Genomic DNA, 69231 nt, shown 5'->3' on the forward strand with positions numbered 1-69231 from the left:
CTTTAGAAAATCATCAATGTTTGCATCTCTGCCCTTAGAATCGTTCATCCTGAACGTATATATGACTTGTGGTGCAAGTAGATACGATTTGGCAAAGACGTATCTTATGTTCACGACAATTAGGTATTTTTCCTTCTCCGATTTTCCAAGCTTAACGGCATCGATTTTGAGCTTGAACCCCTTGGTTTCTTCTCATGTATTCTTCATATCATATTATCCTTCCTCCTTGGCAGTTCGTGGATCCATGAGAAGTGTTTCATTGGTTACGATGCTTTTTAGCCCTAGGAATCCAAAGTGAGCCATCATACGAACTTTCCACAGCGAGAAATCTCCGGTTCCATCGAATCGATACATCGATCCATGTGGTAGTCATCCTAAAAGCATCCGCAATCAAACCTGGATGCTCTGATACCACTTATTAGGGTTTGAATCCAACTAATAACAATGAATAAAACGTATCCTTTATTCAATAATGCAAAAGAGTCACACAATAACAACTATTAGAGATCACAAGTTTAATAACTAAACAAAGCTCGTTTAATATTGCTCTTGATCCGACTCCTGGTTGTATTCAACGTTTTGTCTTCTGTTGAACGTGAAAAGGAAACTAACTTGATTTTCCTTTTCTTGCAGGTCTTCAATCGTTGAAGGACTTAATCGTGTGGGCCAGGAATTGGCTCTTTCCTTTACATTGTTCTGTCGAAAGGAATATATGGGTATCAAAGAAGTTGCAGAGAAGTAAAACCAGTTCCTTACAATTTTCTTCTCCGATGCAAACTATATATATACATCAGAAGCTATCTATATTCATCATACAAAGTTTCAGATAATAAAACTCCTAATCCTCCTTGTTCTCCTCATTCTCCTCATCCTAGTTTATCCAATCAAGCTCACTCCACTCTCCACAATCGCAATGATTCTCCACAACACCATCTTGCTTTCCATTTTCATGCCTTTGATTTCGTAAAGCCTCCAAAGCAGACCCTTGACAAACTTGTACTTGCTCGTATGATACCATGTCAACTGTTTCTTCACAGTGGTTCCCGAATCTCCGAAATCTCTCCTCACAAGTCCAACTTCCATTCCTCTTTCCACAAGTTCTCTCACCGAATCGATCATCTTATATGAAATCTCCTTAACATGATCATCACAATGATACGTCTTAGGTATGAACTGGTAACACAGTGATGATCAAGAGAAATACTGATAATATTGATAATAAAAATGTTTACAAACTTGAGAGAATTGCTACAGAGTACTCTCACCTCTCCATGATCATGAGTGATCTAATTTCTAGAAAAAGCTCTCTCCAAATCGGACCAACTGGTGTGATAAGAGCACCCTCAGATACAAGCTCATCCTTTGGTTCAAGCCGCTCCTCTTGTTCAAGCCCATTTCCACGTTCTGATGCCCTTGTGTCTTCTAGGTTCATATCATCTTGAACATTGATTTCATTTTTCTGAACCTTTGACCACCCGAACTTGTCCATGCTTGTTTTGTTTTCTGGTTTGTCTTCATTCGACCATCTGAACTTTTGACCATGGCCGTATTGTTTTCTAGATGGCTCAGGATCATATCAAAAGGACTTTACGTTTTAAGACTAAGCTAATTGTCAAGCTATTTTATTTCACAATTGTCCAGGTTGTCTTTGCGTAATGTTGCCTTAACAGTTGTGTTAAGACTTGAATGCTTGAAAGTTTGGTTGTTGCTAGTGTTTAGAGGAATCTTAGACACTAGACAGTCATTTCCCTTTGGATTGCTTAAGTCTTTTGGTTGTAAAGATTGGCTAGGCGTTGAGTTGTCTAAAGAGTTTTTTTAATGTCAAGACAAAGTGTTTTCAAAGTATGAGAGTATACAACTATAAGTATATACACCTAGTCCAACACTTTTTTACAAAGGAGGAAAAATTAAGCGATCCAGTATCAGTCCTGGTTAACTAAAGACTAGAAGCTGGTTAATAAAAAATCCCGATATTAAACAACCTTTGGCTCGAATTTGGTTTGTTGAGATTCAAAATAACAACATTTATACCACTAAACCAACGGTCAAAATTAACATAATATGTTGGAGGGCTAGAAGCCCAAGCTTCTATGGATTCTTCCAAAGGCAGGGCATGAACCGATCTTGTGACGGGTTGCATGTGTATTTATGGGGCTTAAATATGCAGCTTGTAACGCCCCAACTTTTTGGAGACAGAGCGGGTCGGGCCGAGGAGGTTTAAAACCGATTTTACTTAGTATTTTCTTAAGTCTTAATCTTTTGTAAAATATCTAAGGATTAAAATAATATTAGAAGTGTGTGGAATGTTGTAGAAAACCTAAGGGTGAAAGTAACACAGGTATGAAGTACTTAAGAGTGTAGTAACTTCATATGAGGGAAAAGATCTCAACCGTTAGATCGGTCTGATCTGCACCGTCCGTTGAGAAGGTGGAATTGTATATAAAGGAGGTCACCCCTCACTTATAAATTATCAAGTTATCAATAAGAAACACTTTCATAAGCTTTGCCTTCTCTCTAAAAACGTCTCTCTCTAAGTGATGATCGATTTGTCTGAAAGGTTGACTTAGCAAATCACAAAGGTGAAAGTTGCTAAGGCCGCAGGTTCTGATTGCTGTGAAGAAATCAGTCCGTGACAAGCTGCTCTGTAGTTTATGTCGGTTTAATGATGACATTGCGGTTGAGCTTTTAGGTCCGTTTTAAGACGGTGGTTGAGATTATGCCTGGGCATAAGTCGATTTTCAGATGTCAAGAATGTATTGCTTCCTTTCTTTCTCTAACACGGCGGGTATAATGAGGGAGTTTCTCTCCATCTCAGACTTAATTGAAAGGAATGAAAGCATCATTTGGTTCGTAAACTAAATTTGATCCCTTCTCACTTGGTACATACGCAACATTTCATAAGGTCCAACTCTAAATCAGTAAAACATTCTTACATCTTTTTGGGTTTTTCTAACGAAGTGTTTTGTCGTGGTAATACAAAAAACTTGTCAGTTTTAAAATTTTGATGGTGCGAGTTTCGCTTTCCACAAGAATGAGATTGAGAGATGCAACTTCTTCCTTAGAAAAGTAGACATGTATGGTTGTTTAGTTTGTTAGTCAAAGCCAAATGTGATTGAGTGATTAGGAGGACTTTTGGCAATGCTTATTTTATACATGCAAAAATTGCGTATTAAGAGGATGTCAACGCACCTGGACCTATCTTTATACAATCTTTAATAATTTAATAATTTTAAATTAATTTAGAACGTAGATTTAGACGAAGTCTTGATGATCATATTCGACTACAGAAAAATGTATGTTATTAGAGAAAATGTTTATATTTCATCAAAATTAATAGTAAATTGAATTAGTCACTCTCTTTATAGTTTTACAAAGATATAAAACTGTAACCTAAACTAAAAACATTACCAATAATCCTTACAAGAACAAGTCCCACCCACGAACCGATGAAACCGGTTATTGTCTCTCACAATGATATCTCTCTTAACACTCCCAGACACAAACTTGAAGAAGCTGTGACAATCTCCACAGATCCTAAGGTTCTTTGTGATCCTGATGGGAACACCGAGTGGTAAAGCTAGCAAGCCAAACGCTAGAGCCAGTTTCTCACTGTGGTGCGCGAGTTCCGCCGCTTTCTCTTCTTCCTCCAGATCGTAAAGAGAGAGTTTCAGGTCGGGCTTGTACCCTGCAGCCTCCATCTCATTCCTTAGCTTGGACAGCATTGTCTGGATCTCTTTGTTCATTCTGTGTGATATGTCCTTAGCTTGAAACGTATGGACTTGGTTCTTTACTGTGATCCAACTGTACCCGGTTCCTTTCTTGATTCCTACCCCTTTCATCTCCTCTCTCACGGTGTTGGCTTCCGCCCACCTAACAAACATTGGTTATAATATAGTTTGATCATGCCGTCGTGAAAATACAATCTTTTGGTTTAAATCCACTTACCTTCCAGCTGCTGCAAACGTATTGGAAAGCAGAACGTGGTTGCCAGAATCTTTAGGGTCAAGTTTAAAAAGGTTCTCAGCTGCCAATACTCCGAGGTGTGGCTTACTATGCATCCTACAAGCATTCTGAAGAGCGCCCCAAACCGAGATTGTGGGTTGAATTGGCATTTTCTTTATGAATTCGTATGCTCGTTCCACCATCCCAGCTCTCCCTAGCATGTCCACAACGCATGAATAGTGCTCAGCTCCTGGCTCGATGCCGTAACAGCTCTTCATCGAATCAAATATCTTCATACCGTTTTCCACATCCCCTGCTCTACTACAAGCTGAAAGCACGGACACAAACGTCATATAATTTGGAGCCGGACCGGAACCACGTGGTGCCATTTGATCAAATAACGCCAATGCCATATCAACCTGACCCTGATGAGCATATCCACCGATCAGTGAATTCATCGTCACTAAGTTCTTTTCAGGCATCTCATCGAAAGCTTGTTCAGAATCTTCTATACATCCGCATTTTCCATACATGTCAACTAGTGCACTTCCCACAAAGATAGTACTTTCAACGCAAGCTTTCACAGCGTGAGCATGTACCGATCTCCCCAACTCAAGACCTGCCATACCAGCACACGCACTCAGAGTGCTTGAGATCATAAAATCAGAAGTCTGAACAATCTCCTTCCTTGAACGTAGGAACAACAAAGACGCCTTCTCATCTTCATGATTCTGCACATACGCAGCCACCAAGGAACACCAAGAAACAGCATTTTTTGTCCCCATTTCAGCAAACACAGTCTCACCGCAGTGAATCTTGTTACACTTTCCATAGAAATCGATCAACCCATTACACACAGACACATCTGTATCGAACCCACAACGAATCACAAGCCCATGCAACTGCTCACCTAGACTAAGTAACAACCCATCTGAGCAAGCATTAAGGAAAGCGCAAAAAGTTATGGAATTGGGGTGTCCACCAATCTTCCTGAACTCAATAAAAGCTCCAGCAGCTTCCCTAGGCCTTCCATCAGTGACAGAGTTAGATAAAAAAGCATTCCAAGTTGCAAGATTCCTGTGAGGAATTTCGTCGAACATCTTGCGAGCATCACCCCTAAGCTTGGTCTTACAATACATATCAAAAGCACTGCAGCCAACAAAGACATCAAGTATACGTCCACACTTCACAGAAAGCGCATGAATCTGTTTCCCAGTAACTGGCGACCGCAAAGAAGCCGCGGCTTTGAAGGCGCAAGGGAAGGTGAAGTCGTTTGGGAAAACACCTTCTCGTCGCATTTCCAAGAACTCAAGCAGCGCGGAGGAGAAGTGACCGTTTTGAACCAGCCCGGATACGAGTGACGTCCAGGAGACGACGTTCCGGGAAGGAGTGAGGCGGAGAAGGAGTCGAGCCGAGTCGGGATGGTCGAGTTTGGAGTACATGTTGATGAGGTAGTTTGCCAGGAACGGAGGAGGAGGCGAGTCGAGGGTCTTGACGATTCGCGCGTGGACGACACGGCCCAAACGCATAGAGCTCGTGGAGATTGCATTCCCGAGAAGTGACCCGAGAGCATTCGCCGTGAGGAGTGTCATAATAACAACTTACGCCCCCGTTTTGGGAGATTATTTGTTTTGTGTTAGTGGCATTACTGTAATTTTCACATCTTTCAACCCAACTAAAGGGTGTAATGGTAATTTTCGGATATGTGAAATTGATAAAGCTGTGTAGTAGTAGGGTCTTGGAGATGAAAAGCTTTAGATCCTGCCATTGTTTGATAAAAGTTGTTACTCCATCGCAGGACATTAGGGTTTCGGGTCTGCTCCGATGGATACGGATCAAGAGATGAGTCAAAATCCGCCTGGGTAAGTCTTAATTCGAGATATCATCACGTTAATCACAGTTTGTATGCTCTGAAATTAGTAGGAAGGAATTGTGTTCAATTGAGACATGATCAGCTTTGTTTCGGACTGGACATGCATGATCTTGTTTGTGCTTATGTTTCTATTTTCGAACCTGCACAGATTTGATGGTGAACAAGTCCCAGTCAGTAACCACAACTTTGGGGAGAATAAATTGTTCAACAGGGGAGGAGATGGAGATGGTGATGATCATGTGAACAGAAGCTCCTTCACTTTCACTCCTGGTGAAACGGATCTGAACCAACTCCCAGCGATTCCACCGGTTTCTAGTGGTCAAGGTTTGCCTTTTGCGCCTGTTGATTTCCCCAGCCCCGGCGATGTTTGGACGTGGAGAGTTGGGAGGAGAGTGAGTGCTACTGGGTTTCATAAGGATAGGTTCCTCATCCTCCCTGAGAGGCTTAAGATGAAGAATGCACCAAAGTCATTTGCCACCAAAAACACTCTTTCTCGTTATCTCGAGACGAATTTCCCTGAGATGGATGTTATTGCCTTCTTTGCATCTTTTAGCTGGAACATCCCTGCTTTGTTTCAGCCCGCCGATAGAGGTTAGTAAAAGCTCTTCTTTTTTCGTAAAGCCTGCTGACGTATTGATGATGTTTCCTTCTATGTAGTTGATGCTGCATCTCTCTTTGAAGAGACTAACAAAGAAGGTGAGAATGTTGAGGATGCGAAGAATGAAGGTTCAACTTCGCGTTACAGCCAGAGGAAGAGAAAACAGGTGCAGACACAGACTTATGAACCTGTTCAAGTCAAACCTAAAGCTAGCGGCAGGAAAAAGAAAGAAGCCACCAAACAGAAGCCATCCTCTTCTTCGAGACGCTCCACAAGACAGAAACAAGGCGATATGGTTGACTTGGAAGAAGAAAAAGAGAACGAAGCAGCTGCAACAAAACCCGGCAATAGAATGAAGAAACGCAGAGGTAGCGCTGCAGAGAAACAAGAAGATGCTCCGATTCCTCATGTCTATGTTTCTCCTATGAACGGTGTCCTTGCGGTCTCTCACTCCCCTGTGGAGATCAACCCGGAAGAGTTTGACAATTATCTGAACACACTGGAGAATCTTCTTCAGCAGCAGCCTTCAGAAGCAGGACAGGAGTCTTCTTCTTCTTCTCTTCCTGTCACTGCAAGCTCTCCAGTGAAAGAATATGAATGGGCAGAAGCTCGGATGAAGCTTTCATCGCTTCTCGACAAAGACTTCTCTTCCTTGCTCATGTCTAATGAAGCTGCGGAGCTAGCAGCCTTAGCAACAAAACTTAAGAAAGATCCAAGCCTCTCAGCTGAAGAGATTGTGAGGTTGAAGCTTATCGAAGAGATTCCAACTTTCAGCCAAGTGTTTCAGGAGAACAAGAACGTGATAGTGGAAGCTGATAGATTCTTCTCTGCTCTCGAGCTTAACAAAGCCAAAGTCGCTTCTCTCAAGTACGAGTACAGCGATTTAAAAGACAAGCTTGGCAATATCCAGACGGAAGTTGATGCAAACTCTGAGACTATCCGTCAGATTGACGACCAAATCGCTCAGCTACAAGCTAGACGCACTGAACTGACCCGTTGGATCAGTAAAAAGGAGAAAGAGAAAGTTGATCTGAGCTATGGGCAAAAGATGGTGGCTAACTCGATTCCAAAAGTGGTGCAGGAAGTTCAAGCAGCTAACTCGAAGAAACCAGAATGGGTGATGAAGAAAGAAAATGCTGTTAAACGCGAAGAAGAGATCCTCAATAAGTTCGCCTCTCTCAAAGGTTTTTATCTCTAAAAAACTATTAGATTCTTATAAGTATTGTGTTGCATAAGGCTAATAAACTCTTGAAAGCTGTTTCATATTTTCACGCCAAAGTTCCTCTGTAATCATAATAATTAAAAAAAAGACAAGACTTTCATGCAACTTCATGTTTCAGACACATCACATTACAAGTAGTAGACACTGTTACTGTACAAGCACTACCCTGCTACTACCTTCGTGCTCCATCTTCGCAATCCACCGTGGCTAGATGATACAGTAAGAATATACTTCGATATATGATAGAATCAACTCCATCCAATGTTGCATAACAAGGAATTAGATCAATGGTTGCACTCTTTGTATAAAGGCTTTTTTTGAGGAATAAAATTTAACACTTTCAAAAAAAAAAAAAAGTTTACTTATCAAGAAACAACTCAAAAACTATGACAAGAGGGTTGTTACACACTCAGAAAAGCTCCAAAAAAAAGATGAACACACTTTTTTGAATGAATCTTCAAAAGCTCCTTTTCACTCTTTTTTTTTTTTGTTCCAATCGCTCCTTTTCACTCTTTTTATGACTTTCTCCGTAACAAATTTCTTCTCAACAACTCCAGTAATCAGTAGACATGTGTCATTTGCGATCTTCTACTCCTTTGCCGCGTGTCAACTCATTTCCTCTAGCAAATCCTCCCCGTTGAAAAAACCATGACCACAAGGTTCAAAAACTGGAGACTGGCATTGCAGGTCATATAAGAACTCCCAAGTAGATTGCTCATAGACTAACTTCCATTTAGGTAGTTATTTATTTATTTTATGTTATTATTATTCATTCAATCTAATGTTTTTATTTTATTTTCCAAAATTTTATGATATATAAAACAAATATAATTGTTACAAGAAATTGTACTTTTTCTATATTTTAAGATCCATATATATATAGTATAGTTATACAAAAATACATGGACATAAAAATATTGATGGAAAATGTGTTCATGTACAGAAAATACGTAAATAGAAAAAATGGACATGGATGTTAGTCGGGACCAGAAGAGTTGACAGTTTGAGAGAGATTTTTTGGGCTATGAGCGAAGTTATTCTTGAAGAATCTTCACGTGGAGGGAAATCATCCGGATTTATCATCATGACTTGATGTTTCGGATCCTCCTTTCTGACAAAGTATTGGACTATAAAGTCGTACTTTCTTTCACCAAGTGGAGCGACCGAAGTGTCTCCTACCTTTACTTCTTATATTGCCGACAAATGCGACCATCTTTATCAGATTCGTAGTTTGCTTCTAGACAACCAGTACAAGAGCAAACATCAAAGTATTGATGTTCATCCTCATCCATAAAAAGATAGACTATTTTTCCATCTTAACCAAAAGAGATTGGTTTGGGAACTTGCTGATTCGTTGGACCATAGAAGTCTCGTTCATCAACTTGTATCGCAAATTGAGTGAATAATTGCTTCTGAAATGATGATGATCAAGGTTTCTCAAATTTGATATCAGTTGTTTAATCATTTCGAGAATGAAAGCAGGCTTCTGATGATTGACAAGACGACTGAGTACCTTGACGGAGATTTTCATAACTCGTGACCCATGATTCTAGTAATCGATACAGTAACTCTTCGCGAGATATTTGTCGGAGAATCTGTATAAACTTGGGTGATTGGGACGTGGATGAGACTTCGAGATATAGTGCTTCATCGGATGAGGGTAACACAAGATCAAGAGCATGATCTTGAATTCGGTAGACGATCTGGTGATGTAGAGTAGCTAGTACACTCTTTTCTTGCATAGGTGCTCCGATTAGTTGAAGCTGAACCTTGAGTGTCTTTAAGAGATTTGGGTCTTGTAACGAAACATTAAAGTTTGGAAACAGTGTTATGAATACAGTTGATGCATTTTATGTCGTTTGAACTGTTCCGATGCAAGCTTGTTGCTATGAATCGAGAGTCGATTAAGGCTATTCGGGCTATGTCTGGTAGTCCTTTTCTTACAAACGCCCTTGACTAAGAAGGTGTTAGTCATTTTATAATGTATTCGTATGAATTTACCTAGGCATGAGCGTTCGGGTACCCTTTCGGTTTGGTTCGGGTTAGGTTCGGATTTTTGGGTTTACGCTCTTAGGTCTCATACTAAAATTATATTAGTACGGGTCGGGTTCGGATAATAACACTTCAGGTTCGGTTCAAAATTGTATTGCATTTTAAAACCCGTAAAATAACCACATATCGTTCGGATTCGAGTTATATCGGTTCGGTTCAAATATAACCAAAGTAAAAAACAAAAATTTAAAACAACACATAAAGAAAAACCCCTAAATTAAATAAAAATTAATCATATCACACATAAAATTGATAAAATAACAATAAAATGTTAAATCAAACATGAAAATAAACATTATTTGTAAACAATATGCATTACCTTATAGAGAACTAGGGTCGGACCCGCCCTACGGGCGGGTAAGCAAATGAACGAACAATATAAATATATTTTAAATTGTCACCATTTTACTACAAATTTTGCTAATTCTTCTTTTTAGATATTATATATTTGTTACTATGTTATAATAATTCTTTAAAAATATAAATATTTTACTTTGTCCACAATATTTGCTTTTTTGAATTGAATAGATTTTAAAAATATTTTTAATAAATATTTCTTAAAAAATAAGCAAGAACCATTAAAATATGATATTAACTAAAGCAAACATTTTGGATATCGTTTAAGCATGATATATATAACTATATTATTGTATATTTTCATTGCGTATGTTATATTAGCATTTGCAAGAAAAATGTATGATAATGTTTATTGTTTTTAAGAATGTTTGGGCATGGAAAAAGTATATATGTTAAGATTTATTATATTTGATTTTGATGGCTGTGTCTATATTAAGAGGTTGTGGTATTTTTTATATTAAAAGGTTGCAGAGTGTAACATATTAGATAGGTTTGGTCTCCTGGCTGTATGTTTTTTTATAAATCTGAATCCATTATTGATTTGTTAAATTTAGTTTGTTATATTTTGGACTCTAAAAATGGGTTTGTGGTTTTTATGGTTATCATTTGTATAAATGGCTTGGACCGCAGGAAGTTGCATTAACGGTTTATTTTAGGCTGAATATGATATTGAAGAGGTGAATAAAATAATAAAATTGTAATGTAATATAAATAACTGTAATTGAAGTTAACCCAGAGTTTCACATGATATGTAACGTGACCAAAGTTACTTGTATTGTAAAGAAGTGTTTATATGAATATTGTTGGAGTGTGAATAAATTTTATTTGATATGTTCCAGAGAACTTTTTATCAATAAGATTTGTTATTTTATTTTTTTATAACTAAAATGACAGCACATATTGTCAGACGGTTACTGATCAAGTTATGTATATTTTGTGTTAGTTTTATTTTTTTTTGCTTATAATCTTATTTTTCATCCCGGTTAGTTTGATTTGTTTATAGGATCATAGTGTTCATAATTAAAAAAATTAAAAAAATTGAAGCAATGGAAGCACTGAATGCGAAGAGATTATCAAAGCATAACTAATCAAAATTTCAAACACTGAAACAGAGAAGTGAGAAAAAAAAAAGAAATTGTGTCTATGAGTTGAGACTGTAGTTATGCATGGTAAACTTCCTCTAAAAATGTTTCCATTTACTTGAAATAGAAACAATCAATGCATCTACTTTCAAGATCATTAAACTTCCAACTTTTGGTGGCATTATGAAGATCATGTTAGTACCGCAAGACTTCTTCCTTGTGATAGAAACATCGGATAAGAAACGTTTGATTTTTCTCCAGCACTTTTCCGCTCCGGATTGTTTGTGTGCCACTTATGGAGATACATATATTTCATGCATTCTTTTTGTTCATCCATATCCTTCTATATAAACTATTATTAATTATTTATGAAATAAATATTTTTGATCTAAATTACAAATGAACTTTTATATTACTTTCAATCTTTAGATATCTAAATGACAAAAAGGTAAACAAATTTTATATTTATTTAGAATCTATCTATATATTAGTACAATTAATTATCTTTAAAAACAAATCTTGTGAAAATACTGTTTTAATTTTATAGGAATTCATATTCATTTTACTATTTAATATATAGACTTGATAATAAAAAATAAACTTTAAAATGATAGGGTGTGGTATATATGTATATTTTATATGTCATTATAGAAAAATCTAAATTTAAAATGGTGAAATATCAATTTTCTCTGTTTTGATGATTTGATGGCACAAATATATATATATGTCAAATACCAATTTTAGAGAAAAATAAAATATCCAAGTGGGAGAATTTTTTTCAAAAAAAATAGGGAATAAATAGTAAAAAAAAATTGTCTTCTTATCTCCGGTCTCAAATTTATCGTCCAACTATATAGTCGAATCTAATAGTTTTTTAACCAAATTTGTATCTTTTTAAAGTTTTTATATATTTGATCTATTTAAATATGTTCTCTTAGCCCAAATTACCTGAAGACCATCTAAAAATAATAAACCCAATATGCAATTAAAGTAATCCACTAAACATATATTTTATTAAATAGAAAAAAACCTAGACTAAACATTGTTTTTTTGCGGTTGAAAATCTTTTTCTTTCTCCGCCGCATAAAACGACCGGATCAGTTTCTCTATGCTCGCCGTCGTACATCTCGTAATATCTCCTCACCGTTATCATTTTCTTCTCTGCACAAAATCTAGATCCTCTTTAACCTTCTCTTCTTGCCATTTATTAAAATCTCAAAAGTTTGTTAAATCTTGTGGCCCGTCTGTCTTCCTTCAATCCTAAGTCCCTTTTTCACTGTCCAAGTCCGCCTCCGTTTTGCCTCCTTCACTACCCCTAAAAATTTATTACAGCCATCCCGTCCTCTTTGCTTCCTTTGCCTTGATATGCTCCTCACCAGCTAACTACCCACCGTGGTTCATCAGAAAGTTGCTGTATCTTCTGATTTTGAGGTGAAGGAATTACGATATGCTCGTTGAGGAAGTGCTGAGAGATGCGGGGGTGCCATTTCTTGAGTTCGGATTTGACATATATAAAGAAGGGTGGTGTTAGCGAGTAATAAGGCAGCCCTTATTCTGATAATAAAATTTCTCTGGATAATAGGAACTGTGAGGATGATGCTTTAGAGATGAATCCTTAGCTTTTTATAGGTGAATGACCGTCTGAATGAATGATAAGAATCAGTGAATGCAAGATCATGGTGTAGTGGGCATGAAGAGTTAATTTTTGGTTAATTATGTTCAATTAATTCGATTTGTAACAGCTGGAAGCTGAAGAACATAGACAAAACCGACATAAATAAACACATTCGGAGAGTGCTGACAAAGCTTCAGACCCACACGCAAATTCAGAGACGGGCCTAGCATTTGCTTGGATATAGCGGCCCAAAGAACATTATCCGTACACTAGAAATTAGAAAGTTTCGTGGAAGCCCATTTTAAAGACACAGGCTAGCATTTTTAAATTTTTAAAAAGAAGGGGACACGTGTCGACAGTATAGGAGTCGACTTTCTGACCTGGCGCTGAGGTGGCGCAACAGGAGGGAGACCAACATATTTTTATATATATAGATACCTATTTATAACTAATCGTGTACTTAAAATTTTAATATTCATTTTTATATATCATATCACCACAAATATTGAATTTTATAAGTGAAACACTTATATATATTTCAAAATATTTATATTGACTATTAGTTTCAGATTTTTCGGGTTACCCGTTCGGGTTCAGTTAATAACATTTCGGGTTCGAATATTTTTTGTGCCACCCTATAAAACATGTTTGGGTATTTTTGCATTTCAGATCGGATAATGGGTCGAGTTTTTCGGTTCGGGTTCGGTTCAAATTTCAGGTTCAGAATTTTATGCCCATACCTAAATTTACCAGAGGAAGGGTAGTTCAGGTAGTTGATCGCCCATAACACACTCGATTTCATATAAGAAAGTAATATTAGAGGAGGAAGAATGGCTTCTTTTACTTTTTAGGAAGAGTGAAAATTGCAAACTGAGAATCGAAGGATGAAAGATGGGAAGTAGACATTTTATGAGAGAGCTGATTTCCAGGATTCTTAAAACAATCAGTCATAAACAATGATTCTATCGACCATAACGTAACCCTGTAGATTCTGATACCTGTTTGTGCACGATTCGGTTGATTAGAATGATGAACGTAGGAATGGGGTGACTAAAGACGTTTTTATTAGAATCAAACAAGAGGTTACAAGATTGACGGGAAATAAGGAGACAAGATCAAAGGTTTAAGCAACAGGATCAAAGAGATGATTAGGAAACCCTAGATCTAGCCGCTTCTGTGTGTGTTGTCCAAAAATCCCCTCTTTTCGTTGTCTCCTCATCCCCTCTTATAGTGTCCTCGTCCGTGATGCCCTAATCGTGTCGTCCTTTGGGCCCTGTCATTAAAGGCCGAGTATGCGGGCCTTGTTACTGTTCTTTATAAGCCGAGCTTATTTAGTCGGCTTAGCTGATCGGCTAAAAGTACTCTGGGGTCGAGCCGACATCTTTAGCCGCTTAAGCCGACTAAACTGGTCAAGCTTGCCGGGCTAGGGCATGTTATTCGATGGGCCTTGTGGAGGGATGTAATCCATCTCCTGCAATAAGTCTCCCCCCCCCAGTTCACTTGTGAGCGGCGTAGCGGTCTCAATGAATTTGTGGGTCAGGTTCGTTCGTATATCAGGACCTAGCGTGTTTAGTCGCACGCCGTTTTATTGACGTTTCTAGTCGCTTAGAGTAGTACTTCTTCATGATCTGCTTTGCTCGCCGAGGTTTTTGTCACGGAGGCACGTTTTACTCGGTAGGTGAATTACCCCGATATAAGAGCTCAAGCTTATCTCATCGGTTTACGTTAGAAAACCGGATTAGACCGAAATCGGGGATTAATTTTGGTCTGGCATCTCGATTAGTTATCGGTTTGAACAAGAAACCGAACCATCGCGAGTAAGCCTTTGGGTATTTAGGCGGCCCTTGGAGGCCCATTTAGGTTTCTGTAGACCTAATGATTGCGCTTCGGAGGATGTGCCCTTGCTTTTGCTATAAATAGGCTCCTCCATTTCGCTTTCGTCATTCTTCTCGGCAAGTTCAGGTATTCCGCTTTTCTCTTCCTTCTCTCTACTTTTACTTTCTCTCTCTAGGTACGTTTCTCCTCACACAGGCTTGTCGGTATCGTCTGGCGGTTGTAGTCGTCCCCTAAATCCAGGATCATGCCTCTGAGAGGTCGTTTGTCGCGAGAAGAAAAAGGGAAGGGCGTCGCAGATTCTCCGAGTCCGACCAGAGATTAACGGGTAGCTGACAGCCCACTGGATGATTTCGACTTGATTCATCGCGATGCTCTTCGGGATTTAGACAATATGACCCTATCTCAACGCCTTTTGGTCGCTGATGCTCATAAGATGATCCGTGACGAACGCGCGGATCGCGTTGAAGTCGGGAGCAGTGACGTGAGCGGTAGCGGCTCTGAAGCGTCTGGCCAAGCCTCAAGATCTTTGAGACGAACTAGTCGGGAGATTCCTTTCGACCAGATAGACTACCGACCCACGATCTATCATCCTGGTGGGATCTTCGAAAAACTCGGCCCACTCCCGTCTGAATTGCTTCTTGACCCGCGGGCTCAGTTATGGGGGAATGTCTTCGATTCTTGCTCCTCCCACAAGACGGTGAAGGATTTGTTGAGGCGAAGTGGAGGTGCCGGCGTTACATACATCATTCCTTCCAAGGGACAGCGTCCTTGGTCGCCTCCGATTGGCTATCAGTGTGTCTATGAGTCTTATTTTGGAGACCATACGAAGCTCTGGTTTCCAATTCCCCGACTGATCACGTCGTACGCATTCCGTCGGGACATCGCCATCTGTCAGTTGCTTAACGGGTCGCTGCGCATCGCGGTTATGCTAATGGTGATGGCAGCGGAGATAGATGTTTCGATGAGTGTGAGAGTATTCGAAGAGTTGACTTTTACGAAGGTGGAGCCACATGGAATATTTTCAGTGAAGATGCGCTCGAGCTACAACGTCTTGTCAGGGCACCCGAACAAGACGAAGGACTGGCAGCGCTCATATTTTTACGTCAAATCTGACGAGCATGCCTTCTCGGAGCCACCTGGGGACGACTACCGCGTTCTATGGAACAAAACGTTTGGTAGATAGTGTTTGTTGTCATCATGCCTTATTCGAGTATCCTAACGGCGTGTTTCTTGTTGTTGCAGTTCGTCACCCGAATACGATCGCATACCGGGAGAAATTCTTCGAGAGTGCTCAGGCGATCGCGGCTCACAGTCATCTTCGTTGGCCTGATCTTAGTCGAGAGTGGATAAGACGTCAAGAAGCTCGGATTGCTAGAGGTGAGTTCATCGGTCTTTCTCCAAGAAGTTCTATCAACAACTTAGTCTCTCTTCTTTTTTTTTACAGCTGATTGGGAATCGAAGCTTCCTGTTTTACTCGGGCCCCGTAAGTCGCGTCTGTCCCTTTTTACTCGGAAACAGCAGAAACTTCTGGACGAAGCTAGGAAGATGGACGGAGTGCCGGATTTGAGTGCACTGTTGAAGGGGAAGCTGCAATTGCTTTCGAAGAAGTCAATTCCTGCCGATGTGCAAGGGTCGACCAGTCCTGACGCAGACCAAGCTTCGAAGGAAGGAGCTCCTGGTTTAGTCGACAAAGACGTTGGGGCGGAACCTCCTGCCTCAAGTCCTAAAAAGAAGAAGAAGAGCAAGAAACCCAGGAGAAAAGCAACCGAAGAGCTTCCTCTTGAAGAGATCGCTTCTCTCGACGAAACCTCTGAGGGTTTGGAAGCAAGGAAGGGAGAGAGAGAGGAAGGAAGAGACCTTACGAAGGGGCTACTTCCTCCATTGATCGCGGCGAGGCGCCGGCAGTAGGACGAGAAGGCGCTACAAGGGGTTCCGTCGAGTCTGACCGTTCCGAAGCGGCGCCTGAAGATCGTCCCAGGAAGAAGAAGAAGAAGAAGTCCGTTGAGGCAGAGCCGCGTCCTTCTGATGCGGAGACAGGCCTCGTCGAAGTTGTCGCGGGAGGCGACGTTTCTCTTGAAACCCCTCCTGAGGAGAGAGAGGTCTCAGCGCGGGGCAGTGATCCTGTTACGGGTGAGAGATCTATTCCTGATCCGTCTGCGAGGAAAGGGGCTCGTTCAGAGGGTTCTACTGCGAGGAGGAAGAAGATCGAGTTCCCCGATCGCGTCGAGTTTTCCTACAACGAGACAACCCCCCTAATCCTTAATCCTCTTAGGTGCGCGGAGCTGACGCGCCAAATTTGTGGTGGGACAAAGGAGATGCCACAGTTGGACGACCTTTACTTTAAGAACGAATACATAGACGCTGCTTCCTCGAGAGCTCGGGTAACTGCGCTACTCTTCATACTTTATCTCATTATTCGATTCGTCGGGTTTATTCGTCTCACGTGGTCTGTGTTTGTCGTTTTTGCAGAGTGACGGGAGTATGAACTTTCTCATTGAGAAATACGATAGTGCTCTGAAACAGACGATGATCCAGTTGGGATCTTCGGAGAAGCTTGCCCAGACGAGGTTGAAGGTCATCGAGAGAGTAAGGGCGGAGCATAAGAAGGCCAACGAGAAGGCCGCAGAGGAGAAAGAGATTCTTCGAGTAAAGTTCGAAGAACTGGAGGGCAAGCTTAAGTCTTCCAGCGCGGCGAGGAAGGAGCTCGTCCGAGAGAAAAGTCATTTGGAGCAAACGGCTGCGAACCTGGAGAAGGAGAAGACCGAGCTAGTCGAAGAGAGAGATGCCGCGGTAGACAAACTAATCAGAGAGAGGCAACGCTTGAGGGACTCCCGGGTTTGGAGGTTACTCGTGAGAGGGAAAGAGTCGAGGCTGCTATGGCTGAGAAGGCAAGTCGCCGTTTTGATCGCGTGCGCGACCATTTTACTCGTCTGGAGGCTTTTGAGAAGGCGAAGAACCTGTATGGTCAAGCTTCGGGAACAAAGAAGTGCCTCGAGGTTATAAAGGCGAGTGGGACGGAGATCCCCCAAGAAATGATCGATGTCTTCGCTGAGCAGGAGAAACTTTACGAGGCGGAGGTTATGAAACTCCGGGTAGAGCCGCTGTCCGATAGTGACCTTACACTTTCTCCGCTGGTCCTTCCTTCTCGTTTCGCCAAGGAACGGTTCAGAACACCATTCGATCCCTATGGGTCGAACGTAAATTTGATCGGGCCAGAGACGGCTCCTCGGCTCATTACCTCGCTCGAAGTTGTTGAGGAGCCATCAGAGGAGCCACTGGTTGATGTCACGTCTATCCCTACCGAGCCTGTCAAGTCCCCGGTGGGAAGCGGTTTTGACGAGCGCCCAGAGAATGAGAATCTGAAGGGGTTTCCTGGAAAGGACGGCCTCGAGATAGGCGACACTCTGGTTCGAGAGGGAGAGACCGAGAACGTGGGCGTCGAGGATCCTGTGCTCGTCTCGGATTCTTCCTCCGAAGGACGAGAGGATGGAGAGGAGGATAACGATGGAATCGAGGAGGCGTCGCTGCCACGTCCCGCTGAGGAGGAGACGATCTACGAAGCTGGGGATACAGATGTTCCTCCACTTCCCGTAGTAGACTCTCTTGCCTATATTCCTACTCGGGCGGAGGACCCGACTGCTGCCGCTACCAAGAGTCCTGACGATCAAGATTCTGTTCCTTGACGTTTCACTTATGTTCTTATCTTTTGTGGTCTTGATAGACCCTGTTGTTGTACGATTAGACATGCTTTTATTTTATTGGCAAGTCGATGTTTTAAGCGGACTTTAAATTTGTGGGTTGTGTTTCTCATCCGTATTTGCAAACTTTGCTAAAGTAAATGTCAGTATCTTTTGTGGTTCGCGATGTGTTCGCTTAGAAACAATAGATTCCTGACCTTTGGCTTTTGCAAATAGATAAGGAAACGAACCGCTAGGGGATTTATTCAGCTCTTGTCGCGTTTCGATTGAGACGACGTCTAGGCGCATCATTCTATATCGAAAACAAGGGACTGGATCTAAGAGTGGAAGGTTCTTTCGTCTGTTTCCTCAATGACAATCGAGTAATTGGGTAGCTAGTCCATTACGCGTTTAGTCGAGGAAAGGTTAAAGATTCACTCCGTTTAGTCGGTCAATGCTCCTTGGGCATAGGTGACTAGCGACTGTTGGGTCCTCAGGCTAAGTGTCTGATCAGGACATAGCCAGGAAATGGAACGATAGTGTCCGCGTATCTCCTGCTGGAGACACGGGAGCCGTTGGGTTTGATAACAGGCATCCACTCAGTAGAAGTTGAGACAAAGAACAAGATTTTGACTTTGATTTTGTTACAGCTGGACCTGTTTAAGGCTGCCTACGTACCTCGGTTGAGGATCAAGCCATTCGTAGTTCGTTTTTCCCGAGTAAAAGTGGCCGTGAGTGGCGCATTTACTAGGTCGAGTAGAAGTGACCACGGGGTGCATCTACTCGGTTTTTTTTTTTTTTTTTTTTTTTTTTTAGGATACACCTAGGAGTAGAAACGTCTTAGGTGCATCGAGTTCCATGATCTGGGAACTTCTTCGCCACGTGAAGTTTGAAGTCGGTATACTCCGGGTTTGACGACTTTGATGATTTTATAAGGTCCCTCCCACCTGGCGCCGAGTTTACCGGCGTTTAGCTCCTTAGTGTTTTCAAACACCTTGCGCATGACGAGGTCACCGAGTTCCAGAGGTCGGGCACGGACCCTTTTGTTGTAGTAACTCTCGATCTGGTGTTGATAGTTCTGGATGCGCAGCAGAGCTTGATCTCGTCGTTCTTCTATCTCATCAAGGGCGTCGAGTAGCATTTCCTTGTTGAGTTCGACGTATTGAGGCATCTTGGAGCGTCGGAGGCTTGAAACGTTGACTTCAGCGGGAGCCATGGCTTCTACACCGTAGGCGAGGGAGAAAGGTGTCGATTTAGTCGATCCTCGCGGCGTTGTGCGATGGCTCCATAGGACCCCATCGAGCTCGTCGGCCCAGTGACCCTTTTTCAGATCCAGACGCTTTTTAATGCCATCGATGATGAGTTTATTGGAGGATTCTGCCTGGCCATTACCTTGCGGGTAACGAGGAGTGGAGGGGCTTAGTCGAATGTTCCATTTGCCACAGAACTCCTTGAAGTTGCCTGACATGAACTGCGATCCGTTATCGGTAACGATCTCATAAGGTAAACCGTGGCGGAAAATAATATTTTTCCAGACGAAACCGCGGACTTCTTTGTCCGTGACTTGAGCGTATGCTTCAGCTTCGATCCATTTGGTAAAGTAGTCGGTGAGGACGAGGATGAAGCGTCTTTGGCGGGAACAGGGAAGTGGTCCAATGATGTCCATTGCCCATCGCATGAACGGGTATGGAGCGGTGGTTGTTCGCAACATTTCGGTTGGACAATGGATACTAGGTGCGTGCCGTTGGCACTTGTCGCAGCTTCTCGCGTAAGACTCGCAATCTGCGTTCATTGTTGGCCAGAAGAAGCCTAAGCTCCTTACTTTGATTGCTAATGCACGTCCGCCCGAATGATTTCCGCCAGCACCTTCGTGCGTCTCTGCCATAACCCTTGCTGTCTCGTCGCCATGAATGCATTTTAGGAGTACTTTACTCGCGGTCTAGCGGTGTAGTTCATCGTCAAGAACGACGTAATGGGCGCTGCGTGTTTTTAGTCGGCGAGCTTCGCATTTGTCGTTTGGGAGTTCTCCCTTCGAGAGGTAGTCGATAAACTCAGTTTTTCCTATCAGGACCAAATCCGTCGTCATCTGGAGTAGCGGGTTCGATGACCGGGGCAACGGGGGTTTGGTCGGTAGGAATATCGATGCTTGGTTTCTCGATACGATGTATCAGGATGGTTCGTTTAAATTGATCACGAAGCTTGCTGCCAAGGGCCGCGAGGGCGTCGGCGCAGACGTTTTCGCCTCTGGGAACTTTGATGAGTTCGAAGAACTCGTACTCTGCTGTCAGGCTTTGCACTATTTTGAGATAGGCATCCATTCGGTCGTTGCGGGCATCGTAGTCGCCGCTGAACTGGCTGGCGACTAATTGAGAGCCGCAATAGGCGCTTAGTCGTTTAGCTTTTACGGCTTTTGCTAAGCGGAGTCCGGCGATCAGAGATTCGTATTCTGCTTCGTTGTTTGACGCGGGAAAGCCAAAGCTAAAAGACTGCCTGATTAGCTCTCCGGTCGGGGACTGTAGTTGGACTCCGGCTCCTGCTCCCTTGTTGGTCGATGATCCATCGACGTGCAGCGTCCAGTTTGAGCTTGGGAGTATAAGATCTTGTTCCAATTCTGGGGCCAACTCGACCAGGAAGTCCGCGAGGACTTGGGACTTCGCCGCTGTGCGGTTCTTGTAGGTAATATCGAGCTCGCCGAGTTCGATGGCCCACTTCGTGAGTCTGCCAGATCTGTTGGTGTTTTGGAGTATCGTTCGGAGAGGTTGATCAGTCAGTACCTCCACTGAATGTGACTGGAAATACGGTCGAAGCTTTCTTGCTGCCTCGACAACTGCTAAAGCCATCTTTTCCAGAGTCGGGTATCGCGTCTCTGGTCCGGTCATGCGTCTGCTTGTGTAGAAAATGGGCTTTTGTTCGCCGCGGTCTTCCTTTATCAGAACGCTGCTGACAGCAGCTTGTGACACCGCGACATTGAGAGATAGAACATCACCGACGTCCGGCTTAGCGAGTACTGGAGGTGTTGTCAGGTATTGCTTGAGTTGAGTAAATGCATCCTCGCACTTCTCATCCCAAATGAACTTCTTATTTCCTCGCAAGAGATCGTAAAATAGGAGGCACTTGTCGGTGGATCTGGAGATGAAACGATTTAGAGCAGCTATCCGGCCTGTGAGTCGTTGTACTTCTCTACTGTTCCACGGACTTGGGAGGTTCAGGACCGCGGATATTTGCTTCGGGTTCGCCTCGATCCCTCGCTGCGTGACTATGTAGCCGAGGAACTCGCCTGAAGAGACTCCGAATGTGCACTTTGCTGGGTTCAGCTTCATGCCGTATTTGTTGAGAGTTTTGAAGCATTCTTGAAGATGACGGAGGTGATCAATGGAATGGAGCGACTTAACCAACATGTCGTCGATGTACACTTCCATAGTGATACCCAGCGTATCTGCGAACATCTTGTTTACAAGTCGTTGGTAGGTTGCTCCGGCGTTCTTCAAACCGAACGGCATGACCTTATAGCAGTAGGTTCCCTTATCTGTGATGAAGGCTGTCTTCTCGCGATCATCTGGGTCCATCATTATTTGATTGTATCCAGAGAAGGCGTCCATGAAGGTCAGCATCTCGTTTTCGGCCGTAGACTCGACTAAACGGTCAATGTTGGGAAGAGGGTAGCTATCCTTTGGGCAGGCTTTATTCAGGTCGGTGAAGTCGACGCAGACGCGCCACTTGCCATTTTTCTTTTTGACGACTACCGGATTTGCCAACCATTCGAGGTAGCGGACCTCAGCGATCGAACCTGCGCCGAGTAGCTTGTCAACTTCTTCGTTTACGGCCTTCGACCTGTCAGGGCCGAGCTTACGCCGCTTCTGGCGGATAGGTTTGAATGTCGGGTCGACGTTTAGCTCGTGAGTCGTTATAGTCGGGTCAATGCCTTTCATGTCTGCCATAGACCAAGCGAATGTAGACACGTTCTTCCTGAGGAAGTTCAGAATTGACTGCTGCATTTCCTCAGAAAGGTATGCACCAACCCTTACGGTTCGACTTTGATCGGCGTCGTCAATAGGTAACTCGAGAATCTCGCTTTTCTGGGAACGTACCTTTGAGGTTGGGTGAGACACAGAATTAACGGGTAGAGATGACCGTTGGAGTTTGACTGTGGCGACTAGGAGATCCCTAGCGGCCTTTTGATCCCCTCGCAGCGTTTTTATCCTTCCGTCCGTGCCAGGGAACATGACGCACTAGTGGTAGGTGGAAGGAACGGCTTGCATCGAGTGTAGCCAAGGGGTGCCGAGTATAGCGTGATAAGGAGCTTTTGTGCTTACAACGGCAAACTTAACCGTTCGAATAACACCACACGCGCGTACCGGGAGGCGGATCGTTCCCAAGATAGTTTCGGAGGATCCATTGAATCCGGTCAATGTCCTGGAAGACGCTTTTATGTCGTCAAGATCAACTCCCATCTTCTGTAGAGTTCCTCGGAAGATGAGGTCGACGGAACTTCCGGTGTCAATGAGGATCTTGGTGACATCATACTCTCCAATTCCAAGGACGACGAGAAGAGGATCATTATGGGGAACGTGAACTCCTTCAGCGTCGTCCGGTGAGAAGGTTATCGGAAGATGACTTGTCAGTTTAGTCGGCCACTTCTGGGAAGTCGCGACTTGTCGACGATAGTCTTTTACCGAACGGACAGTGTCTCCGCTAGGAGGGGAGCCTCCCATGATGACATTCAATGACTGTCCCGTTTGTACTCGCTTAGAGTCTAGCAAGGTGCGGAGGTCTGTGGATATGTTAGTGTCATGCGCTGGAGGTTGAAAATGACCTTTAGCTTACTCCAACTGTCGTCGTAAGTCTGTTGGTTTTGAACGGTTGAGCTGTATGCGAAGGTCGCAGGCGTCAGCGTTGAGTTTATCTCGGGGGTCTGTAATTGGCCCTTTGTTGTTGTTAGCGTCGCTTGTCGAGATACGACGAGACTTCCGTGTGTCCAGCAACGTCCGGAGGTCTTTGTGCTTGGGACCGCTATCATTTTCGGACTCAAACTTCCGCTTCAGGACGTCTCTCAGATCTCCGAGTACAGGCGCATCGTCGTTATCGTCGTCGGACGACGAAGATTGCCGAGAGAGTATAACCTCGATGCGTCTGCGATTAGCAGGATGCTCTTCGTCGGCGGAGGAGTCTCCCTCACCGTTATCCTTCGGGGTTTCCTCCTCGTCGTTGAGCGTCGTTTTTTCGACCTTTGCCAGTGGCTTTGCGCTGGTCTCTTCTTTCCTTGTTCTTGCTCCAGCTCTTGCCATTCTTTGGTTTAGCTTTCAAGGGTTCGAACTTAAATTCACCGCTCGCAAGTGACGAGAGATAATGAGCTTAGAGTGATTTGCATTCTGTGGTATCATGTCCCTTGAAGTCGTGATATTTGCAATGCTTGGTGAGATCGACGGTCCTGAAAGGCCCCGCTGCTGACCCGGCTTCGGCTGTAGGTTGGGTGGTGCAAACAGTATCGACTGGTTCGTCGGGCGAATTTTTCTCCCTTACCCACTTGTTCCATCCCTCGCCGCGGACTACGAGAGTTGAAACCGGCACGTTGTTCTCGTTGACGACATACATGTATCCGTCTTTGCGGCCCTTTTTGTCGGTTGGAGCATGCTGGCGCGGTTCTTGTCGCGTGTTGGCGTTTTTAGCCGCTGGCGCTTTGGGTGCGTTCATCTTGCTGAGAATGGCGTTAGTATCTTCTTCCATTCGGATGAAGTTGTCAGATCGCGCGATAGCGTCCTGGAGCGACGTAGTTGGGTTTTGGTATAAATCCTCTCGGAATTTAGAACGAACCCACAATGTGTTCCGCAAGGCGTCAACGGCGATACCGTCTGGAATGTCAATCCTTGAGACTACGGTTTTGAACTTCTCCATGTAGTCGCGAAGACTCTGGTCTTTGGTTTGGTTGAGGTTCCACAAGCTAGAGGCAGTAGCGCTGCGCTTGGTGAACATAATGTAAGTCTTGAGAAAAGCTGCCGACAAGTCGCGGAAACTTTCGATGGAGTTTTCTTCTAACTGGGAAAACCAGGTTAGCGCTTGCTCGTGGAGAGTTTCGACGAACAGTTGGCAGTAGCCTGCGTCCCTTTCTTCTTCTGGGAGTCGAGCCCGTGCCATCGCAATGTTGAAAGCTGTCATGTGCTCCACCGGGTCTCCGCCGGGTTTGTACTCGGGTAGGCGCAGTTTTTCTATTTTTCTGAGTTGGACACTGGTCAGAGCACTAGTAAACGGAGTGCGTGAGGTTGCGGCGAGGACGCTCTCGATTTGCGGGGCCGCGCTGGTTACTTGATGGATCTTCTCGCTCATTTGTTGGAAACTGAGTTTGAGCTCGGCGAGCTCGCGTATGGTTGCCATATCAGAACCTACCGGTGGGTGGTCGGCGAGAAGGGTTTCGTTAGGCTCGGAGTCGTCTGAAAGATGTTCGCCTCCGGTCGCTGTCGGGTTGGTGTTAAAGAGGCGACGGCGTATCTGCTGGGGACGGCTTGTTTGGCCGTCGGGAGCTGTGAGGGCCGCGACCAGAGCAGCTAACTGGTCGTTGTTCGTCTTTTGGACTTCGTCTTGATGAGCAAGTCGAGCCATGATAGAGCTCATGAAATCTGTGGTGATGGGCGGCGCGGCTTCGGGCGTTGGGGTTGGTTCGCCGCCTGGAGCGCCGAGGGTGGAGTTGTTTTGAACCATGTAGATCTAGAACGTTACTTTAGTCGACCCCACGGTGGGTACCAATTGTTTGTGCAGGATTCGGTTTGATGAACGTAGGAATGTGGTGACTAAAGACGTTTTTATTAGAATCAAACAAGAGGTTACAAGATTGACGGGAAATAAGAAGACAAGATCAAAGGTTTAAGCAACAGGATCAAAGAGATGATTAGGAAACCCTAGATCTAGCCGCTTCTGTGTGTGTTGTCCAAAAATCCCCTCTTTTCGTTGTCTCCTCATCCCTTCTTATAGTGTCCTCGTCCGTGATGCCCTAATCGTGTCGTCCTTTGGGCCCTGTCGTTAAAGGCCGAGTATGCGGGCCTTGGTACTGTTCTCTATAAGCCGAGCGTATTTAGTCGGCTTAGCTGATCGGCTAAAAGTACTCTGCGGTCGAGCCGACATCTTTAGCCGCTTAAACCGACTAAACTGGTCAAGTTTGCCGGGCTAGGGCCTGTTATTCGATGGGCCTTGTGGAGGGATGTAATCCATCTCCTACAATACCATTATGCAAATAATAAGCGGTCGACCGTAATGACAAAATAACTTTTTTTGACACACTAGGTGTAACTGAACAGAGAGTGTGACGCTAGATATAATTTCTGAAAGAAAAAAAGTCAATTATTTTAACAATCAGTGTACATATCCATATAGCATTTGCTTTTTCACATTAAATCATACACGAGTGACGAGTCTACCTTGCTTGGTTTCTCTATTGATACACAAATGTTAAAACCTGAAGCCAACGCAACTTCAAAAAGTCAGGAACACGTGGACGTATAGCAATGGCTGATCATTGCCAACTCACCGCTTATCAAGACCTCCTCAAGGTTGTTATTTCCCGCCACCATCGTTAACGCTAGTCTCAGTCGTCACTTTCGGGTTGTAACTGAAATCACGAAGAAGCTCCCTCCAATGGCCGCCACAAGCAACACCGTCGTGTTCATCGTCATACTTGCGATCACCTTCTCTTCCTCCTCCGAGACGCAGGCACCTTCTCCACCGGCTCTCACCTGTACGGAGGAGCTAGTTATGTTCTCTCCATGCCTTCCGTACGTCTCCGCTCCACCAAACAACATGTCAGACAGGCCGGATCCTCTTTGCTGCTCGGCTTTCTCCACATCCGCCCATTCCGGCGCCGGAAACTGTCTCTGTTATCTTCTCCGGCAACCTATGATCCTTGGGTTCCCGTTGGATAGATCACGACTGCTTTCTCTTTCCCAGATCTGTAGCGATCTTAGTTCCGACGAATCTTTCGAGTCTATCTGCTCGGCATCAGGTTGATTCCGATTCCTCTTCGAATCTAATTGAATCAATTGTCCAATCTTGGGTTTGTAATTATGCGTGATGCAGAGTCGCCGGAGCTTCCGCCGCTTCAGAGCATTCAGTTCACAGCTCCTTTTGTTTACGGTATGAGTGAATCGATTTCGGTAATAGTTTACTTGAATTCAGAGACGAGACGAGTTTCATTGATATCTGCAGGTGATACAGCTTCCGCATCTCCTCCATCGTTGGCCATTTCACGGGAAGCCGCCGGAATTTCACCAACCTCCGTTCAACCCTCACCAGTAACAGATAGCTTATCATCAACACCAGAATCCATCATAAACGGCTCCCCAAAGATCAGAAGCTTCTGGCTTCTCTCGACCATCATCATGACGCTGCCCACCTCTATCTTCACTCGCATCTGAAGCATTCCTCTTTCTTTCCTTTACAATCTGAAGTTCATTGTACACTGTTCTCCAGTTGGTGGGTGTCTCTTTAAACCCCATACTTGATCTGCTCCATATCTTTCCTTTTGGCTTTGTGAATCGAACAGAGATGATATAGACTTTTAGACATACCATTGTTCTCTCAGTAGTGTCATTGTACATTGTTTCCTTTTAGCTTCGTCAATCGTGATATAGTGGAACAAGAACATGTTTAGGTTGTTCTCTCATAAGAAAGTCATTTCAAAGTTTAACACATGTAATATAAGCTCTTCTAAAGTTGAAAATAAAATAAAAAAGCTAATGCCAGCTTAGTAGAAAACACAACATAACAGACTTAGACAGAAGCAGTGGTGACATCTTGAACAGACTGACGCCAAGCGTGAGTACGAGCTCCATCCTTGTCCACGATCTTGATCACAAAGTTTGGTGGTGCAATCACCAGCCTTGACCTGATCTCAACTATGCATTTGTCCACCAGTTCAATGGCTTCTTCAACGGACATGTCGCTGCGGAAGTGCCTGTCCATCGTGGAGAGAGAGAAGTATGAGCCGTAACCGAATGCTCCCTTGTCAACCTTGTGAAGAGTTGCAATGTAGTCAATGTAGTATAGAGATGCGCCTGCTTCTTTGTCGTAGCCAGCCATCAGGATGTTCACAGAGTAGGGATTCTGGATTCAAACAGAACAAACGGCAATGGCGAATCTCAACACGATTGATACATGCAAATATATCACAAACAACCAAAAGAAAGCAGGGAATACATCAGATTAATTGTTATAAACTAATGGACTTTTGATCATTGGAAGGTTCAGCAGTCTAAAGCAAATCCCACATGCAATAAATACTAGATTCTACCCAAAATCGGCCAGAAAGATCACAAATTAGTATGCATGATGAGTATCAGATACACAACTTACTACTCTTGGAACCATTTTCAAGGGTGCACACAACTTCCTAGTCTTTCAAAGCCATTACAATTACTTGATATAAGGAGACTTCTAGTTTTGATTAGAGTATCATCTTTTTCTGCCATAAGGACATATCACGGTTCAAAAGTCTGTTACTTGAATCAACCTGAAGAGTAGTAACACTTGCGTGACATCCAAACACAGAACATTGAGTTTTCAAAACTGCAACAAAGTTTTGAAAGAAAGCCAAGTTTGATTTGCAAAAATTATTTCATCATATCAAAAGAAAATATTAATAATGCCTACATACATAATGAAAAGTTTTGTTTGGAAACATAGGTTTCTTTAACACATATTTTCCAGGTAACTTAATTCAATAACTTAACACTCGTGTCTCAAAATCTCAGAATGGAAGCAAAAACCAAGAACCCAAGAGCATGTCAAAAAAGCATTAACTATTATTAAGAAAGATCCAATCCATAACAAGTTCAACTAAGTAGAGTATCAAAAGAGGAAAAGACAATATCTTTCTATCACCTTCAAACACCATCTAACGCAAAGCATCTAGTAACCCTAATTCCCCTAGCTCAAAATCAAAATAAGAAAAGAGGTGACCTTTCTCAAAGCAGTGGCGAGCTCACCACGAGTGAAGTTGGCAGCAGCAGCGGTAGTCAAGGGGATCCCGTTTCTGAACTGATACAGTGACACATTCTTCTGTACATACTCAGTAAATTGAACCCTATACAAATTCCCACAACACGATCATCCATTGATTCAGAGAGAGAGAGAGAGAGGCGAGGGAGGAGGTTTTACCGGTCACCAGGCTCGCCGCTTGCGGCAATGAGCTTGTGTGAGTCAAGCAGCATGATCTTGTCCTCGTTGTTCTTGTGGACAAGGATACTGTGAACCGCCGATGTATCCGCCGCCACGATTGCGAATCCATTACCGACAAGACCGAACACGCACTCCATCTTCAGATCTGTTTTTCGCGAGACAAAAGTTGTTTTTGAGTTACTTCGATCTTTTCCGATTTGTTCCTTTCCTCCTGGTCGATGGAGATATAAGAGCTTGGATCAAAGCGACTTGAGGAACAAGACGGGTGCTCGGGTAATTCTACAACATAGCCAGGGGTAATTTCGAGATATATGGTTGCAAATAAGTAAAAGACCTAAAGACCATCTCCATCTATTAGGCCATGATTATCGGGGGTCCTTGCAAATATATGAGTATTAAGGATCCAAGAGCAAGGACTCCCAATAATCATGCCTTTAGAACCCATCAGAGGTCTTAATGATTAAATTAAGAATATATAATATGATTTGGTAAGTTTAGTAGTTTAGTTAGTGAAAATAATTTTTTTTCCTCCAATAGGAACTTTATGGAGTTCTTAAATTACTTTTTTTAAGTAGAATGATTAAAAATAAAAGCATGCATAAAAATTTTAATAAAAATTACATAAAATCATATTAAAAATACAAATATAAATCGTAAACGAGAAAAAGCCGATTAGTTGAAATCTTGATTTGTTCCAAATTTTTACCAGATGTTCTCAACCAAATCAACTTTCAATTGTTGATGTTTTTTTGTTATCACGTATTTGATTCCGAATGCTCATCATATTCATCACATTCCCAAGATTTGAAGGCATATCTGTTGAAAACGCGAAATCCACTTGTGAACTTTGGTTTGATTCCGGTTGTGCGAAAACTGATACATCAAACTGAGTGTACCCATTTCGTTCGTCTTCTACTATCATATTATGCAGAATGATACATGCTCTCATTATCTTTCCAATTTTTATTTTATCCCACAAAAGAGTTCGATTTTTGACTATGGCAAATCGAGCTTGCAAGACCCCAAAAGCACGCTCGACATCTTTACGTACAACTTCTTGTTGTTTAGCGAATAAGGATGCTTTCGTACCTTGTGGAAGTGGAATAGATTGGACTAAAGTAGCCCATTTTGGATAAATACCATCTGTGAGATAGTAAGCCAAATGGTACTCGTGTCCGTTGACAATGTAATTAACCTTTGGAGCTCGACCTTGTAATATATCATCAAAAACTGGTGATCGATCAAGAACATTGATATCGTTTAATGTACCTGGAAGTCCGAAAAACGCGTGTCATATCCAGAGATATGCTGAAGCTACAGCCTCTAAAACAATTGTTGGCTTTCCTGATCCACGTGTATATTGACCTTTCCATGCGGTCGGACAATTCTTCTACTCCCAATGCATACAATCAATGCTTCCTATCATCCCGGGAAATCCGCGTATCTCTCCAATATCGAGTAGTCGTTGAAGATCTTCAGGCTTGGGTCTTCTTAGATACTCATCTCCAAATAAATTTATGATTCCTTGAACAAAATGTTCCAAGCATAAAAGCGCCGTGGTCTCACCAAGTCTGAGGTATTCGTCGACCGCATCAGTTGGGCAACCATATGTAATCATACGAATTGCTGCTGTTGCCTTTTGTAACGGAGAGTGATCGAACCATCCAGTAGCATCTCTTCTTTGTTGAAAGTATGGGATTTCAGCGGAGAGTCGATCAACAATACACATGAACAATGACTTGTTCATTCGAAACCGGCGTCGAAACATGTGAGAAGGATATGTTGCATCTTCGCTAAAATAATCGTTCCATAACTGCAAGTGTCCTTCTCCCCGTTGTCTTTCAATGTATGCTCGTTTCTTTTTTGACCTTGATGCTTCTTGGCGATTTTCATTACGAATGAGGAGGTTTTCGAAATGTTGATCGAAAAATTGATCAAATTTTTCATCCAACATTTCTTCAATATCATTATTAGAAGAAGAAGCCATATAGAAGAGAAATGGTACTTGAGCTTGAGAAATGTATTTGAGATAAATGGTTCTTCTTTTAACTTGAGAAACAGAGAAATGGTATTTGAGATAAACTGATTTGGTATTTGCGAAACAAAGAAATGGTATTTGAGATAAACTGATTTGGTATTTGCTTGAAGAGAAATGGTACTTCTTTTAACTTGAGATATGCTATCACGGACAGAAATTGTAAGAGAAATTGTAAGAGAGAAGAGGTTTATAAAGAAACACACAACACGGCAAGGTTTATAAAGAGAGAAGAGAAATTGTAAGAGAGAAGAGGTTTATGAAGAACTAATCTATTAATAACACGGCAAGGTTTATAAAGAAACACACAACTTCTTCTATTACATGCTTTTGTCTTTTTGTTGTCACATGTTTGCTGAGTGAAGTCATGAGACTGAGTGAAGTCTTGGCTTTTTCTCTATTTCGAAGCTTTATGTCACGAAAGCAAGTCACGAGACTGAGTGAGTCTTGGCTTCATTAGTCTTCTCTGTTTCACCTGCAAAAAATAGACAGCATCATTAGTAATGTTCCAAGTCAAATAGCCACAAGCAAACAAAGACTGAAACGAGCATGAGTGGTGATATTATGGTGGAACACAAGCGCACACAACTCGTGAGACAGAGCAAATGAGAACCAAACTCAAACACAAAGCATTAACCATTAATTTAAGACAGACTCGGACACAAAGTAATAAGATAAACAAACTAACAGACACAAACCATTCTGAGAAACAAACTTAGAGATAAAGCATTAACCATTCAGAGAAACAAACTTAGAGATAAAGCCACAGATTAGCCAAACACAAGAGAAATTCTAATACAAACTCGACATTAAGCATAAAGAGAAATTCTAATACAATCTAACTTGACAACATGTCAGTAATTAGTTTATTTTTCAAGGCGATTTCAAGTTCACTCAGAGGCTCTATCTTGGCAAGAAGGTGGTCAAGCAATTTTTGCTTGTTAAGCTTGTCCTTTAAGACAAAGTCTTGCTGCCTTAACTCCCACATGCTCTGTACCTCCACATCCGACTTCACTTCCTCTTCTGAAGCCTTTGACTTGTTTCTACCTTTCACCCTAGCTGCTTTGACACCAATAGGACGAGGCATTTCTTCAGCCTCTCCAAGGCAAACGGGCACAGAAGTTGACGACTGGTCATCTAGCTTTCTTCTTTTTGAGCTAACCTTCTCTTTCGTAGAATAGGCTCCACACCACTTCTGATCATGGCGAAGCTCCAACCATGCATGCTCCATAGTGAACTTCGCCTTGTAATCATTGAAGTAAATATCGTGAGCCATCTTCAAAACGTCATTCTCGTTCTGTCCACTTGATCTCTGTTTCGATGCAGCTTCATAACAGCCAACAAACCTACACACCCCCTCGTTAATCTTCCCCCACCTCGATTTACAGTTCGTTGGCTCTCTTTTTTGCAAACCAGCCAGCTTTGTACTCGCATTAAAATAAGCAGCAATGCGTTTCCAAAAGGCTATTGTTTTCTGCTCATTCCCAACCACTGGATCTTTGGAGGTGTTCAGCCATGCACTTATGAGCACACCATCTTCTGTTGGAGACCGTTTACGTCTTTCTTTACGGTCAGACACAGCCTCTGTGTCTTCGTTGCCATCTTCAGTCCATTGTGAACCCAAGACAGAGGCATCTGACGCAGAGAGTTCTATACTAGGGATTTGACCAGAGACATAAGAGACGGATCGTATGGTTGTTGGCTGTTTAAGAGGTTTTGGAAGCTACAAGCTGGGCTAAATGTATCCATGGCGAAGAAGAAGTGGAGGTGAATTATCAAAGGAGAAGGAGATACGAAGAAGAATGATATACGAAGAATGAATTAACTTGTTGAAACAAGCTAGACAGTTTTTATAAAGGAATTAACTTGTTGAAACAAGTTAGATAGATGTTAAAAAGGAATTAAATTTCAAACCTATCTAGCAAATCATTAATTCCACAACCACCAAACGTACATCAACCCAGCTAACAAAGACCATCAGAGTAAATTCCATTTAATTTGAAACCTAACTAAGAGAGCATTCAGAGAGACTAAACCGACAAACTAAACCATTGCAACCAACTCAAACAAACTAAACCAACAAACTAAGTAAAGTTAACCCAAATTACCTCCTCGTTGTTGTCTTCCCGTTTGGTTATTGTCTGTGCTGTGGTTATTGTCTTCCCATTTCACTCTACATGCCCTTAGACGAGAGCCTCCTTCCAAAAAACAGAACCAAGACTAAGAAACGGCTAAACTAAATATTCACTACCATAAAATACACTAACTAAGAGTAAAACTCACACGAACCTTTGTTGAGTAGCTTGAGATGACCTAACCCGAAGCTATAGTAGCTTGAGAACAGCCTCGTAGAACCACCAAGCAGAGAAGTGCTCGCTACTGTGTTTGAAACCTATCAGAGAGCAAAAGATTTAAAAGTGAGATTAGAACCATGAATCATGTTTGAGAAAACTATATCGAGTATGAAAAAACAATATCGAATCAAACATACACAAGAACAGAGCAAAATGTATGAGAAAACTCTATCAATAATTCCATATAGCTATCATTTTTTTACTTATGAAAAAACACACAATACGGATCACATTCATACGGATCACATTCATCAATCTCATGAATCATGTTTGTATCATGAGATAAGTGTTTCACACAAAACAATGAAACAAGAATCAAACACACACAAGATTCTAAAACATGAACCTGATCTAAACAACGATCAAACACACACAAAATTCTAAAACACATCTCATAAAGATTCAACCTTTGCCAACAAAACTATGAGATCACAACAATTTCACAAAAACCCAAATCGCAAAAATTAATTTTTATGAAAAATAAAGACACTTACGGATGAGAGACGTCGGCGAGAAGATACGTAAAGGGGAGGACTCTTTTTCGAAGAGCTGGCGGAAGAGAAGCTTCGGGAGGAAGTGGAAGCGAAACCGATCACCGATTGACAGAGAAGACACAGAGACGGAGCGAGAGAGAAGACGGGGGGACGGAGAAGCTGGACCGAATGAGAGAGATGACGGACTGAGACACGCGACGGACTCATCGAGAGAGACGACGGAGACGACGGAGTGCGACAGAAGCCGGCGTCGTCGAGAGAGAAGATCGAGAGTGTTCGAGAGAGAAGAGAGACTTTGGTTTCGTCGAAACCCCAGAGAAGAGAGAGAGACAATAATGTGCGGTCCAATGAGAGTGCGCCACGTATGGGCTCCTTACCATTCCTTTAATCCCTCTATTAAGGCGCGTTTCTGCCTTTAATTAACCTTTTTCATTTTTTTAATCCCTTTTACTTAGGAACCCATGCTTAGGAACCATGGATGGAGATGGTCTAACAAGCCCATCCTTTTTAAGAGCATCTCCAACAAGCCCCCTCATTTTTAATGGGGTCCACCCTTAAAATAAAGAGATGAAGGGATGGTTCTCCAACAGTCATCCTCAAATTTTTTTTTAGAAAAATTAACAATTTACACTTTAGTCCTTAAATTATTAATAATTAAATATAATCACTAAATTTTTAAAAATCAATAAAACATACTATTTGAAGCATATTAAAATAAGATATTTTTGAGAAAATATAATAACATTTAGTCAAATATAACTATAAATAATACAAATAAATGTTAATAAAATAATTTAAATCAAAATAATTTAAAGAAAACATAATGATAAGTAATAAAATATGATATATAAAAAGTTATTCATACTATTGTCAAACATATATAATTGTAGGGACTAAAGCAAAAAGTAAATAGTGTTTTAAGGGGGTGAATAGTGCATCCTCAAATTTGAGGGTGCACTATTCACCCCCTTAAAATTTGAAAGGATGAGGGGCAGTTGGAGTGTAAAAGCCTTCAAAAAATGAGAGGATAAAGAGCTGTTGGAGATGCTTTAAGGACACCATTAATAAGTGGTCATCTTTTAAAGGGTGTCTGTTGATAAAATAATAATAAATAGTGAAAAGCGAAGGAGAGAGAACAACAATTTAGTAGAATCGATCTGTCATAAAGGTAATTCCACAAGAGAATGAAGAAACTTTTCTACAGATGTTGATATATTAATGGTAGAATTATTTAGAAATAACTAAAATTAATTATAAAAGCAAATAGCATTATTTTATGTTTATTGAGAAACACACAATTTTTCTTACTGCTGCTCCTGCTCTAAAGGGCAAAAAACCCGAACTAAACCAAACTCAAACAGATCCAAACCAAACCAAAGTATATGTGTATCTAAAATATTTGGTTCAAAATTTTATCAGGTTCGGGTTGGTTGGTTTTAAATCGAACCAAAACAAAAAAAAAACGACGTATTTTTAATTAGATTAATTAAATATAATAATAATTTTATGATCTAATATATTTAACCATTTAACGTAAACAACTAAACATAATTTTACATATTTTATTTCTAAATGAATAGAATAAACTCAACTAAGAATAAAATAAAGGAATATGAATTTTATACATTAACATCAAAAACAAAAATTTATTTATGATATTTATATTAAATTTGAAGATAATAATATAAAATTTTGGATTACATCTTCTACATATTTATTGTGACGTTTGGTTTTACCTTTAAATATAAAGAAAATAATGATTTTGTGTCAAATAAAGATTTGTTTATGTTTTTATTAATTATATTTTTATAACTGAACTAGAACAAAACTAAAAAAAATAAACTCGACGGAATTGAAAAATAAAAACAAAACCAATTAAATCAAACTAAAAATAAAACCGAACAGAACATGAATCGAACTGAACTAAAACTGAACCAAACCCAACTAATATTGGTTGAATTTGGTTAAAGTTTTCAATTTCATAGACCAAATAATCCAAACCAAACCGAATCCATAATTAAACCGAAATGCCCACCCCTACCTCCATCACATGTCCTAGACGTTGCCTGCCTAAGAGCATTTTTTTTAATGAATATTAAATTTATTTGATTCAAAAATGTTTTTACAATGAAATGCAGCTTGGGATCAACCGTCTAGTAGGCTGAACAAAAAAAAAATTTACATGTGAATATTATCATCTTGTTTGACAAGCAAACCATACTGACATTTCTGTCTCGTATCCCTTCCTCCCCATAGCTCGAATCGATGAGATTCTATTGCATATCAGCTTGTCAATCATATGTTGAAATCGACAAGCAGGGTTGTGAGTCTCCCCGTGCTTCCTGCTGTTTCTCTCGCCAAACCGAGTAATCCACAGTCTGGAAAAGATACCGAACAATGAAAAGACTGGTCTGGTCCCAACCTACATCAACTAGAAGTGGAATCAGATTGTTCCAGTCACTTGTATTTCTCGTATCCATAATATTTTTTGCGAGGCCTTTCCAAATTTCTTCAGAGTAGGGACACTAAAAAAATAAATGGTTTCGAGTTTCCATTGGGTGATTGCATAGAATACAAAATGTGTCGACCTGAGCATACCATCGGACCAATCTATCTCCTGTAGCCAGCCGATTTTGAACTGCTAGCCAAGCATGAATCGAGTATTTTGGTGTTGCCAAAGTAAACCAGATAGCTCCGTACCATTTCTGTTTGACTGCCACTGTCCGAACCGAGTGCCAAGTGTGTTTTATACTGAAACCTGGTCGATACAAATCACTCTTGCCTTTCCAAAGTATGATATCTTCCTCATGAGAAAGCCCTTGAAGTTTGATTCTCTGAATTTCCTCTTCAATCAGATTTAGCGTCTTCTGCCTATGCAGCCTTCTTCTGTGACTTTGGACAACTTGTTCAACTGTTGAGTTGATGGTGATGCTTAAATCAATGCAACCTCTCAGACCCGTCAGAGATAGTAGGTTTCCTAGCTGGTTCCAGTCATCGTACCAGAAAGATGTAGAAGCTCCACTTCTTATCTCGACTCTTGTGAATGATTGAGCCAACATTCTGTATTTCAATAACTTTTTCCATATCCAAGATCCAAGCCCACTCTTAGCATTGACATTCCATAACGAACCCTTCCGAATGAGGTATTTGTGTACCCATATTACCCATAACGAAGTTTTAGTGGACAATATATATCCTCCAGATAAGCTTTAAGCAACATACCATGTTAGCCTCTTCAAGAGATTTCAGCCCCCTAGTCCACCTTCATCTTTTGGCTTACAGACATCCTCCCAACAAACCTTAGCTTTGTGTGGGTTCAGAGCTGGTCCCAACCATAAGAAAGCCGAGCACAATTTGTCAATTTCCTTGATACATTTTTCGGTAGTCTAAATGCAGACATCTAAAAATTTGTTATACTATGAATGACCGAGCTAATAAGCTACAAGCGTCCAGCAAGAGAAATATGCCGCGCTGTCCAAGACTGAATGCGGATTTGTATACGCTCTATCAGTGGAGAATAATCAGAGACCGACATCCTTTTCGACATCAGTGGAAACCCTAGATATCGAACTGGGAGTGTGATAGACTATGGATTTGACCCATTTTCATCCATGGTTTACATGTGTTTTTACTAATAATTATTATATTATAGAGTCTATTTATTATATTTATAAGATCAGGAGTGATTTGGAGATAAGTGATGATTTTTGAGCATTTTGGAGATATTTGGAGCAAGCACCCGAGATGACCATCGAGCTCGACCATCGGTCGATATTGGAGAGGAATAATCGATCGATGTTCATATCTTGACATCGATTGACAGCGAAGCGCGCAGAAAGCCCGTTTGGTCACAGCCAACTTGAAGCCCAAGTCTTCACTAATTTACAAGATTACCCCTAACGAGTTTTAACCTAATTATATAAGTTTTTCCACCATGTTAGAGGCAAAGTATGCTTTTCTTGTTTTATTATTTTCACAGCAAGGTTTTCTAGGATTTTGATAGATTAGAGAGAAGATCCAAAGTTATAATTTGTGATTAGAACTCCATTAATATCTATTTACATTCTAATGAAGTTTTCTTACCTAACTGTCGTTATGAATTGTTTAGCCATGTCTGAGTAGTTCCATTGTTAGATTTTAGGGTTTAAATAGGTTAGGAGGGATTAGCCCCAACTATAGATTGCTGAGTTGTGGTAATTATCATTGGGATTGTTCATTAATGCATGTCTCTGGATTAGCTAACTAGAACTTGCCCTAGGATTGATAAATAAAAGCGAGAGCTTCATTCTCATCCTGAAAACATTCTAAATGATCTAAGTTTTTTTGCTATGAGTAAGGCGAGAGCTGATCTAGTGAGCTTAGTAAGCATTCATTCAACCCGCGCATAAAGCTTAACTAAAAGCGCGTCGATCGATATCATTATTGAATAATCGATCGACGGAGCGAAAGGTGTATCGATCGATATCCCTATAGGATCATCGATCGACACTTTCTATTGGTCGACATACGATAGTTGAGATCATTAGATCTAGTTAATAGACAAGTCCAAACATTGTGAACGCTGATGGACTTGTTAACTAAGTAGTTGAGCTTTACATTATCATGCATGCAACTCATTAGGCATCTGTAGGATTATAATCCCAAGTTTCATGAATAAAAACCCTAAGTCTAACTATTTCCTTTTTAAACACCAAAACCTCAATCAATCTATTGAACAAACACTTGTTCAATATAAAACTGCAATTTACATTTAAATCGTTGAAACCATCTAGCTTAACAAATCATATTAGATTTCTTAGGTTCCCTAGCTCCCTGTGAATTTGATCCCTAAGCACTACAACTCGACCTCTTATTTGAGAGATTATAAATCACTCCTTAGGGTAATTTGAGTGGTATCAAATTTGGAGCCGTTGCCGGAGAGCTTTGATCGCCTATTCGATCTAATTTTTGTTAAGTTTTTGACACAAAAATTTTCTTCTTGGATTTTCAGGTACATGCCCAGCAGTACTAGAAGCAACAAGGAAACTCAACTTCTATTCTCACCAGATCCTGCAAGTTTGGAGGGTTCGATCCGCAAAGAAGCGCGCTCCTCATCGATCGACAACAACACCTGTTCGTCGTTCGATTTCTTTCAACCACCGTCGACCCAGACACTAGCCCCGTCGAAAGATACTCGCTCACCACCATCGACCGAAGACACTCATCTTCCATCGACCGACATGATCCATCTGACATCGATCGATACTCCATCCCAGACATCGATCGATACTGAGCCGCGAGACATGGTTGCGACTCTGATACTTATTCGAGATGATAATGGTGACCCTCATGACAAGGATGGTCATCTGCGTAATGCAGCAGGTCAGAGGATAGATGCTCAGGGGGCTGCAATCCCTGAGTCTGATGCTAATGCTACATGAACTACTTTACCTGTAGATGAGGTTGCGCGACCCAAGACGTTGGCTGACTACAACCGTCCAGATCAGTTCTACACCAATAGATCAGCCATTCGTCCTCCCACTATTCAGAGGGATTTTGAGTTGAAGGCGCAGTACTACACACTCGTGGGACATATACCCTACCATGGATTATCTCACGAGCATCCTATGGACCATCTGGAGAGGTTCGAGGATCTGATATCTGCTATTAAAGTCAAAGGAGACCATGAGGATTATCTCCTATGCAAGCTCTTCAAGTTCTCTCTTGCTGGAGAAGCTTCTCATTGGGTTAAGCAGCTACCACCAGGATTTCTTAGATCCTGGAACGATATCAATAATGCATTCTTATGCAATTTCTTTGATGATGCACGTGCTGAAGACTTGAGGAGCAAGATTGCTACATTCACTCAGGAGCCTGCAGAATCATTCAAAAGCTCTTGGATCAGATTCAAGTCTTATCAGAGAGACTGTCCACACCATGGATTCAATGAAGTACAACTACTCAGTACTTTCTACAGAGGCATCGCGGTGCAGTACAATATGGATCTTGGTGCTTCCAGCAATGGAAACTTCAACACCAGGAATCTAGGAGAGGCAGTGAAGGTCATTGAAAACCTAGCATCTAGCAACAGCACCAAGAACACTGATTTTGAGAGGAAGAAGTCTGCCACCATCCTTGGGAATGATCAGATGGATGAGGTGCAAGCAACCTTAAAAACTAAGAGCACCTCCATCCATAGGAGCCTCTTATGGGTTCTTTAGATTAATTTAAAAGTTAAAAAGGTGATTTGAAAGATTAAAAACCTTGGTTAGTGGTAATTAATTTTTTGACCTCCATTGGAAGAACCTCATAGGGGTTCTTAATTTTTTTTTTTAATTAGAATGATTTAAATAAAAACATACATAAAAGTTTTAATAAAAATGACATAAAAGCATATTACAAATACAAATACAAATCGTAAATGAGAAAAAACCGATTAGTTGAAATCTTGATTTGTTCCAAATTTTTGCCATATATGCTCAACCAAATCGCTTTTCAATTGTTGATGTATTTTATTATCACGAACTCGATTCCGAATGCTCATCATATTGCCTAGATTTGAAGGCATATCAGTAGAATACGTGAAATCCACTTGTGAACTTCGATTTGATTCCAGTTGTGCGAAAACTGATACATCAAACTGAGTGTACCCATCTCGTTCGTCTTCTACGATCATATTGTGTAGTATGATACATGCTCTCATTATCTTTCCAATTGTGATTTTATCCCACAAAAGAGCAGAATTTTTTACTATGGCAAATCGAGCTTGCAAGGCCCCAAAAGCACGCTCGACATCTTTACATACAGCCTCTTGATGTGTAGCTATTAAGGATGCTTTCGGACCTTGCGGAAGTGGAATAGATTGGACAAAAGTAGCCCATTTTGGTTATATACCATCTGTGAGATAGTAACTCAACTGGTACTCGTGTCCGTTGACAATGTAATTAACTTTTGGAGCTCGACCTTGTAAGATATCGTTTAATGTACCTGGAGGTCCGAAAACACATGCCATATCCAGAGATCTTGTTCAACCAAGCACTTATCATAACAAGATCTTCAGTTGGTGACCACTTCCTCCTTTCTTTACGGTCCGACACAACGAGTTCATCTTCGTTTCCATCGTCAGCCCACTGTGTACCGAAGACAGACGCATCCGAGGAAGACAGTTCTATACTAGGTTCGGGAGTGACAACGGAGAAGGAGGTGTTTGGTTGTTGACTGTGTAGGAGGTTTTGAAAGCTCCCAGGCTGAGTAAATGGATCCATAGCGAATGGGAGAAAGGAATTATGAAAGAAGAAGGAGATATGAGTTATGAAAGAAGAAGGAGATATGAATTATCACAAAAGAAGGAGATATAAATTTCGAAAGAAGAAGGAGATATGAAAAGAGAAAGGGAGAGTTGCTCGATTTTTAATGAAACGTTAAGGTTGGTTTTTTTTTTTTTTTTTTTTTTTTTTTTTTGGCATCATTAAGGTTGGTTTAGTGTGTGTTTTAATGGCAATCAATGCCTTCACCTAAAACTATAACAGCCAACAACACTAAATGTAAATCACTTAAAGCCTACCTAAAACTATAACAACCATCAATATCTACCAGCTACCAGCACACAAAGAACATTTAATTCCTCCTAATTAATATCTAACATCTTCTTAAAAGGAAAGTGTACTAACCTCGGGCTTTGATGAGGTTGAATCCTTCTGAGAGACTCGCGTGGGTTCCGGAATGAATGAAACACTCCATTGCCTCTTCCACACAACACCGATCCTTACACAACCACCAAAGACAGAATAGAGCAAAACGTATGAGTACAATTGAGTAAAATCTAAGCATCGAGTACTAAAAACAGAGCAACATCTATGAATCATGATTCATGAATCATGTTTGAACCAATGTAAACTATTCCATATGAATGATCCGATGTAACAACATTCCAATCAGAGGTAAAGCTATTCCAATTACGAGGCAGAAGACAATCAGATCACATTCATCTATCTCAAGAACATAAACAAGGATCGAACACAAACAAGATTCTAAAACATTAACCTGATCTAAGATTGTAAAACACATCTCAAAAAGATTCCACCTTTCTCGACAAAACAATGAGATCACAACAATTTAAAAAAAAAAACGAGCGAGAGATAGAGAAGAAGAGAGGCACTTACACTCGGGATCGAGAGAGAAGACCGAGCGAGAAAGACGATGGAGCGAGAGAGACGACGGAGCGAGAGAGGCGACGGTCTCACAGAGAAGATGAACCGACCGAGAAGAAGGGGTGAGACAGACGACGGAGTCATCGACAGAGACCACGGCTTCAGGGAGACAACGGAATGAGACAGACGACGGAGTCATCGAGAGAGACGACGGAGAAGATGGGCCGACGACTAGGAGCGAGAGAGAGGACGCGGTGAGACAGACGACTAGGACCGAGAGAGAGGACGGAGCCAGAGAGACGATGGAGAAGATGGGCCGACGGAGTCGCCGGAGTTTGCGAAACGGAGCGGTGCGACAGAAGATTGCTTCAGAGCGAGACGGAGACTCCAAGAGACGAGATTGTATTTGGTTTCATCGAAACCCCAACCAAAGGAAAGAGAGACAAAACAGAAGCGGTGCAATGAGGGAGTGCCACGTAGGCGCCTCTTACCAATTCTAAAAAACCCGAATTTGGCACCGATTCTCCTAATTTTGGGCCTTTTTGATTTATTTTTTTCCAGCTTTTGGGTTTAGAACTCTATAGGAACCCATTGATGGAGTTGGTCTAAGTCTTCATAGGTTCTATGTATATTCATTGTCTGTTCATGTGTTAAAAAATTTCTGTACTAATGAAAATGTTAGATATATATTTTTAATATTACTAGAGATGAACTTCCAATTTGAAAATTCAAATCGATGAAAATTTAAATGTTAGATATATATTTTAATATATTTTTAATATTTATCAACTCCTTTCTTAAAATTTCGGGTCATTCTTTTGGCTTCATTGGGGCCTCTTCTTATCCTTTGAGGTTTTCCTTTGTCGCGTGGCCGGATTCGGGAGTAAACTACTGCATGCGCTTGACTATGATCTTTCCATGCTCACAGCTAGCATCAGCTCCTTTGCGTTCTTTAAGTGCTCACCTGTGTGATTTTATTGTTTCTATTTCAACGAAGATCTCTCATCTAGCACATGTATTAGTCTTGCATGCCTCCTCCATTGTCATTTATCGGATTTGTCTTTGGAAAATATTTTCTAAATGGTATTTTCCTTGTCGTCAAGTTTTCCTTGTGGTATAAGAAGAGTTTTGGACCTATGAACTATATTGTTGTTGTTTGTTTCTTCAATTAAATTATAAATTGTAGTCCTTAATAATGGTTAGGTTAGATTCTTTGATTTTTGGGCCTTGTCTTAGTCTCTAGGATCCGAAATGCTTTTTAAACAATCCAGATATCAAGTTTCTTTGTAATCAAACTATAAAGTCCTGACTGTTCATGGCTAATGGACCATCCACGCCCACTCACTCGGCCGTGGTCCCCATCCCAGGCGACAGGCCGTGTGTTAATTTTTCGGAAACTCGAAATTCATGTTTACTAACCATACAATCACAACATGATTTTTCTCTGTGTTTTGGTTTCACTCGCACGATATGGAAAATCACTTCTAGATAGATCATCCATCTTTCTACTACTCCAGCTCAAGCATGTTTAACTTTGAAGTTTTAAACGGATATGTGTCCGAAAAGACAAATGTATTTTAGTGACATAGATAGCTAAATTAATTCTTTCCACTTGTACCAGAAATCGCGATGTTACACAAATCTTCAGTAGTTAATGATATTTCTATTCATAGCCAAAAAAAGAAATAAGTAAACAAAATGCAAAGAGAGGAAGGAACTTAGATCTAGTTAGTGACAATCACAAAAAAAAAACGAGAAACAATAAAAAATGCTTTGTTTTTTTTTTTTAACTTTTGTTCACACCACACAAAACCATGACTTTATATTTTTGTTCAACTTTGAATATTCGCAACGACCAAAACAAAATTGAGAAAATAAAGGATGTTTCTTGGAGTAGAAGAAACAAATATCATTCAATGTGAAGGAAAAAGAATGAAAACCAGACGATTAAAGAAAAATAAAGGGAGCTTTAGGGGCCACGAGCAGGAGCAAAGCAAAAGCAGCCGCCAGGAATTTGATCTTCAGGTATCATACCGCCGCCTTTACTCGTATCAATTCCTTCAAGCATCTTTACCACTTCCTCCATCTCTGGTCGTCTCTGCGGATTCCCATCCCAACATTTCTTCATTATATTCGCCAATACCGTCGGACAGCATCTCGGAATCTCCGGTCTCAGATTCTGTTAGAAAACAAGTTTCAGAATTTTGTTCTACGAAAAGGTACGGCATTTTAAGGGTTGTCATAGGTCAAAACTTGCATGTAAGACAACAGCTGAAGAAACATCGACAAAGCTAAGATCAGGATAAGGCATGTCACAGCAGTAGATTTCCCATAAACATATTCCAAAGCTATAAACATCACACCTTCTGTTGTATGGCTTGCCATCGATAACCTATGAAGAAACTCTAATTTTATATGATTCCTGTTTTAGAAACAGAGAAAGAGACCGTAGAGAATGGTTTAAACTGTTACCTCAGGAGCCATGTATCCAAGAGTACCCGTTTCTCCAGTCATGTCCTTTGGATTCAGAGCTTCCACTCTCGCTACTCCAAAAGCTGCTATTTTCAGATTACTTTGAACATCCAAAAGCACATTCTCTGTTTTCACATCACGGTGCACAATCTTCTCTGAGTGCAGATAGCTTAGCCTGCAACAAGCAGCACATACTGCGGTTTTGCTTTTTCGGTATTCATCACTAAAATCTATATATGTAGTTGTGTTAGAAAATTCATTGATTACCCTCGAGAGAGGTCGAGAGCGAGTTTGACAACAATTTTAAACGCGAGTTTCTTGCGTCTATTACGGATCAAGTAATGTTTCAACGTTCCACCAGAAACATATTCCACAACCACACAACAAGCTCGTTGAGGTAACGAGTTTTCTAAATCAGCTGTTGGTATTTTCAGATTCGTTGTTCCCATTGATGCTCCAACAAACTGTTACATTCACAGATGAAAATATATCCATACACTTTCCTCAGTTATGTGACCTACAAACTTATTTTAACTGACCTTAGTGACATTTGGGTGGTCTAGTTTGTGCCAAACAGTGACCTCTTGACGAAATAAAGCCCGATTTGTTTTGCTTTCTTGGCCATCATCTTCCCAATCAAGCACCTTCACTGTCATTACTCAAACAAGGACCAAACAAAGTCATAATCTATCATAAAACCTACTTGATGTTTTTTTTTTTTTTAATTTACCTGCAACAGCTTCACCATCATAGATGCCTTTATAGACCGTCCCAAAAGTACCACGAGCAATAACATTCTCTGTTTCCAACTTAGCCAAATTAATCTCCCACTCTTCCTCCTTAGCTTTATGAGTTATCTCAAGGTTCCTCGACCAAACCCTACTCAGATGTTCCTCAAGCTGTTTATCTAAACTCTTCAAGTCGATCTTATCTGCTCGAAAAATCCTGTCTTTCTTCCCAACGCCTCCTTCTTCTTCTTCTCCTGATCTCTTCTCCATGTCTTGAATTCAAATCAAAGACTCCAACACAGACCACACAACTTTCAGAAAACAAGAGTTCTAACTCAAAGCTTATCTTTTCATCATTATCATCACAAAATCAAGTTTTTCTTCAGAGTAATAATATATAGCCAATTAAATGAAAATAGGCGGGAGTTATTTAAAACAATCTCTTGATTGGAAGGTTAAACAAATGCGACCTAAATGATGAAAAAGTCTAGATTTTTAATAAGAAAAATATTTTCAACAAACTAAAGATCATGCATATGCTCTCAAACTCATTTTTTCTGAACCAACAAAAAAATTCTCCAAAAGAAAATTCGAACCCTACAATACGAAAAAGTAAACCCTAAGAATACGTTTGCTTACTATACGTATCTATCTAATCTAACACAATAATAATGATCGGGGATATTAATACTAAGACTCATCAATAAAGAAAACAAATCCAGAAGTCAACTGAATCATGCAGTAGGACATGAAAACAAATTAAAGAACCAGAGACATGCAATAAGATTGTTGAAAAATTTTCAAAATCGAATTTTAATGATGGCTTCCGAATTGTTTCTCAAAAATATCCTCTTATTTTTGGTGTGTGGATGGAAAAAACAGAGAATATCTCAAAGAGAGAATCAAAGAAGAGAACAAACAAAAGAAGGCTTAGGAAACGTTGGAAGAGAGATGGAGAGTAAAACACGGAATGAGAAGCTGTTTCTTTCATGCAGATTTTATGGAGACGTTTTTATTTGTTTCTATCTCAAATTTATATATCAACAAACAACGCAGATATTTCATCAAATATACGTATCCATTGTTTTGTTTTAGATTATTATTTTTCATTTTTCCGTATTTATTTTTACATTATTTTATATAACCTTTCCAAAAATTAATTGACAATGTATATTTTACTACGATGTGGTCGGGGCTCCGGAGTACTATAGGCGGAACCGTTTATTATGGTCGTCTGCTGCAGAGAGCGCCTGTCCATCGAGAATGTCGTACATACAAAACCGTCCGTCGATCCTAGTGTTTCGGGGGAGAGCGTCATTGTTAAATCAATTATACGTGGACCTGTTCATTAATATCATCATACGTAATAGAAGTTATAAATTATACGATAATTTAAATACATTATTATAAAATGATTTTATTATTAAAAAGTTGACCAATATCGAAAGCTTTTTTTAACACTTCGAAAGCTTTCATAATATAATACTAGAGTTTGACCCGCGCGTCCGCGCGGATACTTATTTTCACTTATATTTATATATTATCTAATTGTTTACCCTATTTTAAAATGTTTATAAACAAAAAATTTAAATAGTTTACATGTTGTAGAAAATATTGACCCGTACCCCATACCTTCGACAAATATTGACCAATTGATATGTCCAAGTAATATTTCTTTTAATACGAAATTGTTTTCAGATGTAATAATATTTTAAATATTTTGATTAAATATGAGTCATATGGCGAGATTTAGATAGATTAAAAATGAATATTTTGTTAGAAACATTAAATATTTAAATTTTAGTATAGATAGATTTTATTGTTAAAAATAATTAATATTAACTGAAATGGTTAAACATGTATTTTTTGAATTTTTTGAAATATATATATTTTAAGCGAGATTTGGATATATAAAAATAAAATATTTGGTTATAAACATTCCATATTGTTCTAAAAATAATTCGAAATATTTAAATCTTAGCATAGATAGATTTTATTGTTGAAAATAATTAATGATAGCCATAATGGTTAAACATATATTTTAGAAAATTTGAAATACATATATTTTAGGCCTTACAAGCTAAATTTGTGGAATTATATGATACTTGAAAAATATTACATAATATTGTTAAATTTGTTTTTAAACTTTAATATTCCTAAAATTTAGCTAAACTGTTTTAGGAAATATGTTGAACATGAAAATTTAGCTAAACTTGATTTAGGAAATGATTTAGTTAAATTAGGAAAATACATTCATAGCTTAAGCTTAAGATTATTTAATACTGTGGCATTCTATTGTAAATAAGTGATAAATCATATGGTGAATCTATATTTGTACTTTTATTTTAATAAGATAGATTTGGCACATAACTATTGTTTACATATATGCAAGATTTTGGCTGAATAGCTAATATTATTATTTACTTTCAAAATTGTATGTAAAAAATGAATGATTACAAAAACAGAACCGGTTGGTTTACTTAAACCAAATGATTTAAATACATAAAGACCAAAAGAGAATAAAGAGGACCAGTTTCTACCTTCGAAGAGAACATGATACCAACATAATATTTGTAATATACGGAGGTCATCAATATCCTAAGTTAAATATTGTGTATCAGGTTGAACTTGTAAGGATCATAATCAAAAGTCGAAATTGTTCTCATAATTATACGTGTGTGCATTTGACTATAAGTTGAAATATGTTTTTCAGTATAAGATATGATCTATTTCGGCCCCATTATTATGGTCGATCATTATATAGGTAATGGGCTTCAAGTCAACGATATCCAGCAGTAGAGGCCTTCCCGATATTTAATTTTTAGTTTAATAAGCAGTGGCATTCATCTGTAATTATTTAGAAAAACTTAGGGTTATATCTTATTTGTACTTCTGTTTTAATAGATTAGATGTGAGCACAGCAAAAGCAAGAGATGATTATGGCATATGTGTTTTTTTTGAATAGGGATATGTTGAATTAAAGTTAAATTATAATAAAAGTTATAACTCAATGTAATTCAGAATTAAAATTATTTGATAGAAACTGTAGATGATTTATGTTAGGAGTGAGCTTGATGTAAAAACCCGAGTTACTATATTTTTCAAAATTATTGTTTGGTAACATTTTAGATGTATAAGTTGCAGTACATCTAATCTATTAAAAGGGAAGTGTATTTTGTACTTAGCACTGAGTTTTCCTCAATGTTTACGGGTCCTTGCCACTGAGTTAATATTTTTCATTTTAAATAAAAGTAAATTACCTCAAAACTTGACCATACCGACGACAACTGCGGTTGACTCCGTTTCAATTAATCTGTTATCATAAGAATTGGTTCAAAAATTAATTTATAAATAACTGTTATGTGTTGTCGAACCATACAAACCAATAAATACAACCATATTGATAAATAATTGCAGAAATTAACCTGATCTATATTTAAAATCAGTAAATACATACATACTGATAAATAATCTGAAACTTTATTGTACCGTCCGGGATATCCAATGCTAAACCGGATTAAGAACTCCAATTAAAAACTGGTATATTAATTAGTTCCTCCCGGGTCAAAATTTAGATAAGACAAACACAAATCATTTAAACTAAGATCACAATCTTATAACCCACGTTAATTTTGTGGAAGTTTTTTTTTTTTGACAACGAATTATGTGGAGGTTAATAACCTCATTGCCATATCTTTTTCAATTGTAATCTATCTATATTATTAAAAGAGAAGTACAAAATATAAATATCCCTTATTGAAACTATATTTAAATCTGATTGTCTTTTTCTAATTTAAATAATATATTTAATCATCTAATGTATTTCCTAATTTGAATAATAGATTTATTTAATTGAATCTTAACCAAGATAGATTTCCCAATAGATTTCGTATTAACATATTAATTATTTTTAAATATTCATTAGTAATAAACTATAAAGTAAAAACCAACACATCATAATCAATTTATATAATATATAAATAAAATATAAAATAAACTATTGATAAATTATTGGTAAAATGTATTCATATATATAAGTCCAGTTCATTATAAATACTTTATTTGCTTATATGATTCAATTTGATATAATAGAAGATTAAAATAAAAATATATAACTATTCAAAGTAATAAATAAAATTGTAATGTTTTAAAAATATTATATGAACAATTATGTAATACATTTAAATTATCAAATATATATTATACCATTTAGTACAAAAAAAGAATTTAAGTTAAAGCAAATATTCAGATGGTAACAGACCAAGCTCTAAGAATAAACAATAACAGTGTAGGACAATTTTTATTTACTAAATTTATTCTAAAAGAAACTATAATAGCAAAAATATTTTTATATATTTTGCTAATTTATAAAATTTATTTTATTTGTTTGAAAGGGGTGCTAAAATTTTGGAATTGGAAAGAATTATGACCCACCCCTATACTATTGTAATTAGGATAATAGAAATTTATATCAGAACATTTAATTAAAATTTTAATTTATAAATAGAAGGTGCAATTTTATTTTGTGATATATGTTTGTGCTATAACTGCATAGTTTAGTTTTCGATCTAAATTTATGAATAAAAGTACAACTTTATGTTGTGATATACGTTTGTGTTTGTGAAAAACCCATAAACGTTTGAAAATATGGTTAATGTTAAAAATATTTACCATCAACAATGTAAAATTTTTTTTACATATACAAAAATGAAATCAAACATCCGTGCGGTTGCTGTTGGGATCGAAAACGGTTACGACGAAGTTAACGTCCAAATCTCCGTAAAATACAATTATGTCTTTTCGCAACAAATCATGCTCGATCAAGAGAACGTCGCAACGTATGTTCCCGAGATAAAGCTTCGTTCGAATTCTGTTTAGATCAAACATAAGCGATCGGAAACATACCCAGACCAGTAACGGATAGGTTCGAGTATGACGATCGGAACATGGACGAACCAAGCTCGGTCATTACGCTACTACCGCACATGCACGCTGTCCGGTCGCTACGCAGCGACCGAGCTCGAGCCGAAGCTCGGTCGCTACGTAGTGACCGAGCGATCGTTCCGCTCGGTCGCTACGTAGCGACCGAGCGTCTGTTCCGCTCGATCGTTACGTAGCGACCAAGCTCTTCCGAAACATCGATACGACAATCAGTCCATGCATTCTCGTGTACCCTTCGATGATATCTCCCGAAGACCGTAGCGAACCTATTTCATGTTTCCCGCCATTCTAAGTCATTGATCAAACTTTACGGTAAAAACCGCAGAAAGTTCGTTCTTTATCGAAAGAAGCCGTAATAAACGCTTCGAGTCAGAAAACGGCCCAAAGGGACCTAAGACATGACTCGAGGCCCAGCTTACTATTTCTTAACTAACAGCCCGTAAGCCGCATGAAGGTTTACGCTTGGTTCGCAAGGAAAGATAAATGTCAAGTTTCCGCGGATAAATACGAAATTTTGAAGATAATTATGAAGATCGGAAAAAATGGAATATCTCCATTTTTACGCTATGACGGCTTAAGGGCAGAAGAGGAAAAGCCCAAACCGACCTTGGAGCCAGTATATAAGGAGCCCTAGGCGAGAAGCATGGAGAGAGACTTTTTCAAAGAAAACTTAGCACTTAGAGCAATTAGGCAACTTTCCGTTTTTGTTATTTCGAGCGGCGACTCAATTAGGTTTTGCAGTCTTAGGTTGTTAGAACTAGGAATCTCGCCGACATCTCTCATAGCCAAGGCTTCTACCTTGTTGTAACGCTCATACGCGAATTCGGAATAAAACTCATTTTGCTCTCTTTTACAATTTCTTATTTCTTTTCGTCTTTAATTACGTGTTCTGATTGCTTGGCGTGTTGTTTAACAGATATCCGGGACCTCTGGGAAATTAGGATTTTCCTAACTCTACTAATTTAAACGGAAATCGACAGTGCGAATTTCGGTTCCCACAGTTTGGCGCTAGAAGGAAGTGGGGGGGGGGGTACGGATCAATCTAACTCTCAACCACATCACGCTCAACCAGACATGCCAACTGACGACGCGGATAACGTGCAGACTCCTCTTATCGGAAGCAGTGTCACTAATCTCCACACTCCCGCAGCGGACGTATCCGCGGCCAACGCACCAGCCAACGCCGCGGCGTTCGAGGAGTTTAAAAAGATGTTCGCCACCTACGAAAAAAGGTCGAAAGAACAGGATAAGCTCGTGAGCACCTTGACCAAACAAGTTGAAACTTTAACGGCAAGGACTCGAGCAATCTGCCCCTGCGGAACCACTAAAGTCCACGGGAAAAGACTCGACTACGCAACCCCCCTCGACAGGCCTGGTGCCGCGCAGGAACGACCTTCGGGTCAAAACCCTAGCGAAAAATCTCCCATCGAAAAGGAAAACCCTGAAAGTCCTCCGCCTCCCGCGAAGGCTTCGGAGGACAACAGAGTCGAGCACGTCAACCTGGATCCTAGCGATGTCTCCAACGATACTGATGAGGACGTCGACATACATCCAAGGAGGACCAGAAGCCGATTCGCTCGGGAAAGCTCTCCGTTCGACAAACCAATGACAGAAGTGGAGGAAATCATCTATTGGAACGAACAAGAAGAGCTGGCTGAAAAGCAGACCGAGCTCACTCGCAGTAAACGCTGACAGGCTCAAAAATCTGCTAGCGAGACGTAGGATATCCGCGATCTTCGCGACTATACCACCAAGACTGCGATAGAAGTAAGAGCCGTGAACTCCCAAATCCATCACGCTACCAGCGCGGCCCCCGAGATCGACAGACTGCTGGAAGAGGCTCGGAAGACCCCCTTCACCACTCGCATCTCAGATATGAGGGTATCCGATCCAGGAAAAATCAAAGTACAAAAGTATGATGGTACGACCGATCCGAGGGCGCACCTTCAGGCTTTCCACATCACGATGGGAAGAGCTAGACTGAAGGGCGGCGAAAAAGACGCTGGCTACTGCTGCCTGTTCGTCGATAATCTGGAAGGGGCAGCTCTCGAATGGTTCGCACGCCTTAAGCGAAACTCTATCGGAAGTTTCCGACAGCTCGCATCGGAATTTCTCAAGCAATACTCTATGTTCATAGATAGAGAAACTTTCGATGTCGATCTCTGGACTCTATCCCAGAGGGAAGACGAACCCTTCCGCGAGTTCATCAGCCGATTCAAGTTGGTAATGTCCAGGGTCAGCGGGATAAGCGACAAGGTAGCCATTGATGCGCTCAGAAAGGCGCTCTGGTACAAGTCGAAATTCAAAAAATGGATAACCCTCAACAAACCGCGGACGATCCAGGACACCCTCCACAAGGCGACGGACTACATCATGATCGAGGAAGAAACGAAGTCTTATCACAAAAACATAAGTCGGCGAGACCATCCTCGAAAGATGTCGATCCAAAAACGAAGAAGAAGAACCCTCGTAACAACAAGTATGTCCATCACGAGGGGGAAGATCTCCAAGGAGCGCACAATTACGCGATCAGCTCGGACCAGGGCCAAACCACGGATAATACGTGGACTCGCAATCAAGGATATGATGAAAACACCTTCTGCGAGTTCCACCAGTCCCGAGGACACTCCACGACTAACTGCAAAGTCTTGGCAGAAAGGCTCGCCGCAAAGCTACTAGCTGGAGAGCTCTCGGAAGTGACCAGCGTGAAAGATCTCATCCTCGAGACCGATCGCCCCCCGAAGACGGACAGAAATCCTCCCGCGGAGAAACCTCCTCAAAGAAACCAATCTGGGGATAAACGCGGCAGAAGGCCGGATGACAAGGGGAACGATAACAATCGTCGCAGAGTCAACATGATCATTGGAGGATCACAATTTTGCAACGATACGGTTTCGGCCATCAAAGCTTACCAGCGGAAGGCGGAGTCGAGCCCAAACTGGCCTACATAGTCTCCTACCCGAGATGATCAGAATTGCTCAATCACCTTCACGAAGGAGGAAGCCGGCGGGATCGATCAACCTCACTACGATCCGCTCGTCATAGATCTCGTCATAGATCTCGTCATACGAGATCTGAAAGTTGGCAGAGTACTCATTGACACGGGAAGCACAGTCAATTTAATCTTCCGCGACACTCTCAATCGGATGAGCATCGAACTGGGAGAAGTAACTCCAACGCCGAAACCGCTCACGGGTTTTTCAGGCGAAGTATCGATGACCCTCGGGTCAATCCAGCTCCCAGTCATGGCCAAGGAGATCACGAAAATTGTCGAATTCGTGTGGTCGATCATCCTGCCACCTACAACGTGATCATGGGAACCCCATGGCTCAATGCCATACAAGCCGTTCCATCAACGTACCACCTAGGTGTCAAATTCCCTACCCCAAACGGAGTTGCAGCTACCTGGGGATGTCAGAAACAGTCGCGACTATGCTTCCTCGCGGAGCACAAGTTAAGGAAAATGACGACCTCTGCAACGGCAAATCGCAAGCGCACGAAGATAGATAAATCTTTGGCCAAAAATGTTTCAAGAAAAGACGATTTAACATCGTCTGCTGACGTAAACGCTTTGGGTGTCGAAACTCAACACGAGTCCGAAGCCGACACTACGACTCAACCGGAACATCTGGAAGAGAACGCTGACCCGAACGCGGTCATCACGATCAAGGCGGTCAGCACGGCGACAATCGCCGAGTAAAAACGCTCGCGGCATAAAATAGAACTACGAGATGGCTTGATCCTCGAAAGAGGTACGTAGGCAGCTCGTCGAAAGACGAGTTCAGCTATCCCCCTCTCTAAAAGGGGGGGGGGGGAGTGGGTGTGTATACTCGTATACTCCCAAATAGGAAAAGATGCGTTATTGTAATCGAGTTTTTTAGAGATTTCGAAATTTTTTTACTACAATATGCGTCGCTCCTTTTTAAGACACTTGCGCTTCAATTAACGCAAAAGTCTCAGAACACTTAGAAAAATCTACAAACGTTAAGACTCTTGTCAGCAGTCTCATACGGCCCAAAATCGCAAAACAATCCCTCTTCAGCACCGAAAATATACGTATAGTCTTCGAAATAACTGCGAGACGTCACCAAGTTAAAATTTGAGACGATGCGAACAAATTGTCCGAACGCGACCACAAAAACCTTACACTCCGTTCGTCGATTGGCCCCGACGAACACATCAGCCGTCTTAAACAAACGCAACTTGATCACTCTTGATCTTCGAACGTCCAACACAAGGACGAAAGCGCACTACAAAAAAAATCCGAAATTTTGGTCTAGCACTTCCAGTTGGCTTAAAAATTGCCTCTGGAAAGATGCTCGATTCGTACCATACAAGTCATATAAGCCGAGAACCTATCGCGGACTTTAAATCAGTACGAATCAGGTAGAAATCGCAACAGGAAAATCGATAGCCGGCTAGTCACCGCACAAACCTTAAAACCGAGAGTAAACCTAGGTCTTGCTCTAAACCCATCGCATTGGTCTCAGACATCTCAAAGACATGATATCTAAACGATACGAGATCCTAAAACATGTCTCTCTGTGCATATCTTAACGTTCCCGAAAGTTCGTAAGAATAACTAATTTTTACGAAAACTCACGTCTCGAACAAACCAACAGATTGAATGCCTCAACGAAGTTAAATATGAGAAGACAACTCATGTTTACTTCAAACCCACTCGAAACAAAGTAACTCAAACAAACATCCATTATATATATATAAACCGCATAGCGGTAGGGGTTCAAAGCCACCAACGGCCAGTCCCGATAAAATAAAAGCGGCCAAAACAGGCCCATACAAAGTTCAAAGGCCACACTCGGCCGGACATATATGAACGAAAGCCACACTTGGCCGCAGAATACTAGATAAGGGAAAAACTTCTTCCTGTCAAACACTCACCTCTCACAGATCAAAGTTAAAATCCCCGGACAAGGAAGCTCCGAATGCATCCGCGGGATAGTTCACTTCCTCATCGTCACCAGCAAACACGGTCGTGGTCTCTGCGGTATCAGGAGAAACCGGGATGGGATCCCAGAATCCTTGAATCCTCCCATCGATCGGAGAAATGAGCGTCTCAGCGTGTGCATGATCCTTCATGCCGCCCTTCATTAACTCCATCTCCCACTCGAAAACGTAGTCATCCGCCCGCGTCTTCCAAAGTTTCCCAACCGAACCGTGACACTCACGGAGCTAGTTGAAAGCATCCTTAGGTTCTCGTACTCGACCTGGAATTGAGAGGCGCGAGTCTTCATCACCTCGACAATCTCCCTCTTGCCCTTCCGTTCCGCCCTACGAACAGCCCTCGCATGATCACGTGCGAGTTGAGCATCTCGCTCCAACATCTTGTCTCGCATGCGAGCAAGATCCTTTTCTGCCTTCTCCGCTTTAAAGCGATAGATCATGGCTTCGCTATGGCTCGCCTCAATGGCCGATCCAAGCAAGTTCAATCCCTGTAAAACCGATTGACACGTTATAAGCAGAAAAAATATATATATACACTTGAAACGATCGCCAAAATTCTTAAAGCCTATACCCCGTTGATGATACGAGATCCTTCCGCGATGACTTTCGGCCTCCCCGACTCGTTCGTGGCCGGAGGAGCATCGAAGCCCGAGGGAAGACCAGCGAAGAAATCATCGAAATCCAGAATAGGGACCTCGCTCGTACCGCTTCCATCGCCGAAAGCGAGGTCCAGATCCCATCCTGGAAGCATGCAATCGTCCACCAAAAACTCCAGGTCACCGAGGTCAATATATTTCCCCTTCGAAGAATTCATCCCCGTCGCAACCGTGGGAGCAGCGTCGGGACCTTGGTCATCAGGCTCGGAATCACTCCTTGTTTCCCCGCCCAAAGCAGAACTAGGATGGACAAACCTCAACGCCTTTCGAACTCTCTTCGGCATAAAGGAAGTCCAGAAAAAAGGACCGTTCCTGAGCATATCCCTCACCGCATTAATGTCCTCAGGAAACGGAGCAAGAGGATTGATGAAGGGACGATCGTTCGGCAACCTCCGGAACAATGGGATACAACTCTTTTCGACAGACGCAGCGTCCACACGAACGAAGAAGAAAAACTTCTTCCATGGCTTGAAGTTAGAAGTAAACCCCTTAACCACTGACATGAAGTTCTGAGGGACCAGCCTGTACTTTTCCGTATCCTTGATAATCTGCAACTTAAGAAGCGCTTCGAAATGATCGACGGTAAGGGAGAGACCATGCTCATAGCTCAGGATCAGCACTCCAATGAGGTGCTGGATGCCAAGGTGATTCAGTTGGCTTATCGCCACCCCGAAACGATCCAACACACGGACGATAATTTCGGGAATCGGGAATCGGGAACCTCAAACGACAGCGCACTACGAATTCTTCGTAACAAGTAAAGTAACCCTCCGCGGGACTACTAGCGTGCTCTCCTTGACGAGGAACCCTGAACTCCACCGCATCCGAAATCTGGTAGAACGACCGCATGATCTCGAGAAATTCGCTAGTACTCCTACTTGGTGCACATTCCTCGACCGGACGACGATTCATGACCGGGAACGATTTCTCTTTGGGAGGCGTGATCGAACCATAACACGCCACCCACCATGCCTCGTTCTCGGCCGGGTCTACCGAATGAGGAACAAATTCTATCTTTGGCACACGGAGCTCTTCAGAAACGTTTGCGTGCAAGGACCCTATCTTCGAACTCCTCTTCTTACTCAAAATCTCGTGTTTTCTTTTTTAAGAAGGAATTGATAGAGAGAAAGAAAAAGAAGAAAGAATTTTTCAAACCTCTCTATGAGAATGAGTAAGTGTAAAGGTTGTGAAGAAGTTACCTCCCTTCTTGTAGGCATGAGAAATTACTATTTACTTGCGGATTTTCGGACACCAACTTCGCCCAAATACACCAATCTCGTCCGAACTCGCCACACCGCACGTTGGAATCTCACTCGAAACCCACGATCCTAACGAGCTGGGGGGCTAACTGTTGGGGTCGAAAATGGTTACGACGAAGTTAACGTCCAAATCCCCGCAAAATACAAGTATGTCTTTTCGCAACAAATCATGCTCGATCAAGAGAACGTCGCAACGTATGTTCCCGAGATAAAGCTTCGTTCAAATTCTGTTTAGATCAAATATAAGCCATCGGAAACATACCCAGACCAGTAACAGATAGGTCCGAGTATGATGATCGGAACACGGACGAATCAAGCTCAGTCATTACGCTACTACCGCACATGCACGCTGTCCGGTCGCTACGTAGCGACCGAGCATCCGTAGCGACCGAGCCCAAGCTGAAGACCGTAGCGAACCTATTTCATTTTCCCGCCATTCTAAGTCATCGATTAAACTTTACGGTACAAATCGCGGAAAGTTTGTTCTTTATCGGAAGAAGCTGTAACAAACGCTTCGAGTCAGAAGATGGCCCAAAGGGACCTAAGACATGACTCGAGGCCCAGCTTACGATTTCTTAACTAACAGCCCGTAAGCCGCATGACGGTTTACGCTTGGTTCGCAAGGAAAGATAAATGTCAAGTTTCCGCGGATAAATACGAAATTTTGAAGATAATTACGAAGATCGGAAAAAAATGGAATATCTTCATTTTTACGCTATGACGGCTTAAGGGCAGAAGAGGAAAAGCGCAAACTGACCTAGGAGCCAGTATATAAGGAGTCCTAAGCGAGAAGCATGGAGAGAGACCTTTTCAGAGAAAACTTAGCACTTAGAGCAATTTGGCAACTTTCCGTTTTTTTATGTCGAGCTGCGACTCAACTAGGTTTTGCAGTCTTAGGTTGTTAGAACTAGGAATCTCGCCGAAAGCTCTCATAGCCTAGGCTTCTACCTTGTTGTAACACTCATACGCGAATTCGGAATAAAACTCCTTTTGCTCTCTTTTACGATTTCTTATTTCTTTTCGTCTTTAATTGCGTGTTCTGATTGTTTGGCGTGTGGTTTAACAGATATCCAGGACCTCTGGGAAATTAGGGTTTTCCTAACTTTCTTAATTTAAACGGAAATCGACAGTGCGAATTTCGGTTCCCACAGTTGCGCGGATCAAGATCTAGTATTATTTAAAACTAGACTAGACTTTGATCCGCGCATCCGCGCGGGTGTTATTTTAATTCGTAATGTATAACATTTATAATTGTTTTCGGTTAGTATATGTTTATATATGTTTCTTTATTTTTGAACCTGTTTATATTGGTTTTTTATTCTTTATTTTTGTGTGCATGTTTGTTTTCTTATTCGGTAATATAGATAACTTATTTTTTCTATTGGATACGTGGCTACAAAAACATGTTGTAATGCTCTAAGTTTAATATACCGGGGATGTGTGTTGTTAGCGTTTAGCAGGACACCATAATTTTGAACCCTAAATTTCTTTAGACGGTATTTGTTGTACATTTCCCTTAATTGGGAATATTTATATCATTCAAATGTTCTGAATGATATAATGATGACATATTAGTCGGTATTTCTTGTCATTTGGAAGCACCATAAAATTTGATACTTCATAAATTGCTCATCCCTTCAAAAATTATGTATGTTGGTTTTATATTGAGTCTGGCAGTTTTCCTCAATCCTTTGCATTTGCTTTTTAAAAATAGTCACCAATAATTAATGGGAAAAGAATTGAATAAAATGATAGATATATTAATTTTTGTTTAGCTAAGAAGATTATGAATAAAATGATAAATATATTAATCAGGAATACTGGACTATTGGAATTCCTGGCTCGAGAAAATCAAATGTCCTAGCGAGGAAGAAAAAATAAAGTTATGGTTAGATGTCGGTTGGACAGAGGATTAGCAAATGAAAAATGACATGCACTTAAAGATCTGGATTAGATGTCGGTTCCATGCTCCTACACATAATATTAACTTATCATCGTAGTAAAGATCTGGGATTTATAGTTTTGGTATAAAAATTATATATATGTTTATTAAACCAACCTGAAATTATATTTGAGAAGATATACGATTTTGTTAAGTAATCTGCATAACTATGATAATTTTTACTCTAAATTTAACAATTGAGAATGAAATTTTGGAGGAAAACACTCAGACATGTTCGTCGAAGATGAGCAGATCTAAGAGTTCGGATATCCAATCTCTTCTAATTCAATACCCGTTCGGGTATTTCGCTACTTCGGTTCAGCTTTTGGTTTGGGTTTGGATACGGGTTCAACACATACAAATGTATGACAATATTACACCATCTTACACATATACGAAGACCACACTTTCTCTCAAAATAACAATCAGGCCCCAGTTCCAGCCATATAACGAGGTCAAATATAAAAATAAGTGTAACAATAAAAGCGCAGTCGACATTAGGGTAAACTGTAGCCACTAGTCTCTCATGTCCTTCATGTACCTGTATATTGCATACATATACTTGTAAGAAAAATAACTTAAAGATCTATTAGGAAACGTTTTCGTCGCGTCTAGTTTTAGTTAGTTTGCCTTAGCGATTACTTTCGTTGAATCTCCAACATTGATTGTGTAACATCCCCAAACCCAGTCCGTAAATTTCTTTTGTTTTAAAAAAGAAGCCCACTTGCAAAAATGCCCAAAAGGGAGAAACCCTAGAGTTTTCTTCTATTTTCTTATATAAGGAGGTGCCTCCTCCTCTATTTCTTTGCAGAGAAAATGGAAGTGAAGCCCTGTAGAGATTTGAAGAGACTAGAAAACCATAGCCGTCAAGCTTATATTTTCCTTTTCTCTCTTTCTCTCTCACGCCTCTCTCATCTCTCTCTCCATACTGTCTGCCTTCTCTCTCCTCGCCGAGCAGCCGCGGGGGTGGCTGTGTGGTGTGGTGGATATCAGATCTCATCATTCTCATGTCTCTTGTTCCAAATCCAGATCTAGGCTAAGGTGAGGTGACCCGAACCCAGTCTGTTCTCATGTTCTGTATACTTCTCTATGTTGGATCTAGGTCTGATTAGGCCCTTTTGGAAAGCTAGGTTGATAGATCATAATGAAAGTTAGGTTTAAAGATGAATGGGTCATGTTGCATAAGAACCCTCACACTGTTTAAAAGAACTTAATGGACTGCCTTGTGTTGAAGTGGATCAGTGATTACAATGATTGCTTGTGTGATTGGTTGCTATGATTCTGTGAGATGATTGTTGAGTGAAAGATAAGTTGTTAGAAAGAAATGAACGCTTAAGGGGATAGATATTACAAATGGTATCAGATGTGAATGATGGATGAAGATGAATGAGATGTACGATGGTATCATGAATGTCGATTTGTACATGTGTGTATGGTTGTAAGGTGTATTGTTGTGACACCGAGAATGGGTGGTGTCTAATGAATAGTTATTGAGAATGAGAATGAGATGAGTTAATGAAATGTTATTGTTTTGTATTGCTTGAGACACCGAAAACAGGTGCATCTAGTATAGGGTGTGACCCGCGGAACAGTAGCCTAACAAGAGGTACCCGTGGGACTGTAGCCAAACAAAAGGTACCGACGGGAAGTGAGGAGAAAGGCTGCGTAAATTCATTCGGTGACCGTGAAATGCGGGATAAAAAATGAGCAAGGTGCCCCAAGATCGAGTCAATGCCGCGTCGTGGCATAATTATGACTATTAAGACTGGGGTGGCAAACATAGCCGGTGGGCCAACGAGCTGCAACTCGGATAGTCATTTAGGAAGCTGGAGACAGTATCTTAACAAGAGGTACCCCAGAACAGGCCAGAACGAGGTGGGACATCCATAAACGGCCATAGGTCCTTACGTCTAGGTTGCCTGGAGTCGAGTCGTTGACTCGGTCGAGTCGGTTGAGTTTATGTGTAGCAATGACTGAGTTCATTGTGTGATTTAACGTTAGGTTGGTAGAAATGCATATAAAATGTTGATGATAGAAATGAATAAGTTGCATTGATGATTGTATTGGCTAGCCAGCCCTCTTTCCCCCATCGAGTAGTGTAGAGTGTCATGTGGGGAGGCTGAGTAATCCCAATTGCCCATCCCTCCATTTCCATTTTTCCCTGTGTGCAGAACTGTAAGTAGAAGTATGTGGATATGGGTGGACTCTGGACGGTATTTCAAAGAAAGAATGCGTCGTTCGACTCATGGGACCAGTAACATAACACATAGGATTGTCTAAAATGAGTAGACACGTGTCCATAACTCATGTTTGGCAACCCCGGTCAGACTCCCGGAGGAGCTGGATGTTACAATTGGTACCAGAGCCAGGTTAAACCCAACCGGTACTGTCCGGGTGGGTAGGGCTAGACATAAAGTATTTTTTTATTCGGATTTCAAAGAATTTGAAAACCCTTCCTTAAATGGGAGTTCTCAAAAGATTACTCTTAGGACACCACCAAGACCCAAGCTCCTTGTGCTAACTTGACCCGTTAGTTAATAGGTTATTTTCCACCCTTTCATTATTCATCACGCCAAAGAACAATTGAGTTTTTCAAGAAGCAACCACCGTCTAGAGAGCATCCGAGTTGCCATCTAGAGTACAACCTCGTACTACGACGACATAAAGTGCAAAGGAGAATCAATTGGAGGAAAAGCCAGAGGTGGAAAACCCAACAGATGTAAAGTTGTTGCGGATACCAGGGGTTAGAGGAACATTAGAGGTGCAATTAGACCACGGAAGGTCATATGTCAATGAAGGTATTGCAGCCAGATCTGGAGCCGTGTCACCTTCTCCGGGAGTTTCTTCGAATCTGCAACCTTCAACACTATTGACGCGTGTACAAGTGCAAGGACCATCATAATGGAAAGTGATGAGGCACATGAGGAACATGAAAAGAAGCTCTTCGTCGGAGAAGCGGATTCCACCAATGTCATAAACGTAAGAAAAACTCGGTGAGAGTTACGATGCAGCCAGATTCCATCTGAGCACTGCAGGACCTAGCCATCCACCACCGCAAGGATGATGCCCTGGTATGGCGGGGAGGAGAGGTGGGAGATGTTCGGGGGTTGTCATTTCCTTGAGAACTTTTAAGGACAGCTTCAATCAAGGGCTCCAGAGTTTGGGACCGAGGGAGTAGAGAGAATGATGACCATTGGGGGGGGGGGGGGGGGGGGTATGTGGTAGTGCTAATATCTCTCATCGGTGTGAGCGTACATGGAGACCTGATGGAGTTGGAGTTGAAATGAAGTGACATAGTTTTGGGATGGTTAGTATTTAAATTTGTATCAATGTTTGGAGATGCTGTAGTGTGTGAAAGATGCTAGCAGAGTGGCTTAGAGTTTCGTGGCTTAGCAAGAAACATGATAAGGCTGTAGTTGAATGGATATGAGGTGAGCATATGAATGAATTGGACCCCAACGTGTGTACATATTGTGGGAACCGAAATTAGCACTGTCGATTTCCATTAAAATTAGGAAAGTCAAGAAACCCTAACTTTCCCAGAGGTCTCGGATTCTCTGCGAGAGCCAACGACAAGTAACTAAATAAATGTGGAAAATATGTAAAGATAATAAAGCAAGTTTAGAAAGAGTTGATCTTATTTCGAATCCACGTAAGAGCGTTGCGATCATTACAAAAGTTTACAAAAGCTTCGGCCGCAAGAGATGTCAGCGAGTTCCCTAGTTTTTAACGACCAGAAATCTTAAACCTAGTTGAGTCGCAGCTCGATAACCACAAACGAAAAAGATATGAAAAAGGTTTTGATTTGATTTCGGACTGAACCTTATGAAAGGCTGCCTACGTACCCCTTTCGAGGATCAAGCCGAACGTAGTTCGATTGAAAGAGTAGAACAAGAGATCGAACTGCCTGGGCCAGTTCGTCTAGTAATCGGGTGCCAGTCATAGAAACAGTGCATGTCGAGAATAATGCCTAAAAGTTTCTAAGTGTAGAGAGTTCTAAGTCTGAAAGAATTGTTCTTTGTGCCTCTCGCCTAGGACTCCTTATATACTCACTCCTAGGTCGGTTTGTGCCTTTCCCCTTCTTCCCTTAACCCGTCATCGATCAAAAATGGATATATTCCAATTTTCCCGATCTTCGTGATTATCTTCGGAAACTTCACATTTATCCGCAGAAACTTGACATTTATCTTGCCTTACGAACCAAGCATAAACCGTCATAAGGCTTATGGGTTTTCGGTTAAGAAATCGAAAGTGGGCTTCGAGTTGCTTTTTAGGTCTCTTTGGGCCGTCTTTGACTCGAAACGTATATTGCGGTTTCTTCGATAAAAAAAAACTTCCCACGGTTTTTATTATAAAGTTTGACTGATGACTTCGAGTGATGAGAAACAAAGAAAGGTTTAGCCATGGCCTACGGGAGATAGCATTAAAGAGTAGACGAGAATACATGGATTCGTGTCGTATCGACGTTTTGGGAAAGTTTGGTCGCTACGTAGCGACCAAGCCGTGTACGTGCTTGGTCGCTACGTAGCGACCGAGCTTGGCTGAAGCTCGGTCGCTACGTAATGACCGAGCCGTGTTCGTGCTCGGTTGCTACGTAGCGACCGAGTCGTGTTCGTGCTCGGTTGCTACGTAGCGACCGAGCTTGGCTTGAGCTCAGTCGCTACGTAGTGACCAAGCCGTGTGCGTGCTCGGTCGCTACGTAGCGACCGAGCCGTGTGTGTGCTCGGTCGCTACGTAGCGACCGAGCTTGGCTTGTTCTTGGTCCGATGGCCATACTTGAGCTTGTCCGTGGCCAATTTGGATGCGTGTCCGTTGCCTTCGGACAATCGGTATTTAGTGGTTCGATTGAGATTAGAACAAGGTTTTACCGCAAGGCTCTTCGTAAAGATTTCTTTACGAAGATTACTTTTCGTAAAAAAGTACATGCTGATTTTTACGGACTTTCAGACATTGATTCCGCCGTGACCGATTTTGACCCCAAGAGTTAGCCCCCGAGCTCGTTAGAACCATGAGCTTCTAGCGTGAGGTTCTAGCGAGTGGCTTGGCAAGTTAGGCAAGTCAGGTGAGTTAGGCAGAATTAATGGTTAAAAAGGTCCGTGATAAGTGGTATTTTCGCTCTTCTAAAAGTGGAACGCGATAAGATTGGGGTTGCGCCTTATGACGGCTGCCTACGTACCCTTGTTGAAGGGATAAAGCCTTTCGTAGTTCGTCTTGGAGTTAGGATTCTTATGACTAGTTTTCCCGCAAGACCTTTACGGTCTAGTGTATATGTAGAGGTTATCAGGCGTGTTGCTGCCGATGGCGTTTTATACGGGTGTAGAGGGAAGACTACAAGTTGTCATTTCGTAATCTAACTCTGTGTGAACTACTATTTCCGTGATCTGTTTCGAGAGTTTTCCGCAGAGTGTAAACTTGCGGGATTTCTGAAGACACTCGAATATTGGCCAAGAGACAAATTTTGGGATCTCGTATCAGGGTGTTTGATACTATGCCTAGAGATGTTAGATACCATTGTGCTGTGTTTAGGGCAAGACCTAGGTCTAATCACGGCTTTAGGGGGTACAATGACTACTTCGACTTACGTTTCCCGTATCATTTTCGACCTGATTACATCCCGCTTTAAAGTCTGTGATATGTTCTCGGCTTACGTGACTTGTATGGTAGGAATCGAGCATCTCTTCGGGGACAATTTTTAAGTCTCCCGAAAGTGCTGACCAAAATTTTGGATTTTTATATAGCGCTATTACCCTTGTGTCGGGTGTACGAGAGCTATCTCTACGAGATGGCTAATTTTGTTTAGGACGTTAAGAGTTTGTTGTGATCAGCAACAAACTTATCGGTAGATATTACCGTTTTTGAGTCTTCGCGAAGAATACGTGTTTGAGAAGATGTTAGTATGTATGACTGTTTGGTCTTCCAAGAAGGTGCAATTATCGAGGAAGGTAATTTTGTCAAAAAATGGTTCTTAGGCTTCTGCGACGTCTCGCAATGCTGAACATTGATTTTTTTCTTTTGTATGCCGCGTTTCGTGCTAGAAATGTTCGCGGGCTTGAAGATGTTTCGCGATATTAGGGTTTAGTTTTAGCCCTGCGCTTGAGAAACATTCTGGTCTGTCTACAGATGTTCGTAGCCAAAATTGTTTTTCCTGTTTCGATGCTAATAATTTGATTTGCGATCGAAGAATTAGGACTGAGGGGTCTCGTAAATTTGTCCATGGGAAGAAGCGTTTTCCTTCATAGTGCTTTGTGAAGTGTTGGCCTTTCGAGGTCTATTTCGTGCATTTTTCAGGATGTTTCGTATAACTCTAGAAGCTTTGTTACAAATTTTTCCTTACATGTCGCGTATTATGGGTAAAACATAGCGGGATTAAAGTGAATTGTGGAATGTATTGAACTTGGTCGATTGTCGACAAGTTTTGGTTTTCCGTTAACCGTTTGGTTGTTAGGACTGAGTTTCTTTACGAAAAATTTATCATATGATTTCCGATCGTGGGTTATACGATAATTATTCTCTTAATAGTCTCACGACGTTTTTAGGCAAATCGTAGATTGTCTTTTAGCCGTTAAGTGATGGAGCGATGGTTTCTCAAATAGTTTGGCTTGGTGTGAAGGATGTGTTTACTCAGATAGCCAAGGATGTTGCAGGTCGAGGATTAGACCATGGTACTTTGACATTTAAGGTCATGTTAGTTTACGATCGTCCTTAAAGGGGATGGCAAATTCTGGTTTGGACCTTTACTGGAAGGCATAATTGACCGAGGGCCAACGAGCGCTTGTCGAGATTGATAGGCCAAGTTTGCCAGAGTTATCTGTCTTAAGATGGCTGATAGTCATAGAAAACGATTCTATGCTTTAGGTTTCAGTTATACGATGAATGTTTCGTATAATGTTACCTATAGTCTTATGAAAATTGATTCGTTTTTGTCTGAGGAAGACGTAGCCTAAGAGGTTTGATACAGAACCAGTGCGAAGTCAGTTGCGGGACGATTCCCTGCTCGGATGTGACCGAGGGGAACGAAACGCAGAAGCCAGTGAGCCGCATTGCTAAAATACGAGATCTATTAAATCGTAATGCGAAGAGATCTCTCTTTAGATTGGTCATCCAAAGTCAGATTTTACAGCTTTGTGTTTGCTATACAAAATATACTTCTTCGTAAAACCAGTTAAGTTTACTTTCAAAAGTTTCTTCGTAAGACTTGATTGTACGAAGGATTTTTTGTGTAAGTAATGGGGACCGGTTTTACGAAGATTGTAAATCGGTGATATGTATACACATGTCAAAGTAGCGTTGTTTCTGCGGGTTTTCCGAGAAATGTTTCTGTTGTGATTTCGATCTTAGGTGAAAGTTGCTTGGAGTTACTCATGGAGTGTTACCAAAGTTTATTTCACTACGATCTAGTCGCAGAACGTTTTTCATTGGTTTTTTGAGAGGATTCTCATGATACATTCGTTTCTGGAACGAATTGGTCAACCAGAGGTAGATCTAGCCAACGATCGGGAAGAAGGTGTTCCCTTTAATGTGCTCGATGCTACATTTATTATCGAGTTTTCTTCGTCACAGATGTTCTCGATGCTTTTCCGTGACTCACTTGGTTCAGCGGAAACTGAAAGAAATGCTTTGATGCTTGAAGATTTCTCGTAGAAATTTTTATACGAAAATGGCTTTATAAAGCCGGAAAGGGCTTCAAGACTTTGGCTAATCGTCGAGTTTCAGTTTGATATTGGTACAGGTTTTCTATACGCATGATTTCGAGAAGAAATGTTGTAAAGTCTTTTTTTGCGATTATGTTCATGATCGTCTGGATATGTTGCTAGCGTTTAGATGAATTTTAGATTGTCGTTTGCTTTTTTGGGACGATTTATGGAGGCATCGTATTGCCTAAATGTTTTTCTGCTTATTGTTGCGAGAGTTTACTTTGACGAAAGCGTTTTTTTATGACAAGGCAAAAGTTTTGGAAGTAAGTTTGGGAGTATACGAGTATAGTATATGTACCTACTCCCCCGCCCCCTTTTTTACGAAAGAAAACGGTTGAACCGATACCTTGAAGGGTTGTGTACGTTTCTTCTTCCGAGGATTGGAATGATCGACAGTCTTGGTCGATTCAAAGACGACACTGGGACTGTGATTTGGATGATGACGACTTGGGATATGTCGGCTTTAAGAAAATCGCTAGAAACGAATCTGTTTTAAAACGACGTTCGTGTCTCTAGTTCTTTCTTTCTTTAGGAAGTGATCTGAATATGCGTGGCGATCATTTCTCGATTTTCAGGGAGTTTAGATCGGTTTGCAAGATCTGCATAAACAGTCATGGAATAATTTACCGAGACAGGAAAAATCGCCTAAGACTTATTTCGCTAGACTATCCACCTAGGTTTTAAGTTCCCTAAAGTTCTACGGCAGTCTCAAAGGCGTTTCTATTTCTTAGTAATTTCCTACGAAAATTACAAGCCTGATTTCAAGTCGGAAATACCTTAGTTCTCTCGAAGATTCGGGTTAGCCTCTTCTTCGTTTTGCTTGCTCATTTGCCATTACTCTTTTCGTGTCTATCTGCCCATTTCGAATAGCAAGAATATTGATTCTTCCTGGACTTCTCTGCTTTTCTGGCCGCATTTAGGCTGCTGCCAATATTTGCGGTTTTCGTGATTCATGTTTCAATCGTAGTATCATTGGATTTATGAAAATGAATGAGCATCTCGTCGAAAACTTTTTTAGCGTGTAGGAATAGCCAGGGATGATCAAGAGCTGCCAAGGATGATCAGGAAGACTTGCCAGGTGATGAGATTTTGGCGACAGATCGAGGCGCGAGAAGAAGGATGGTGAGACCGTGGAGAGAGGCGGATGGGCGAATTTTGATTCTTGGATTTCACTCCATCTCTTTCCTTATCCGAGTTTCCTTTTCTACGGTTGTTGTTAGATTTTCGAAGGTTGTCAAATGTTGCCAACTTTAGTTTTACGAAAGTTTTTTCGAAAAATAATATCGAGTTTAATTTTACGAAATTTACTCCGCAAAATGTTATCGATTTTAATTTTACGAAAGTTGTTTCGTAAAAGGTTGTCGAGCTTAATTTTTGCAAAGGTTATTTCGCAAGATGTTGTCGAGCATAATTTTACGAGATTTGTTCCGTAAAGAAGTTTTCAAGTTTTGGTTGTACAAGAGCCGTGACGAGGTTAATTATTGCAACCAAACTTAATGAAAAGTTTTTCTCATATCTGTGGGATTGATCCGTGGAAGTTTCGAGTAGTTTTTTCTGAAGTAAGATTTAGGTGACAAACATCGACAACTCGCGGAATTTGTTACTATGGAAGTGATACTTGAATTCTTACGAAACCTTAGGCTTCAGAAAACGTTTTAGCGGTGGGGATACGATCTCCCGTATTGCTTTATTTAGTCTTCGTCAGCGGTTTTAGGTTTCGAGTGATTCTATAGAAATTAACTTCATTTCTTTGAAAGTTATTTGGAAGAAGTACAGCCGTGGGGGTTTCATAACCGATTTGTTGCGCTTCCTTTTTCTACGATAAATCAAGGGTTTTTCTGAAAGATAGTCAGAAGAAGTATAGCGGCGAGTTATGTACCCGATTTGATGTGCTTCCTTTTTCCGAGACTAACCTAGGGTTTGTCCGCAAGATAGTCGGAAGAAGTACAGCGGCGAGTTATGTACCCGATTTGTTGTGCTTCCTTTTTCCGCGATTAACATAGGGTTTTTCTTCAGTTTGGGGGAGAGGAAGTTTTACTTTTCCGAAAAGTTTTTGGGAAACATGTTTTGGTAAAACCCTTACACGTTAAGATTTCTTTAGTTCGGTAATGAGCCAAACATACTAGGTTTGATAAGATTTATCATTTCCCTTTCTGTTTAGAAAGAGAAATCGCGAGCTCGTTTCATTGCACTTCCTGTGGCGAAATATCGCGGCAAGGTTTTCGATTTTCTCAAGAACTGTGGCGTTTGCGTAAGCGTTGGCAATAGGCCCAGCGGCGGCTGGAGTTGTCTTACCAGCGTTGTTGCGAACTGCGATTTTGTCTTTCGTATTTCCAGACATTGTTTTGATCAAGCCTTTTGCGGCTATGAGTTAGAGTAATCCGTACCCCCACTCCTTCTAGCGCCAAACTGTGGGAACCAAAATTTGCACTGATGATTTCCGTTAAAATTAGGAAAGTCAAGAAACCCAAACTTTCCCAGAGGTCCCGGATTCTCTGTGAGAGTCAACAAGAAGTAACCAAATAAATGCGGAAAATATGTAAAGATAATAAAGCGAGTTTAGAAAGAGTTGATCTTATTTCAAATCCACGTAAGAGCGTTGCCATCATTACAAAAGTTTACAAAAGCTTCGGCCGCAAGAGATGTCAGCGAGTTCCCTAGTTCTAACGACCAAAAATCTTAAACCTAGTTGAGTCGCAGTTCGATAACAACAAACAAAAAAGATCTGAAAAAGGTTTTGATTTGATTTCGGACTGAACCTTATGAAAGGCTACCTACGTACCCCTTTCGAGGATCAAGCCGAACGTAGTTCGATTGAAAGAGTAGAACAATAGATCGAATTGCCTGGTCCAGTTCGTGTAGTAATCGGGTACCAGTCATAGAAACAGAGTATGTCGAGAATAATGCCTAAAAATTTCTAAGTGCAGAGAGTTCAAAGTCTGAAAGAATTGTTCTTTGTGCCTCCCGCCTAGGAATCCTTATATACTCGCTCCTAGGTCAGTTTGCGCCTTTCTCCTTCTGCCGTTAAGCCGTCATAGCTCAAATATGGAGATATTCCAATTTTCCCGATCTTCGTGATTATCTTCGGAAACTTCACATTTATCCGCGGAAACTTGACATTTATCTTGCCTTACGAACCAAGCATAA

General features: G+C 41.1%; 8 protein-coding genes and 1 long non-coding RNA gene across 13 annotated transcripts; 3 read left to right on the top strand and 6 right to left on the bottom strand.

Annotated features, from left to right (window-relative positions):
- Positions 1–3296: 3296 nt before the first annotated feature.
- Positions 3297–5605, bottom strand: LOC106406122 (pentatricopeptide repeat-containing protein At4g14850-like). The gene is made up of 2 exons (XM_048760761.1): positions 3946–5605; positions 3297–3870 (listed from the first exon to the last, which is right to left on the bottom strand). Exons 1-2 carry the CDS (start codon positions 5532–5534, stop codon positions 3405–3407), a joined length of 2055 nt encoding a protein of 684 aa, XP_048616718.1. The 5' UTR covers positions 5535–5605; the 3' UTR covers positions 3297–3404.
- A 27-nt stretch (positions 5606–5632) lies between these two features.
- Positions 5633–7740, top strand: LOC106406616. Its single transcript, XM_013847310.3, has 3 exons — positions 5633–5804; positions 5964–6406; positions 6473–7740. The coding sequence occupies exons 1-3, from the start codon at positions 5767–5769 to the stop codon at positions 7609–7611; spliced, it is 1620 nt and encodes a 539-aa protein (XP_013702764.2). The 5' UTR covers positions 5633–5766; the 3' UTR covers positions 7612–7740.
- A 14743-nt stretch (positions 7741–22483) lies between these two features.
- Positions 22484–22966, bottom strand: LOC106404056. Its single transcript, XM_013844813.1, has one exon. It carries the CDS (start codon positions 22964–22966, stop codon positions 22484–22486), a length of 483 nt encoding a protein of 160 aa, XP_013700267.1.
- A 640-nt stretch (positions 22967–23606) lies between these two features.
- Positions 23607–24947, bottom strand: LOC106404057. The gene has a single exon (XM_048759717.1). The coding sequence runs from the start codon at positions 24945–24947 to the stop codon at positions 23607–23609; it is 1341 nt and encodes a 446-aa protein (XP_048615674.1).
- Positions 24948–25637: 690 nt separating this feature from the next.
- Positions 25638–26833, top strand: LOC106406477 (non-specific lipid transfer protein GPI-anchored 25-like). The gene is made up of 3 exons (XM_013847151.3): positions 25638–26241; positions 26316–26372; positions 26445–26833. Exons 1-3 carry the CDS (start codon positions 25878–25880, stop codon positions 26651–26653), a joined length of 630 nt encoding a protein of 209 aa, XP_013702605.1. The 5' UTR covers positions 25638–25877; the 3' UTR covers positions 26654–26833.
- A 33-nt stretch (positions 26834–26866) lies between these two features.
- LOC106406839 (proteasome subunit beta type-2-A-like) lies at positions 26867–28733 on the bottom strand. Its single transcript, XM_013847574.3, has 3 exons — positions 28395–28733; positions 28197–28320; positions 26867–27341 (listed from the first exon to the last, which is right to left on the bottom strand). Exons 1-3 carry the CDS (start codon positions 28550–28552, stop codon positions 27009–27011), a joined length of 615 nt encoding a protein of 204 aa, XP_013703028.1. The 5' UTR covers positions 28553–28733; the 3' UTR covers positions 26867–27008.
- A 1912-nt stretch (positions 28734–30645) lies between these two features.
- On the bottom strand, positions 30646–43051 carry LOC106404020. Of its 4 annotated transcripts, none has more exons than XM_022700896.2 (4): positions 40948–43051; positions 32740–32842; positions 32559–32645; positions 30646–30925 (listed from the first exon to the last, which is right to left on the bottom strand). In XM_022700896.2, the coding sequence occupies exons 1-4, from the start codon at positions 41140–41142 to the stop codon at positions 30879–30881; spliced, it is 432 nt and encodes a 143-aa protein (XP_022556617.1). In that variant the 5' UTR covers positions 41143–43051; the 3' UTR covers positions 30646–30878. The 4 variants fall into 4 exon arrangements, with proteins under 4 accessions (XP_022556617.1, XP_022556616.1, XP_022556614.1 ...); XM_022700895.2 differs by having other exon boundaries at positions 32559–32648; XM_022700893.2 differs by lacking the exon at positions 40948–43051 and adding an exon at positions 33299–33951 and having other exon boundaries at positions 32559–32648.
- LOC125588855 lies at positions 38266–41377 on the top strand. The gene is made up of 2 exons (XR_007325057.1): positions 38266–40703; positions 40751–41377. It is a non-coding gene; the product is annotated as an uncharacterized LOC125588855 (long non-coding RNA).
- Positions 43052–43183: 132 nt separating the features above from the next.
- On the bottom strand, positions 43184–45602 carry LOC106403066 (serine/threonine-protein kinase STY13-like). 2 transcript variants are annotated; one of them, XM_013843913.3, is made up of 6 exons: positions 44630–45601; positions 44439–44548; positions 44167–44363; positions 43900–44074; positions 43685–43819; positions 43184–43606 (listed from the first exon to the last, which is right to left on the bottom strand). In XM_013843913.3, exons 1-6 carry the CDS (start codon positions 44895–44897, stop codon positions 43397–43399), a joined length of 1095 nt encoding a protein of 364 aa, XP_013699367.1. In that variant the 5' UTR covers positions 44898–45601; the 3' UTR covers positions 43184–43396. The 2 variants fall into 2 exon arrangements, with proteins under 2 accessions (XP_013699367.1, XP_013699368.1); XM_013843914.3 differs by lacking the exon at positions 43685–43819 and having other exon boundaries at positions 44630–45602.
- Between the last annotated feature and the right edge of the window lie 23629 nt (positions 45603–69231).

Source organism: Brassica napus, chromosome C6 (assembly GCF_020379485.1).
Source record: "Brassica napus cultivar Da-Ae chromosome C6, Da-Ae, whole genome shotgun sequence".
NCBI lineage: Eukaryota > Viridiplantae > Streptophyta > Magnoliopsida > Brassicales > Brassicaceae > Brassica > Brassica napus.

What these genes read in the sequence shown, in the direction of transcription:
- LOC106404020 (XM_022700893.2), bottom strand. Translation starts at nt 33,505, where the DNA reads ATGAGTCCGTCGCGTGTCTCAGTCCGTCATCTCTCTCATTCGGTCCAG. An exon ending in TCTCAAGCTACTCAACAAAG is followed by an intron (nt 32,649 to 32,739) that starts GTTCGTGTGAGT and finishes GTTTTTTGGAAG; the next exon opens with GAGGCTCTCGTCTAAGGGCA. An exon ending in GGGAAGACAACAACGAGGAG is followed by an intron (nt 30,926 to 32,558) that starts GTAATTTGGGTT and finishes TATTTTTTGCAG; the next exon opens with GTGAAACAGAGAAGACTAAT.
- LOC106406839 (XM_013847574.3), bottom strand. Translation starts at nt 28,552, where the DNA reads ATGGAGTGCGTGTTCGGTCTTGTCGGTAATGGATTCGCAATCGTGGCG. An exon ending in AGCGGCGAGCCTGGTGACCG is followed by an intron (nt 28,321 to 28,394) that starts GTAAAACCTCCT and finishes GAATTTGTATAG; the next exon opens with GGTTCAATTTACTGAGTATG. An exon ending in TCGCCACTGCTTTGAGAAAG is followed by an intron (nt 27,342 to 28,196) that starts GTCACCTCTTTT and finishes GTTTGAATCCAG; the next exon opens with AATCCCTACTCTGTGAACAT.
- LOC106406477 (XM_013847151.3), top strand. Translation starts at nt 25,878, where the DNA reads ATGGCCGCCACAAGCAACACCGTCGTGTTCATCGTCATACTTGCGATC. An exon ending in GTCTATCTGCTCGGCATCAG is followed by an intron (nt 26,242 to 26,315) that starts GTTGATTCCGAT and finishes TGCGTGATGCAG; the next exon opens with AGTCGCCGGAGCTTCCGCCG. An exon ending in CACAGCTCCTTTTGTTTACG is followed by an intron (nt 26,373 to 26,444) that starts GTATGAGTGAAT and finishes TGATATCTGCAG; the next exon opens with GTGATACAGCTTCCGCATCT.
- LOC106404056 (XM_013844813.1), bottom strand. Translation starts at nt 22,966, where the DNA reads ATGGGAGGCTCCCCTCCTAGCGGAGACACTGTCCGTTCGGTAAAAGAC.
- LOC106404057 (XM_048759717.1), bottom strand. Translation starts at nt 24,947, where the DNA reads ATGGTTCAAAACAACTCCACCCTCGGCGCTCCAGGCGGCGAACCAACC.
- LOC106406616 (XM_013847310.3), top strand. Translation starts at nt 5,767, where the DNA reads ATGGATACGGATCAAGAGATGAGTCAAAATCCGCCTGG. An exon ending in ATGAGTCAAAATCCGCCTGG is followed by an intron (nt 5,805 to 5,963) that starts GTAAGTCTTAAT and finishes GAACCTGCACAG; the next exon opens with ATTTGATGGTGAACAAGTCC. An exon ending in GTTTCAGCCCGCCGATAGAG is followed by an intron (nt 6,407 to 6,472) that starts GTTAGTAAAAGC and finishes CCTTCTATGTAG; the next exon opens with TTGATGCTGCATCTCTCTTT.
- LOC106403066 (XM_013843913.3), bottom strand. Translation starts at nt 44,897, where the DNA reads ATGGAGAAGAGATCAGGAGAAGAAGAAGAAGGAGGCGTTGGGAAGAAA. An exon ending in TGATGGTGAAGCTGTTGCAG is followed by an intron (nt 44,549 to 44,629) that starts GTAAATTAAAAA and finishes GAGTAATGACAG; the next exon opens with TGAAGGTGCTTGATTGGGAA. An exon ending in GCTCTCGACCTCTCTCGAGG is followed by an intron (nt 44,075 to 44,166) that starts GTAATCAATGAA and finishes TGCTTGTTGCAG; the next exon opens with GCTAAGCTATCTGCACTCAG.
- LOC106406122 (XM_048760761.1), bottom strand. Translation starts at nt 5,534, where the DNA reads ATGACACTCCTCACGGCGAATGCTCTCGGGTCACTTCTCGGGAATGCA. An exon ending in ACGTTTGCAGCAGCTGGAAG is followed by an intron (nt 3,871 to 3,945) that starts GTAAGTGGATTT and finishes AATGTTTGTTAG; the next exon opens with GTGGGCGGAAGCCAACACCG.